This window comes from Convolutriloba macropyga, chromosome 3 (genome assembly GCF_964194025.1).
Source record: "Convolutriloba macropyga chromosome 3, txConMacr16.3, whole genome shotgun sequence".
In the NCBI taxonomy this organism is placed as follows: Eukaryota; Metazoa; Xenacoelomorpha; order Acoela; family Convolutidae; genus Convolutriloba; species Convolutriloba macropyga.
The window spans coordinates 60,538,073-60,603,885 of record NC_134470.1 but is presented as its reverse complement, the minus strand read 5'-3'; the positions used below and the strand labels follow the sequence as shown (position 1 = coordinate 60,603,885).

Here is a 65,813-nt window from a genome sequence, read left to right as displayed (position 1 = left end):
GGTTTCTTAAGTTGATTTTTTTTTGAGACTTTATGTTTTCATTAGAATCATTTTCCACTCTTAAAAGGGAACATCGATACGAGAAAAAACTTTCAAAAATTACATTCAGTTTCGGAGTTTACCTAGAAAAGCTTTTAAAGACTGCATTAAAATGAAACATGCCTTTTGACTTTTTTCTACTCTACCTCAAAAATTTTGACATACAAAAAATTTTTAAGAAATCTTTGAAAACAACCTTTTCTGTACTAAACGAAAGTTTTGAAAAAAACGCAGCTCAAATCGTACTTTTTTACAGCCAAAATGCTAAGTGATATTGTTGCAAAACCAAAAATACAAAGATTATATTTAAAAATTTTGTCCAGAAAAATTTTAGGAGCCTGGAAAATTCGAAACTACTCAGCTGGAAGTCACGTTTGTAGGTGCCAGAACATAATAACACGATATAACTACAAATAATAACTGTAGTAGTTTTAAGTAGTAAGCAATCTTTTAATATATCAAAACCGCAGCTCAGATTTGATAATCCCTGTAGCATTAAGTCACATTTATTTGGAAATTTACTACCAAAATTTTTGAGAATATTTGCGTAATTTAACGGTGTTTAAGAGCTAGGTGAGTTTAAAGCATTTGATAGTCGATATTCTAGCAGTGATAAAAGTTGAATAAGGAAAAATTGGAAACGTTTGTAGTAAGTGTTTTTGTCCATGGTAAAGTTTGAGAGAAGGGGTTCGAAAGGGGTCTATGTATTATGGCAGGGGATTAAGTACCTTCCTTAGACAGGGGTGGACACGCGGGGAGAGAGGAGGAGGGGTTGACACGGGTCCTCTGCACGATTGAGACAGAAATGGGGATAGCAGATAATTTTGTTGCGCATAATCATAACCATATTTTGAATGGACAAAGGGGGGTCGTATGAAGCCCTTGACCGATTTTCGCTCCTACGAAGTACTTTACTTTCAAAAATAATTATTTCAATTTAAAAATTCAAGATTCAGAGTGTTATTGTTTTCTCATATTTTGAATTGAAACAGGGTAGCACAATGGTCAACTGAAGAAGGAAATTTAATTTTGAAGAAAAAATCCTAAGATTCAAATTTAAAGTCTCATGAACCAAGAAATTTTCAATTATCAGAGCATGTAACTGTCCAAAAATTTGTTGGCTCCAAATTTAGTTTAAAAACGCTTTTGCATTCAACACAAAAAACAATGATCCGATTAAAATATATTGGGTGGCGCAATGGGTTCGGGCCAATATGACTTCGGAATAACGGCACCGAGCAGCCAAGGCAGGTAAAAGGCATACACTAAAGGGTAGTTCCACTAGGTGGGGATTAAAATCTGCAAGGGGATTAGCGGCTTTATTGGATCCGCATTAGGGGCTAGTTTCTGGCAACTGGGCTCACTCATGCTAAGGGCGCAAGACTAGATCTGTAGTGTCAATTCAATACCTACACGCTAGACTACAAGACTCGTACGAAATAGGGTTGAGCTCTTATGCGAGACTTTGAATTAGCAAACAACTTATTGTGACACTGCCAAATGCAAAAATTCAGCGTTAACCGACAAAGTTTGAGCTTGAGTAAAATAAAAAATAAAACTCCCTGAAATAAAATAGTTGAAATTCATTGTTGCAGGGAAAAATTGGCTCGGACAACATTCGGAAAATTAATTGACTTCTTAATCTCGTTCACCTTAATATTTTTCACATTGTGTGATCACAACAGAAAGGCTTCGAAAGCAGAAGCTCTGATTACTTTCTTCAAGCAAACGTCCAATTATTTAGGCAATGTAGAATCATATTTGTTGACAGTAAAAAAATAAATCAAAAATGTCAAAAATTTAGCAAAATGGACCGATTGATGTGAAAAATCTGTCCTTTAGTTTGTCGGCTAAAGAGGCGAGCACCCAAAATTCCAGGTAAGTTGAAGTTAATTGCATCAGCTGGAATTCCAATTTATGATAAGGGATTTATATTTTGTAAGGATAAGAGTAGTCGCTTAGTGGTATCGACTGATTAAGAATAGGTAAGCGGGGAAAGTTGTAATAACAGACATATTCACTATCACTCTAAGCTTTCTTCAAACATTGATAAAAATTAACTTATTACTCCGACAGATCCGAGATCTATTTCAACTTCTCCTTTGGCAAACATGATTATTCCTAAATAACATGCTAAGATACAAAATGCCGTTGACCAAGCTTGTTTGCTGGTTCAAAATCAGGTAGTGACAGTCGCTACAGACCAGAATTGTTCTTGAAGCTAATCTTCAAGAAGAGAGTCACCTAGGATTGAGACCGACCCGCCAGAGTATCAGACCATCGCAGTCTTGATAGAAACAGGTTCGATAGAAGTGCCTAGTTTTTAAATGGCACGTATGTTTTTAGCTCGTAGAGGACGACTTAAATTTAGCTCGTTTCCTACTTGTTCAAACTGGTTTCCTTTGCTCAATTAATTTTGTCGTCAATATATAATAAGTTAATTAATAGTTGTGGTTTCTGCGTAATAGCAGCGGGAGGAACAGTATTAGGATACAGCGGCCTGTTCTCAGCTGCACATTTTCTTTTTATTACCCAGATTTCATACTGTGTTTTTCATTAGCATTATTGCGTTTTGATTATAGTCATGTTTTGCGTCTGCACCTTTCACTTGGTACCAGCATTTCAGGCAAAATTGGCCACGCTATGGTCAACCTGAAGCTAGGGTAAAGTGAGAGGTGATCGTGACACAAAAGATTCAAAGATTCACGTAGGTAGGATTGAACAGTCAAAAATTGGCGTGTGAATCACACACCTTGCCCTACAACTATCAGGCCATAGCTCTGAAAAAATATTTATCGTAGTAAATTCTAACGCATTGCGCAAGAAAAACTTTATTGAGGGCAAACAATTTTTGTATTGATTTGAATAAAACTTTTCGAGGAGCTTTTGAGATTTTGTTTTTATGTGATAATCACGGATTACTTACGTCCAATAAATTAATTCTACTTTTATAGTTAATTTCAACTGCATAAAAAAAACAAAATTTAAACTATAATAAAGTTATGAGAGGCTGTTTCCAGTTTTATTCTTTTCAGCAGAACAATTTTTTAAAAGATATCGGTGACTTATGTGTAATCGACGTGGGACAGCATTACAACAAAAAAGGCAAAAAAAAGCAATGATTAACAAGTCCTTTTTAAGGGAAAGCTCAAAACTATAATTTTTGCTAACGCAGTGCTTTTTGGCGACCATGATCTCACCTGATGAGAATCTAATTGCATTTAAATCAAATTAACAATAAAACGAAAAAAAAAATATAAAAATATGAAATATAAGCTATAAATTGTTTTTTATCAAATTCAATAAAATTCTAAAAAAAAAACGAGACATACGCTTTTGAACAAATCGGCTCTGCTTCAAAATTTTTATAACTGCAAAACAGACATTTTGAAGACCTTGAAAATTGTCTCATTTTCAAGTAAATGAGAATTTTTCCATTTGTAAAGGACCATTAGTAGAACATTTAAGTACTTAAATTTGAAAACCTGTACTTATTTAGGAGCAGCTGGTGTCTAACAAAATTGGGATCTTTTTTTGTGCCCTCCCCTCAGTACGTTATGCTCTTTCAGTTACAGAGCACGCGCCAATCTTTATATAAAAACATGGAACGTTGTCGGAGAGGTGCAAATAGTGTGCATCCATTAGGCTGGGCGAGGAGCAACGGAAAAGATCCAAAATTTGTTACAGAAATTTAGCCGCCCTCTATTTTATCCTGCTGGATCAAGGTGTGCGAATGAGAGGGATGGGAACATGATGCATAAACGCAAAATGCCTACCTAGCCTTTCTGAAATTATTTCAACTGACGTTCGCTGATTTATTGAAAAGCTAGAACAATGTTGTATTGCAAATAAGTAAACAAAAAAGTTCGTCCTTTGCGTATAGCATTGGAAGATTCAAAACTAGTAAACTAGAAATTTTTGGAAACTAGAATGAACTAGGATGAGCCCCGGACTTGAGACACAGAGCATTTCAGCTACTATATCAATAGTAAAAACGAAATTGCCTTCTGAAACATTGAATCTCCAGAAAATTTTAAGTTTTTTATGTGCACTTTTTATTCCTTATAATTACATTGAGCTCATACAGTTCGCCCAGGATAAGTTTATCCTGCATAGTCTGAAAATTACTCATAACCAAATTTATGCCTGGGCATAAAAATGTTATACTTTTGTAGCCTCTAACTGGTAGTTACTATAAAAATATGCTCACCTATTTGTAAATAAGCTAGTTTGTAGGCAACTACCAAAAAGTCCATTTATCTAATTGGTTACGACTCGAAACGCAAATTAAATGTTACAAGTACACACTTGGAAGTTCGAATCGCACTTATAACAAACCTGGTTTAGGAGAGTTACGCTGGACATGTTATTTCTCATGCAGTAAATTTTTACTCAAAAATTAAGATTGACCAGTGTATATTGTAACATGAACAAAGTACTGGCCATCCTAAAAAACAGAATTTCTACAGAATGATTCAGTGCTTATTGGCATGGCCACCAACCTCCCGGAAGTTCAATCCAATTCAAAAAATTTTAAGAAAATAGAGATGTTGAGTTTTTTGGATGCAATATGAAAAAATTCTAACACTTTTCAGTTACGGAATTTGATATGATCCGGACAAATTTAGAGAGTTTTGCGGATGTTGATTTTTTGATTTGAACCTTCTCATGCAATTTTTCAACAGTACAAATAGCCTTAGAAAAAACCTCAACTTATGTTTAGTATAGTTGCGGGGTTGTTGAACTGCGTTCACCAAAAAATATGTAAAATAAATAAATAAAAATGCAAAAACAAAACAGAATTAGTTTATTCAAGAGGAATTTTTTGCTCCTCAATTGAATTTATCAAGTAGCATTTTCAAGGCAAGAACGAATTTGGAGACAATCAACAAACGACCAGCAATTTTTTTTCAATAGAATAACACTGGACAAAAATCTACACATTTGCCCACAAATACGTTAATGCCCACGAATAACAAACATTAACATGAGTACAATTATTTTATTGTATTTGTCCAAATTCAGTGTCATAAAAATACATCTAAATTAAAACTATTTATTCAGTATTTTTACAGAACAACACAATCAAAATTTAATGAAAGAAACTATAGTGAATTACTTCACCTTTCTGCAAACTGCATTTGTTTTGCATTATACAAAATTAAATATTGGCAATTTTGTTGTTCTAGAATTGGTCGACAGTAGTTTTTGAGATACTTCCCTCTGTTTGGGTGAGTAATGATAATCACGCGGAATGCAGCTTTATACTCACATCATTGCCTCTCTAGAAAAATCCTTGTAGCTGGGTTACGCATTGAACAAGCTGAGACAACTCAAACTAGTCCCTTGCAGGCTAATGACAGGTCAGCTGATTAGAAAATCCAAATGTCTGCAAAAAATACTTTGTCGGCAAATTGGAGCTGATAGGGACCCTTCATTGAGGTTAGTCCAGATATAGGTTCCACCATTCCAGATGACTACATGACAGAGTCGACGTAGGTGGCTTTTGTTGATCAATTGGTTGGCTGATTCCAACTCCAATCTTAGAGATTGAGGGACAAGGTTGTTCTCAAAAATATTCGATTGACTGTTGCAATTGGTCCCAGATTTTTGTGCTCAGTAAGGGTTCATTCCAACAGACGAAATCGGTTAAAATTTATTCCACTTCATATAGTTGCAGCGGAAGGAGTGTACGGATCATGCATTTAATGACCACCAGGTATTTAAATTACAAAACTGAAGGTTCCAAGGGCAGAACCAACAAAAAGCATGCTGTTTTTTTGTTTCCTTTTATTCCACTATCTATGTAATTTAAAGCCTCCGAGAGATCTTGATCCGATCCTGCAATTATGCCGTCCATGAGATACCAAAAACGATGGAGAATACTTGACAAACTGAGTTAATTTGGTTGATACTGTGCCTCAACGCTAAAGAAAAAGAAATTGACCTAAAAGATCTCCGGTGTTCACCGCCCGGCTAACTGCAAAGATAAGTGTTATCATCATAAACGCTATTATTCTGCAACTGACAGGAGGACGAGAAAAGAGTTATAACTGAGAAAAATGATTTTACTGTTTCAAAAATAATAGGAAACGGAAATCTTTTAATAGAATTGAAATCATTTTTAAAGTCACTCTGCAAGCTTTTCAGTTTTTTTTTTCAAAATTAAAGAACTTCTCAGAACTTATTTTTGAGGGGTGCATAGGTTTTCAGCTCCACATTTAATAGCAACACCAACATGTTTTCAGGAGATTAAAGCAATTGTTTCCTAGTTAGTTCCCTGTGAAAAACTTTGAATAAGCCGTCGGAACATTTCTCACATAGCTATAGAGCGCACCTTTTACATATTAAACCGTTTACAATCCACTTCTTAATTTTTACGATGCGGTTGATGAAACAGCAGAAGGATGGCGCAATCAAATTTAGAGTTTGGTCTCTGCTCGCTAAATTTGTCAGTTTATTAATGCTTGAAATAGCTTGTTTTGATTAGTCGGTGGCTTTGTATATAGCAGCGTGCAGTAGATGCTCAGGAAACATCTTAGATGGTCCTGTGGCAGTGGCCACGTTCCCAATGTCAGCTTGACAACATGAGCTGGAATTAGCAAAACTTTCGATTTCCATCTTTTTCAATTAGAATTTTGAGTGGGAGTCAATACACTGGGAACATTTGAAATTTATTCACTTTTTCATTCTTATTTGCCATTTTTGATACATTTGTTTTCCTTCTGTTTGATTCAAATTTTTGTTATTCTTGTCCTCTGCATGGTTAGCGGACCTGAATGTCTTCAACTAAGAAGCCCTTGTCCATACAAACTTCTCTTTACATTCAAAATAAAGAGAGTAGTTGGATTCAGGTTAATATTTTTGTCCGAATTCGGTTTATTATTCAATTGATTACCCGGACCTTGGTCGCTGTAAAATTCAATGTAGTTCCATTGACTTTCAATTGTAACCATTTTTGTACCAGACGAATATCAGTATAAATACTTTTGCCAGTCTGCCCAGACTCCATTAAGAAACATCCCAGTCTGTCCCTCTTCTTCACAGCCTCATTTACACTCTCTGTCAACACTTCACAGAATGTTTCACTTTCCTCTCATCATCAGACTGTACATACAAAAAATATAGCAAATTTAGAAAATGTCGAATGACTCGATCACATGCATGAGTATTTTAAAATGGCGATACCCTCAAAAGCTATTCTAGCTCCAACTATACCATAAATTGGTGCATTTACATCTTTGCGGTGCAGTGGCGGATGTTAGAGGTTTTGTGATCAAATTAAATCATCGACGCTCATTTTTTGAGTTTTTTATACTAAAGTTTTGTCAAAGTTCGTTATTTTTGATAAATCTCTTAGAATGTTTTTTAATGTTTTCCATTAACCTATTTATTTAACAATCGTTATTAAGAAAAACAATCAAATTATTTCATTTAAATTTTTTAAAATCAAAGTTAAAAAATAACGTATAGCTGTCTATGATCTGTATATGTTGGGTTCGTTTGGATTAAGACAAAAAAACATGTGAAGGTAGAGAAAATTGATTAGTGGTAGGGGGGTTATAATGGAACTAAAATAACAACATACGCTGCCTGTTTGTGAAAACAATTCGGGTTAATATTATTTTGTTTCAACTTAGTTAGCTTTAACTTAGTTAATGGTAGTTAAGAAGGCAATTTATCATGAAAGCCGATATTGGTTCTCATAGCTTGCCGGGCTTCCTTGTTTTTTCAGTGGCTGACGCGAACTTCGATTGACCTCTAAACAATCATATCCTTGTGTTCATTTTGCTCTGTTTCGCTAAGCATCTCAATTTCAGTATAAAAAGAGAAAGAATATAATGAAAAATTGCATGGCTCTCAAAATCAAAACGATAAAAATTAGCAAATTGGAAACCATACACAGTTTGTTTGTAATACAGTTAAAATTATTTTTAATCGGTTTTGAAAAATGTGAACAAGTGTTTATAACAGTAAACTACCAAGCTGTAAAAGCAAACAGGATAAAGGAAATAATCAATGAATATTTCAGTATATAAACAATAAGCATATTTAAATTTTTTGAAACTTTTATAAGATTCTGCATAAATTGACTTTATCAGCTCACTCACCACTGATTGATAATGTTGTGTATGGTTTCCAATTTCCACCATAAATAATTTATAAGCAACTGCAAGTTGATTGGGCTGCATTGTTATAGTGTCAACAAGAAATTAAAAATACAGATATTTAATTATTTCTCAAGACAAATGAGTATTACGTTAAGGATGTGAAATAATACATTCCAATATGACTTCATTCCATGTGTTCACTCCTTTCGAAAAATCAAATTTGATTGAAAACTGTTTTTTTCTGGGAAAATATAATATTTTTGACATCATCAAAATATTCTGATACGAAAAGTTTTTCTCTGATATTCGATTCACTCCTGCTAGAAGAGATTTTGAAGAAAAAAGAATAGAAACTTAAAAAATTCATTTTAATCAATTGTCTGAAACGCAAAAACTCAATCGAAGTGTCATTAAAAATTTCTCAACATTGCTCAGTCGATTTCAAACGGTTATTTTGAAGATATCTTCCAAAATGTTTCAAGATTTAGCAACACAGCGATTCAACTTGCCAGGAAGCAAAATATCTGAACAGTTTCGAGCTTAATCAACAACTTGACAATCAGTGTGTTTCTGACTATTTTTCAATTTTTTAAGCTGACAAATATGATTGCACTTCCGAATTTTTGAAGAAAAATGAAACGTACAAAAATGTTTGTTTCTAAACTAAGTCTAAATGAGAGAAAGAAATGAAAGGAAAAGAATTGTAAAAGACATAAGATTTAATTCAAACGATAGATTTTATTTAAAAAAATGTCTTTGAAAGGTGTAATTGTATCTATCCCAAAAACGCAAAGGAATAATTCAAAGATCCATGATTCTACGGTGATCTTAATTTCTGTCAGTATCGTTTACAAAACCAGTACCAAAATGTGACTAGTAGACTGAACAGATTTGCTATTAATTTTTTATTCAATTTGCTTCTTAAAACTAAAGAAATTACAGAAATAAAATTTAATTTTGGTCGTGATAAATTATTCGGTTGTGGTAGATTCATATCAAGTACCACAGCCCCCTAGGGCAAGGCCATGACCCGCGAAGCATGGCCAAAAGCGCTCAATGCCTAGCTCTTTAATAGTAAATTGGGGGTTTTTATTTCCGTTGCGATTTATTTCTGTGGGGGTTTATTTCCATGGGGGTTTATTTTCCATCAGAAACAAAGTGGGTTTTTTTTCTGTTGAATTTTTTCCGCAAACAGTCAAAGAGATCCAACTTGGCATGAATCTTGCAAGTAAACCTTTTGTCTGGTAAGATATTGCAGTATAGTCAATACCCTTGTAAGTATTTTTGCAAAGTCATTTTCAACCAAAATTTTCCGGAATTGACTATTCACAAATCCGGAATTGACTATTCACAAATCCGGAATTGACTATTCACAAAGAATATATCAACTTAATAAAAATTTAGCTTCCAATAATTCCAACCGCAACCTATTCAGCGCATTCAAAATTTTTAATTTCGTCAGCAATCACAAAATAATGAATAACTGAAATCACAGATAACACCCTAAAGAGCCGTAGACTGAGCGGATGCCGAAGTTGCATCATACAACCTCCTTGTAACGGGACAACTGAAATATCTAATGGAGGCTTGGTTCTCCGCCCCTCAACAGACAATTGTCAGAACGAAGCCGGGCTGGTTATGACTGCAGGGCTCAACCCTCTACTTGAGGAAGCGTTCACCTCGCCGATACCAGAAAACCACGACCTGAGTTCCCTAAGTACCACAATGCACTACCAAAGAAAAGTAATGGAACAAGTCAAAGTCGAACTACAAGCAAACCACCGTTTGGAACAGACACCCCAACGATCAAAAATTTCGTACGAGATTTGAATCGGAGCATTCATGGGCGGCCAAGGCAAAACACAGCTGGAGGAACTGCTAATAATGTGGTAGGCTTCTTAGGACTGTTTTTATGTGTTATCGCTTTTTTCACAATCCCATCAATTTTACTCTGGAAATGGAAAAAATTATGCTTCAAACGGAGGGCACGACCTCATATGAGCGAAATCTATAAAAAAAAACAGAGGACGACAACCACCCAACACAGCAAACAGAATTGCTTTGTTGAGTCAAAGCGCAGAACAAACTAGAGTCGTCCGCAATTTAATGAGAGTTGTGACTTCCTTGTAATCTCTTATACCCTTCTAGTTTTGTTTCCTCACATAATCCACTTACCTAATTGGCGCTAAAGACTTGTGATGAATTATAAGTATTAAGAAAAATAGTTGAGTCCGAGAGGTAAGTTTAGAAATTGAAACTTAAGAATTAAAAGAAAACGAAAGTTAGAGGAATTTGAACTTACTATTGTTTTTTCTCGATGAACCCTATAAACCAAAACCGAAATTAGACCAAAGAGAAACATAGTTATTTGTACAGATCACGATTAGAAATTTTATTTGATTCTCTCAAACTAAGTTGTTACTAAATTTAAACCAAAGATATTATGCGGGCCTGATAATCTTAGTAAACGAAACACCTTGGAAGTATACTAAAATTATTACACGAATATTTAGGCATGAACAAATGTCCGGGAAAGCGTTTTTCGGACCTTACATTTTATGTACGGATATACAAAACCCATAGAAATCAGGCCACATTCAGAGCCCTTCAAAGGTGTTTTCTCAAATTATAAGGCTTAATTAAGCCCGCAGGACTCAATTTTCTCAAGATACAAAAAGATAAGCTAGTATAAATACGGCTAATTTTTTAGCCTTTTTTAAACCCAATTCCCTGATTCTAAATTTACTTGCTTGTTATACAACCTTTGTTTTTCTCATCGGTAATAATCTTTCATTAGTTTGATTTTTCTAAGTTCTTAGGATTATTCGATAGAGTCGGTGTAGACTCAGAGATCGAATAGAAAAATAGAAAATAGTTAGGAGAATTGTTTTAGAATACATTTGGTTTGACTCTAGCTTTGATTCAGTTAGGAATAAGGTCTGTGGTAACTTTGCAATCTTTAATTTATAAGTCTAGTATTTTCTTAAGTTAGAGTTGGCTTTAATTCAAAACATATTATAGCTACTTAGGAACATAGGTGGTTTTAAAGAGATCAATGACTATTAGGTTAATTTAAGATCTCCCGGGACTTGGACATTAAGAGAGTGACAGCAGAAACCTTCAAGACGAGAGTTTTTAAGAGTATCAATCGCTGCGCTCCTTTGGAGAACGAAAAAGTGAAGCCACTCGGGGGGTAGGGTTGCCTGCTCGTGGATGACTTGGCGAGTAAGACTAACCCATGTGGTATGAATGGGTGAACCAAGCAGATACGTAACACTGTCTACAGTATTCCTGAATTACCTGATGGGCAATAGAACTTTTGTTCTTTTTTCAAGTAGTTGACACTACTGTGGTTGGGTTGTGGAGTGAACTACGACAAATTTCGCTTCATCTTTTTCAGTTTGAGTAGTCTTTGGGGTCACAGATTGATCTCGTAGTATAACTTAGTTTCATTGAGAATTTGGTATACTTCTCACTCACGGTACCAACTATTTGATAATTGTTTTTCTTTTTACATACACTTAGCTCTTAGTTGAGGCTAGAAAACTCTGAATCCAACTTTATCATTACTGTTTTAAAAATACTGCTGCCTCCAATCTGAATCTTAGGAGTAACCGAATCGCCTGGTATAACCCTCTCTGATACATAAGATAATAGGATTGCAAAGTTACCACTACTCAAGTTCTCTGTTTTTTTTAATTTTCAAGTATCGACAAAATGCTGGAATTTGATTAGGGAATCTCCCAACCACAGTTTTTCAAATTCCACATTGGCAACCACAGAAGTATTTATTGTTAGAAAAAGTCACAGGCATTACTGTAAAAGGTAGCGAAAAGGAGAATACTTAAATATAAAACAAAGAACGCGAGCAAGGCAAACGTACCGTCAGTTAAAATTCAAAAAAAATTTGAACAAAAAGGGAAGAGATTGCTTACGAAACAATAGAGAAGAAAGACCGATCATAATCAAAATAGCTTACATCAGAACCATAAAAAAGAGAACTGACTTCTAATTTAAAGACAATTCCTCTGAAAGTAAAACGAAATTTTAACGTTTGAAATACTGCGAATCCAAATTGTTAATTTATAGTTTCTAGCTTCTGTTTCTTTGTCTTTTTTGTAAAAGTAAAAAAAAATCACTGACCGGGGGGTTCTTGAAAGAGAAAAAACAAAGTCATTAAAGTAAACATCTTTTTTGAGAAAGAAATCAACTAACCTTCCTAACGTGAACACAATTTAAATGGAAAACCCAAACAACAACAACAACACCCAGCAGCAAATCGTAGTGGCTGCTCCACCTCTAACTCCCTTACGTTATCCGAGCAAAGGCTTCGAGTAATTCGAGTGATGTATACGCCATTTCGAAGCAGTGTCTTAGGCAAACAATTGGGGTGACACCAGGCAGCGAGCAGTCCTCCCCACTTGCTTGAACAACTACGCACTTGACGAGAACTACAACCTCCCGAATCAATACTTCAATCGAGTACAAGGAAAACCAGCACCAACCATCGAGCGTGTGCTCAATGCCCTCAACAACCAAATTTGAGACTTTCCTAATGCAAGGAGTGCCAGTACAGAGCCTAAGAACTTCCAGCAAAATGAAGGGGAGAGCATACAAGAGTTCTCACAAAGAGTCCGAAAAACGGGTCGAAGCAGCAAACGCCCGTTTGAGTGCAGCCGGAAGGCAAGAAGCAAATAGGGACGCATTTATTTATAGATTGTTGGACAATGAGATATGATATATCCTCCCAAAAAAATCAGGACACTTTCAATGCATCCCCTCAAAAAAACCATAGCCCTCTCAAAAAAACCATAGCTCAAAAAAACCACGAAGCAATTGCTAACGTTGAAAACGCCCGATAACAACCAAGAAGGACAGGACACGTACGTTGGACGCAAGGCGACTACAAAGAAAATGGAAAAAGCCTAAATCCGAGATTTATCGACGAATGTGGGCATGGGACTAGGTGACGACTTAATGGAAAATCAGATCAGGGGTTTCAACAAAATGTTGAAACAGCAAGAACGTCACAAGCAAATCATGGAGAGATTTTTAGATACACAGAGCCGGTTTTTAACAGAACTTGATCCTGCACCTAGAGCGTCGCGCAGCCCTAACAGAGTTGAACGGAAAAGCAACGTACAATGCTATCATTTTCAGAACTGGTGTCACTGCAAGTTGGTGCCCGATACGAACCATTACTCCAAGAAGACAAGACGATGGAAACGTCGAAACACAGCCAGTTGTTGAGATGATACTGCGGAGAGCAAAACGACATGAAACCTTTAACAGTGCAATTATCGAGAATGCTAGTTTCATTTTTAAATCTACTGTTCAAGTTGGTGCAAAACCAAACGTAAAGATGCACAGGGCACTGCCCGACACAGGCAGTAAAATGAATATTATATCTGAGCAAATATACAAACTTTATTCACCACCAATGTAACTGTCTGACTTCCACAATACAGTCTTATCTGCAACAAACGACCCGTTCCGCATTCTAGGAATGTTCGTCGGAATTCTTGCATTCGGTCTGCGAATGGTCGTTCAGACGGAATTTCTTGTCACACCGGACACAGACCTACCGCTGATCTTATGAACACCTATTTTGCAGTAAAATCAAATGTCGATCGACTTTCAGTCAAGGCAACTAATGATAGGCAAAGAAAGCAGTACAGTCAATTTGACATTTCTCTGGAAAACAGAAAACGCGGCCAAGTCTAGGTCTGCGAGGCGGAGAGAGAGTTTCAATCCCACGGACCTGGAGAAACAGGAACAAACAATTGTCCCATGCCAACATCAGAGGACGAGGCGGAATAAATTTGCAACCTGTTAAAATCGGACCCGACAGACCACAAATCTGGACTCAAGATAATGAGAACAGTTGCCACTTTTCGAGATCTATTCGCTCTAAACGATGCAGAGTTGGTTCAGACACATTTGTTGGAGCACGAGATTGATACTGGAGACGCTGACCCAATTTAATTTTCTCCCTATCGATTAGCACCCGGGAAGATAGCGGTTGTGAAACAAGAAGTAGATGATATGCTCTCCACGAATATCATCCGGCCATCTAAAAGCCCGTACAGAGCGCCAATTGTACTTAAACAAAGAAAGACGGCAGCAGTAGAATATGTGTAGACTTTAGAAAACTCAACGAGGTAACTAGAAAAGATGCTTTCCCATTACCCAGAATCGATCAAATCCTTGATCATCTTCACGGAGCTGAAGTTTTCTCGAGCCTGGATCTAGCCTCCGGATACTGGCAGGTCCCACTAGCAGATTCAGCGATACAAAACCCGCATTCGTTACCCCTGACGGTGGTCATTACGAGTTCTCCGACTACAAATTGGATTGTGAAATGCCCCAGGTGCAATTCAACGATTGATGACAGCAATCTTTAACGAGTACCTTTTCAGTTTTGTTCTCATATTTCTGGACGTTGTTCTATTCTTCAGCAAGTCAGAGAAAGAACACGAAGAATATCTCCGACTTGCTGTTGAAGCCCTACGGAAAGCAAACCTGAACTTCAGCCACAAAAGTGCAAATTATACCAAAACTCAGTTACGTACTTGAGGTAAAAACTCAGTGCTGAAGGATTTTCACCCGATGTCGGAAAAATCAGAGCCCTGAAAGAGTGGAAAAGACCAGAAAATATTACAGAACTGAGATCATTCATTGGATTCTGCAGCTACTATCGTCGATTCGTAAAGGACTTTGCCGGGATAGCAAAAGCACTACATGAGATCACAAAAAAGAGCCGGATATTCACTGGGCTGTCAAGCTGCTTTCGAGAACCTGAAAACAGCAATTATCGAGAGCACGGTTTTGTCGCATCCAGACTACAGCTCACCATTTGTGCTAGATACAGACGCGACTGACAACAGTTTGAGCGCAGTACTCTCGAATGTCATAGATGGTATTGCGTATCGGGTGGCGTTTGCAAGCAGAGTGCTAACTAGCTGTAATCCAAGCAATGAAGTCATACAAACCATACCTAGGGGACAAAGTTTGTGTTGAGAACAGACCACGCTTCACTTCAATGCCTGTTCAGGCAAAATAACGATGGAATGATCTTTCGAATGTTACAAAAACTAATGATGGGCAAAGAAAGCAGTGCATTCAATTTGACATTTCTCTGGAAAACAGAAAAAGCGGCCAACTCTAGGTGTGCGAGGCGGAGAGTGAGTTTCAATCCCACGGAGCTGGAGAAACAGGAACAAACAATTGTCCCATGCCAGCATCAGAGAACGAGGCGGAATAAATTTGCAACCTGGTAAAATCGGACCCGACAGACCACGAAATTGGACTCAAGATAATGAGTACAGTTGCCACTTTTCGAGATCTGTTAGCTCTAAGCGATGCCGAGTTGGGTCAGACACATTTGTTGGAGCACGAGATTGATACTGGAGACGCTGACCCAATTTATTTTTCTCCCTATCGATTAGCACCCGGGAAGATAGCAGTAGTGAAACAAGAAGTAGATGATATGCTCTCCACGAATATCATCCGGCCATCTAAAAGCCCGTACAGAGCGACAATTGTACTTAAACAAAGAAAGACGGCAGCCGTAGAATATGTGTAGACTTTAGAAAACTCAACGAGGTAACTAGAAAAGATGCTTTCCCATTACCCAGAATCGATCTAATCCTTGATCATCTTCACGGAGCTGAAGTTTTCTCGAGCCTGGATCTAGCCTCCGGATACTGGCAGGTCCCACTAGCAGATTCAGCGATACAAAACCTGCATTCGTTACCCCTGACGGTGGTCATTACGAGTTCCTCCGACTACAAATTGGACTGTGAAATGCCCCAGGTGCAATTCAACGATTGATGACAGCAATCTTTAACGAGTACCTTTTCAGTTTTGTTCTCATATTTCTGGACGATGTTCTATTCTTCAGCAAGTCAGAGGAAGAATACGAAGAATATCTCCGACTTGCTGTTGAAGCCCTACGGAAAGCAAACCTGAATCTTCAGCCACAGAAGTGCAAATTATACCAAAACTCAGTTACGTACTTGAGGTAAAAACTCAGTGCCGAAAGATTTTCACCCGATGTCGGAAAAATCAGAGCCCTCAAAAGAGTGGAAAAGACCAGAAAATATTACAGAACGGAGATCATTCATTGGATTCTGCAGTTACTATCGTCGATTCGTAAAGGACTTTGCCGGGATAGCAAAAGCACTACATGAGATCACAAAAAAGAGCCGGATATTCACTGGGCTGTCAAGCTGCTTTCGAGAACCTGAAAACAGCAATTATCGAGAGCACGGTTTTGCCGCATCCAGACTACAGCTCACCATTTGTGCTAGATACAGACGCGACTGACAACAGTTTGAGCGCAGTACTCTCGAATGTCATAGATGGTATTGCGTATCGGGTGGCGTTTGCAAGCAGAGTGCTAACTAGCTGTAATCCAAGCAATGAAGTCATACAAACCATACCTAGGGGACAAAGTTTGTGTTGAGAACAGACCACGCTTCACTTCAATGCCTGTTCAGGCAAAATAACGATGGAATGATCTTTCGAATGTTACAAAAACTAATGATGGGCAAAGAGAGCAGTGCATTCAATTTGACATTTCTCTGGAAAACAGAAAAAGCAGCCAACTCTAGGTGGGCGAGGCGGCGAGTGAGTTTCAATCCCACGGAGCTGGAGAAACAGGAACAAACAATTGTCCCATGCCAGCATCAGAGAACGAGGCGGAATAAATTTGCAACCTGGTAAATTCGGACCCGACAGACCACGAAATTGGACTCAAGATAATGAGTACAGTTGCCACTTTTCGAGATCTGTTAGCTCTAAGCGATGCCGAGTTGGGTCAGACACATTTGTTGGAGCACGAGATTGATACTGGAGACGCTGACCCAATTTATTTTTCTCCCTATCGATTAGCACCCGGGAAGATAGAAGTTGTGAAACAAGAAGTAGATGATATGCTCTTCACGAATATCATCCGGCCATCTAAAAGCCCGTACAGAGCGCCAATTGTACTAAAACAAAGAAAGACGGCAGCAGTAGAATATGTGTAGACTTTAGAAAACTCAACGACGTAACTAGAAAAGATGCTTTCCCATTACCCAGAATAGATCTAATCCTTGATCATCTTCACGGAGCTAAAGTTTTCTCGAGCCTGGATCTAGCCTCCGGATACTGGCAGGTCCCACTAGCAGATTCAGCGATACAAAACCTGCATTCGTTACCCCTGACGGTGGTCATTACGAGTTCCTCCGACTACAAATTGGACTGTGAAATGCCCCAGGTGCAATTCAACGATTGATGACAGCAATCTTTAACGAGTACCTTTTCAGTTTTGTTCTCATATTTCTGGACGTTGTTCTATTCTTCAGCAAGTCAGAGGAAGAACACGAAGAATATCTCCGACTTGCTGTTGAAGCCCTACGGAAAGCAAACCTGAATCTTCAGCCACAGAAGTGTAAATTATACCAAAACTCAGTTACGTACTTGAGGTAAAAACTCAGTGCCGAAGGATTTTCACCCGATGTCGGAAAAATCAGAGCCCTCAAAAGAGTGGAAAAGACCAGAAAATATTACAGAACTGAGATCATTCATTGGATTCTGCAGTTACTATCGTCGATTCGTAAAGGACTTTGCCGGGATAGCAAAAGCACTACATGAGATCACCTAAAAAAGCCGGAGATTCACTGGACTGTCAAGCTGCTTTCGAGAACCTGAAAACAGCAATTATCAAGAGCACGGTTTTGTCGCATCCAGACTACAGCTCACCATTTGTGCTAGATACAGACGCGACTGACAACAGTTTGAGCGCAGTACTCTCGAATGTCATAGATGGTATTGCGTATCGGGTAGCGTTTGCAAGCAGAGTGCTATCACCAGCCGAATGTAAAATTTCAACAACAAAGCGGGAGGCACTAGCTGTAATCCAGGCAATGAAGTCATACAAACCATACCTAGGGGACAAAGTTTGTGTTGAGAACAGACCACGCTTCACTTCAATGCCTGTTCAGGCAAAATAACGATGGAATGATCTTTCGAATGTTACAAAAGCTTCAAGAGTTTGACTTCCAGGTGGTTCATTGTCCTGGTGGGAAAAATGGAAACGCAGATGAACTTTCACGAGAGTGTAGCCAGGCTCCCGAATTGACTGAAGAGGAAAAGAAAGAGATGTTTGGCGACAACCAACCAGCTGACAATTTAAGTGACGCACTCGGGCATATCCAAATGGTGACTTCACCAGAACCCCACCCAGGTTCATCAACAGATGTAAAAATTACTCACGCACGGAACCGTATTGGAATAGCAATCCAAAGCCTTAACCACTCGGCCACCTTGTTCCTAACCCACGCACTGACCCCCGAAACTCAAATGGCAAAAAACTCTAACGTTCACCAGACATGAGTTCGAAGATGAGACTACAGAATGGGTTGAAACGGATAAGGATTCAGATTTTGGACCTCAGAAGACAGAGTGATACTCCGAATTACCCCAGCAATATAAAACTCAGCAGCAGGACAGCGACAATGACGACGAATATGAAATTCTCTACATTCTGAGCTTCCGGAAGCTCTATGATGCTGTGAAGGAGGAACGGGCATCCAGATGAAAACTGGATCGGACTGGTAGACCGACGAGGAGAATGATTACTCCGGCCAAACCGAGTTTGGTGGGACCCAGATGACCACAGAAACTGTCCATTTCAACGAAACCGAGATAGGAGTTCCTGAAACTGACGATGGAAGCAACTACTGCAGCCATAGCAATTTTGGAAGAGTTCCAATGACCACAAATCCGGACCAATCGTGCAAACATGAAACAAACCTTCTCAACATCGACGAGACATCAATGGAAATTATTCTAGAGGAGGGCAGAGAAGCGGCTAAAGAACATCAGGCGCAAGACCTAGCAATTACACTCGTTTTTCAATGGGCCAATGCTGACAAAAACGGCACGCAAACGTCCCTTGGCAAACTTAACGTGAAAGAAAAGGCAGCTATTGCAGCCGGAGAGGATGCGCTGGCTATCTGGTGTGTATGGGAACAACTAGAAATTGCAGAGGGAGTTCTCTAACAAAAGTGGTTTATTGAGGGTACAAACTCTAATGTCAGACAGTTCGTGGCTCCCACAAGTCTACGGGAAAAAGTTCTAGAAAAACTACACGACTCTAAGATAAGTGGGGGACAATTCGCTTTTCAGAAGACATTCGACAGAGCTAGGCAACGTTTCTGGTGGCCAAATATAAGAAAAGACATCGAGAGGAAATGTGAAAACTGTTTGACGTGTCAGTCGCAATCTACAGTTGGGAATAAACGGAAAGCACCCTTGTAAACAATCAACGTAGGAGTCCGTTTCAACAAAACGGCTGCATACATCCTGGGGCCAGTATTTAAAAAAAATTAGTGTACAGTTATATTTTCGTACTCACGAACTACTTCGCCAAATTTGTAGTCAGCACAACATTGCAAAACACAACTGCCGAGGCCGTGGCAAGAGCAATCGTGGAAATTTGGGTTCTTCTGTTTGGTGCCCTAGGTTCTATTCACCCTGACCAAACTCAAACTTTTGCAGTGAACTTATCTTGGAACTCTTGCAAGCTGTTCGGAATGGATGAAACAAAGACCTCGCCTTACCACCCTCAAGGCAATGACATGGTTGAGCGACACAACCGAGTCATTGCTGATGTAATTTAGAAATACTGTGCGGGAAATCCAAACACTTGGGACGAGATGCTTCCATTTCTGAGCTTCGTTTACAACACAACAGTGCACAGAACAACACGGCACATCTCTTCTCTTTAGTTTACGGACAAAAGTGCAAATTTCCAATCGATTTACTCCTACCTAAGTCACCAAGAAGAGTTCATGAGGAACAAGCAAAAACTTCTGCGATCAGACGAGAGGCAAACTGCCAGATGCAGGACGTCGAGGAAGTACAGGCAACTGAACTGACGCGACAGAGAGAGAGAGAGAGAGAGAGAGAGAGAGAGAGCGAGAGAGCATGACAAGCCAACCTGGCACCCTCTCCCCCTAGTGCCCAGCAAACAGACCCACCGGATCAACAAAGCGCTACTCCAAATAAGACTTTCAATACAGAGTTCAAGGGCATCCATAGACCTCATAAAGCGAAAGGGTTGAAACGGACACCAATGACACTCAATTTTGAAACACCGAGCCCAAGCCTACTCTCTAACACGGAGGGACGACCCAAGTGGGCTAAGCCATTCCCCAAAAGATACGGAATCAATGACGAATGAGAACAAAAATCATAGAGCACTTGAAGAACCTACTGAACAAACTCGACACAAAACTTTGAAACGTTACCAAATTAATTTTTTATCAATGTATTGTGATAGAGAGAATTACTATGGACTAATAAAATTTTCTTCTTCCAAGGCCAATCGCTAAACACACAAAAAAAGCGATCAAAACTTTGGAAAAGTCTTGATTATGACTTTAAATAGCTCTTAAGAATAGCAACACTCGTCGAAACAGAACCCAGACTATGTGTGACACTCACTTGAATTTTTTCAGATCGATTAGGGTTTCCAGACAAAAAAAAGAAATTTAGAGCAAAGCAAAAAAGCAATGCACAAAAAAAATGTTCGGGCGTTGGAACCAATTTGAATACACAACCTAGTTCTAAATAATAATTGCACGGGTTTTTTTTTCTTAAAAAAACTGAAACCTTAGTTATGAAAGTATGAAAAAATTGTCACCAAAAGTGCAATTTACTCTAACTTTGGCAAAATTTTTATGAAGTGCTATCTTTTTCTTGTTATCCGGATTACTCTAGCAGAAGTAACAATTCGAGCAAACATTGCGTTTGTCCAACAGACTCCAATCGCTCTAGTTGATTCGATTGAACTGATAGAAATTGCGGTGCCTTTTCCTAAACTCTTGGACATTGACTGCGGCGCATTTTAACATTTTTCGAAAATCCTCAAAGAGATGGAAGTTCGCGTGTGAAGAGAGACGCAGTGGGAAAAATGCAAGAACCAAAAGTAAACAGCATCCTGGAAAACAGTCAGAACACACTCATTACATCGCTACAAAAAGATACTTCCGAGATCGAAGCAAAAGGACTCAGCTGCTTCGAGATGAGAAGATTTTTGCAAATTCTACCAAGCTTTTGAACAGTAAAAGAAGCTCAATAACGTTGCTTCCAGCTGGAGCTGCTGCCGCTTTTGTTTTGGAGCCCAAATTGGAAAAAGCAGCTTGCAAAATGCTCTCCATTTTCATCTTTGTCAGGGCTCAGACGAAAAAAATGCGACGTATTGCAACTCACTTGAACCACATGAACTACAAGCTAAATCATTTATCGAGCCACACCGATGACACAATACACATCCTGGGCAACGAAAACCTAAAACAACAGGAACAAATGAAAACTATCTTGAACTATACAGCTGGGAACTTCGGAACCGTAATGGAAGCCATTAACAACCTGGAATACGATATGGAACAAGTACAGCAGGCCCAAGTCTGCAATCACAAGAGGAGCGAAGTAATCACCTTTTTCCTCAAAGCGCAAAGCGTGATCAATAACGTCTCCTTCGCGTTAGTGTCTCACCTTTTGGAAGTGCAATCTTTTAAGTATGAACTCAAGAAATTCAATAACAAATTTCGGGAGGCTTTCCAGGAGATGTCAAACGGGAGAATGCCATCAAAACTCATTGAACCAGACAAATTGCAACGAATTCTACAACCTCTCCGATTCCATCACAAACGATGCCAATACCACTCCAGTATGTTAGTCTCTACTATGAACTTGAGCTACTTGGAAAAGTTTTTATTGGGGACAAGGGGCTCCTCTTAAAAATCTAAATCCCGATGTTAAGTCAAATTCTATCCACAAAGTCTTTAAAGGAGTGTTCCTTCCGCAACCTAATGCAAATTCAACTACGGCGTTAGTGCTTGTACCTAAAGCTACGAAGCTACGATTAACTTTGCTGAAGTTGATGAAGCACAGATTCTCTCTTGTCAGGGTTCAAAACGACTAAAACTCTTTGAACAACCCTTCTCAATGACTAAAAACCAACAAGCTGGTTGTCTGGTCAGTCTATTTTTTGGTCACAAAGCAGCTGTCTTACAGACCTTAAAGTTTGATATCATACACCTGCGAAGTTTGCCAACTTCAACCTATTCAGCGCTTTCAAAATATTTTATTTTGTCAGCAACCACAAAATATTGAATCACTGAAATCTCAGATAACACCCTAAAGAGCCGTAGACTGAGAGGAAGCCGAAGGTGCATCATACAACCTCCTTGTAACGCGACAACTGAAATACCTAATGTAGAATTGGTTCTCCGCCCTTCAACAGACAATAATCAGAACGAAGCCGGGCTGGTTATGACTGCAGGGCTCAACCCTCTAATTGAGGAGGCGTTCACGTCGTCGATACCAGAAAACCACGACCTGAGTTCCTTAAGTACCACAATGGTCTACCAAAGAAAAGTAATGGAACAAGTCAAAGTCGAACTACAATCAAACCACCATTTGGAACAGACACCGCAAAGATCAAAAATTTGGTAGAAGATTTTGATCGGAGCAGCCAAGAGCGACCAAGACAAAACACAGTTGGAGGAACTGCTAATAATGTGGTAGGCTTCTTAGGAATGTTTTTATGGGCTATCACTTTTATCTCAACAATTTACTCTGGAAATGGAAAAATTTTGCTTCAAAGCGAAGGCACGACCTCACATGAGCAAAATATATGACAAAACAGAGGACGACCAACCAACACAGCACTCAGAGTTACTTTGTAGAGTCAGAGAGCAAAACAAATTAGAGTCTTCAGCATTTTAATGAGAATTGTACCTTCCTTGTAATCTCTTTTACCCTTGTATCCTTGTATTCTTCACATAACCCATTTGCTTAATTAGCGCTGAAGACTTGTGAAGAACTAAAGCTGTTAAGGAGAATAGTTGAGTCCAAGGGGGAAGTGTAGAAATTGAAAATTAGGAACTAAAGGACAAGGAAAGTTAAAAGAATTTGAACTAAACTTTAAATTATCCCAATGAACTGTATAAACCGAAACCGAAAATAGACCAAAGAGATATATAGAGTTGTTTGTACATATCAAGATTTGAGTTATGGTTTGATTCTCTCAAACTAAGTTAGTACCAAATTCAAAACAAAGATATTAGGACCTGATAATCTTAGTAAACGAAACACCTTGAAAGTGTACTAAAATTATTATTCGAAGACTTAGGCATCAACAAATGACCGGGAACGCATTTTTCAGACCTTACATAATACGTACAGATATAAAAAAAACCCCTAGAAATCAGGCCACATTTTTGGCCCTTAAAAGGTATTTTCTCAAATGTTTAGGCTAAATTAAGCCCGTAGGACTCAATTATCTCACGATGTGAAAAGATAAGCCAGAATACGGCTAAGTTTTGAGTCTTTTTCTTAAACCAATTTCTTGATTCTAAATTTACTTGCTTTTTATACAACCTTTGTTATTCTCAGCGGTAATAGTCTTTCTTTAGTTCGAATTATCTAACTTCTCAGGTTTATTCGATAGACTCGGTGTAGCTAGTTAGGAACATAGGTGTTTTTACAGAGATCAATGACTATTAGGTTAAGTTAGGATCTCCCGGGACTTGGACATCAAGAGAGGGACTGCAAACACCTTCAAGACGACAGTTTTCAAGAGTATCAATCGGCGGGCTCCTTTGGAGACTGAATAATTGAAGCCACTCTGAGGACAGGGTTGCCTGCTCGTGAAAGATTTGGCGAGTAAGACTAACCCATGTGGTATGGATAGGTGAACCAAGTAAACACGTAACACTGTCTTTAAAAACCCTGAAGCACCTGACGGGCAATAGATCTTTTGTTCCTTTTTCAAGTGGTTGATACTCGTCTGGTTGGGTTGTGGAGTGAACTACGACGAACATAGCTTCAGCTTCAGTTTTAGTAGTCGTTTGGGCCACCGATTGATCTCGCAATATAATTTTATTGCATTGAGAACTTGGTATACTTCTTGATCATAGTACCACCTATTTTATAATTATTTCCTTTTTTCCATACACTTAGCTCATAGTTGAGGCTAGAGAACTCTGAATCCAACTTTACCATTACTGTTTTAAAAAAAACTGCTGCCTCCAATCTGGATCTTAGGAGTAACAGAATGGCCTGGTATAACCCTCTCTGTTATATAGGATAATAGGCTTGCCAAGTTACCACTCCTCTAGTTCTCTCTTTTTTTAATATTCAAGTATCTACAAATTGTTGGGATTTGATTAGGGAATCTCCCCACCCATGTTTTTCAAGTTCTTCAAGAGTCAATTTCATTACACATTCATGAAAAATTGTTTGAAGGTTATAGCCAATTGAGTACTAGAAGTGTAATGCAACAAAAGGCAAGACTATTGATGTAGGTTTTATACATCTGTTTCCCCAGCAAAAACATGCCAAATTTTTAATCAAATTATGGCAATTCACAGATTTGGTTCGGAAGAAGGCCTGCCCTATTTCAACTATGGAAATCTTCTTTAGACAAGTGAACTTAAGCACAGCAGCCAATTCGGAGAGCCAAAAAATGAATTCAACTCTTAGAATAAAATGCTAAATTTTTTTCTTCAGCTTAATTTCAAACTTATTTTAGTAAGACCAACTTATTAAACCTGATGAATTGAAAGCAAGTTTTTTTTTATTACGTTACGTTGAATGCTATTAAAGAAAACAATTATGTCGATTTGATAAAAGCAAGATAAAAAAAAACATAAAAGAACCTATTGCCATTTATTTTTTCCTACTATATAACATGGCGCGATTTTAGGAAAAATATACCTTGTTTTAGTATGTTTCTTATGAAGTATAACAATCAATGGGACTAAAAACAAAAAATCAGATGCTCGGAGTTGAAAAATAATCAACTATTTAATACTTCCCGGGTCGAGGTTTTCGGGTAATTTTTGTAAGAAATGCGGTGAATTTTTGTAAGAAATGCGGTGAAAGCGGTGAATGCGGTGAAAAAAATAATTCACCACATTTCACCGCATTTCTTACAAAAATTCACCGCGAAATTCACCGCATTTCTTACAAAAATTCACCGCATATGATTTCCAAAGGTTACTCTGATTTAAACTCACGAGAAATTTCGGAGACGTGAGTGAAAGTTGGCGCACTGGACTAAGCATTGGAAGGAATGCAGGAGGTCAGAGGTTCGAACCCGTGTGGGGACGATTCTTTTTTGTAAGAATACTGAGAACGCGGTGAAAATAAATAATTCACCGCGATTCACCGCATTCACCGCAAAAAGATGTAAGAAATACGCAGTGAAAATTATTTTTCTTCACCGCATTTCACCGCATTTCTTACGAAAATTCACCGCCAAACCTCGACCCGGGTTTAACATTTCCAAGCCCTATCAAAATCTCAAAGATGCGATTATATCCATTGCTGTTTTCGGCTTTACTTTTATGATGGATTTTGATTAGGCGAAAAAGTGATACATCAAACATTGTTTGATAAAATTTTTCATTAACGGTGAAATTGCGAACAACACTGAAAACTGGGAAGACTTCGCATTTGCTAGAGTCCTACGAAACAAATTAAGCGTTCGACTGAGCCTACTATCAAGTATTTTTGTTTCGACTGATGTTTGGTTGTTTTTATTTGTTCTTGTTGGCACTGTTTTCAGCATTGTTGTTGTTATTATTATTCTGGTTATTGTTGACAGGAGGAGTATCATTGGACCTGCTGTTGTTGTTGCTGCTGGGTTCTCTGGCTGATGAGGATTGTTGACCCTGGACAGGACTGGTTGTAGTAGCTGGGGGGAATGCCCTTACCGTGTTCAACACCTTCTTCCACTTTTTGAAGGCCTGAGTTTTCTCAAGATTGTCTTTGACCAGAGTGAGGTGCACCTTGGCTGCCTTACCCTGAATCCATTCGTGTTTCATTGCCTCCTGTTCAAAAAAATTGAACATGATTAGTAGATCAAAATCATTACGTGGCCAATGTCCAAAAAATCGAGTAAATACATACTCATTGATTTTGTCGGGATTTTTCAAGAGCCATATTTTAGGATTAGAATTGTAAGCGTGTGTGGAAACGAGTTTGACTAGACTATTTTATTTCAAATTTGCGAAAAACTACTCTTTTCCCACGGATACAGAATAATTTTACAGAAATTAAAGAAAGCCTAACTAAACATTAATTATTACCCATATCACTGTACACAAGAGCAATTAAGCTTTTGAATTTGGTTTCAAGTATCTACTAGTAAAATTTGGGCAATGAAGTTTTAATCTAATTTTATGCTCAAATTGATTTTGTTTCTACAGAACTCAAAATTTATTGAAATTTGTCTTTTCGGACATTGGCCTGATAATGAGCACGTAAAAATCTTCCGTCTCAAGTTGGCTAAAGTATGCAATAACTCTTCCAGTTAAGTCGTTTCAAATTTGCAAAAGCCTGTCATGTTTTGAATGACCATGATCAGCAAGCTGTGTATCCTATCACAAAAACAAACAGCAATTTCACCAGCTCTCTCCCGTACATAACTCCAAGTAGTAATGTGTATACGGGCTTATCCGTGCTGGTGAGCGGACCCAACCATATACAAAATACTCATTTTCCCATTTATCATATTTACCATATTTTGACTGATATTTACTCTAATTTATTTTTTTCTTGTTATTTTTACTTGATTCAGAAAAAATAATTTAATAATCTGCGAAGCAACCTCATTGATAAAACCCAAAATTCACTATTACTGTCTCTAATACCTTTATCATCAAATGGATCTATAGCTATCTTATACTGTTCCTTAGTTTCTAAATGATGCCTATTACTATCAATACTATAATTAGTTACATACTTAGTTTTACCTTCATATATAACATTTTTAAAATCTTCGACATTAATTTGGTTTTTAATAGTAGCCTTAGTTATTGCTTTTAACTTCTTTTCTGCTTCTCCTTTAACTGTAGTAAAACAACATGCTTTAGCTTTAAGGAAACAAGCTTCTATAATAGTATCGTTCGGTATTTCATCTTTCATTTTACCTAACTCTGATTTATGTATTATGCCGCTTATATTATTCATTTCAGTTTCTATATCAATACCTAAAGGAACATTAATATTTATACATATCCTATCAGTATCTGTATAATAATAACTACAATCTAACTCTCTCTCAAAAAATTCATATATAGCTTTATACATAAACGGTTTAGCTTTCTCTAATAAAAAAAAACCAATTATTTAAACTTATCTAACTTAACATTACCTCTTCTTTTACGTACAGCCACCAGATCATCATCAAGCTATACAGCACATTTAAAACTAAAATTTTTCACTAATTTAATATATCTATCTACATCAAAAACTAACTCTACATCTTATCTATTATATTTATTCTCTAATGTTTTTCCATAAAAGGCATTATTCATTAAATTAAAGAATACATCTACAAATTTATCTCCCTTAGCTTTAGCTTCTTTTCTTTTCTGAATATTAAACTCCATATGAAATTTTAAAAATTCATCTTTACATTACTCTAAATTTTGCTTTATTGTAATATCTTCCAATCTTAAACCATTATCCAAATACCAATCTAACATCTCTCCATCAATCACAAAGTCTTCCTTATCTGTTTACTTTATCAACAACTTCTCATTTGGTTTATATCTTTTCTTTATATTTTCATTTTGATAATTTGTAAAATGATCAATAACACTCTTAGTCTTGTCAGGAAAGAATGAATATTTCTTTGTTTTCTATTTCAACTCATCATTACACTTTATATCAATGGTATATTTATATAACCTGTGTTAGAGCTAGATCTAGTGTATACTGGATTATCACAAACACTAATCTCACCAGTAGGTAAAGCTTGTGTCATAGAAGAAGCATAAAATGAGTTGAAGTCTAAAAATTTTAAATAATTCTTTTTCCCTGTATACTCAGGATATATTTCTTTTTTTTTTAAATTTTAAATGACATTGGCCTAATACTGAAGCTATACCACCTCTAATACCACGTTGTATTGTAGCATAGCTTTTAACAGTATTTGCTTTCTGATATTTAAGTCTAACATTAGTATATTTCAACCCAAAAAATCAAGTTAATCCAGGAGTAGAATATGTGTAACAAGGATCTACTTCATAATATTCTAAACACTTATCTCTAAACTTTTCAAATAGATCAACTGATAAAAAAACATATCAGTTTTAAGATATAACAGCATATAATTTATAATTGTCTTACATCTAGTCTTATTCCAACAATCTATTGCCTGCTGATATTCTTTATCTGTAATACCACTCTTTTTCAACTTTGAATAGAATGCTTCTTTAGGAGGCAGTTCTGTAGTACTAGGTTTACCTATATTATCTAACCACTCATACTGAAATATACTTTTTCGTCTCTCTAACTCAAATTCGTTTAATGTTACCCATTTTTATCACTCAATGTTTTACTTATAGCATCTAATCTAACTAGGTGGAAGAACCTAGACATATCTAATGCTTTAGCATATCCCATATCAATACAAACATCGCCAGTTTTAGTCAATACTCTAAGTCTAACCTTCTTTACTAGTTTAGTTATAAATAGGTGGTTATCATAATTAGTACAATTAAATGCATATTTTGGTACAAAATTATTCTTAACTTGAAGGTTACATTTATTGTGAGCATATCCTCTCAATTTACCATTTAGATGATCATGATCTCTAACAATATCCTCTCCCATTTCCTCATTACAATAATAACAACTACTATTTAACGAGGCAATACTATCTTCTTTCAATGGAATATTTCTACTAAATATCTCTTTAAATAGTTTATTATAATAACTCATCCGACTTATAAACCAATCAACTATGTCTTTACCACAGTAATTTTCATAATTATCTTCTAAAATATCAGGATAGTCACTTTTAATATATATCCCAGAAGCAATAGGAAGATGTTTTCTGTTTTTTTATACATTCAAAATCATAATACATAGCAAGTGGTACTCTGTTCTTATAATCAAACTTTAGATAACCATCATTATGAACTGTTCTTCTTCCAATACTATCCCACAATTCTAAATGTTTATTTAATGCCTTTTCAGTTCGAAATGACACACAACATTTTATACATGGGTAATAATTATGATTAGACGACCTTAATAAAAATAATACATCTTTACATAGGAAATAATGATTATCCCACTATAATGTATTACATCGTTTAGGATCATTATGATTTATTAATACGGGATTAATAGTTTTTTAATAGTTTTTTATTTAGATTAATTTCATCAAATAATACTTGATCTTTGTTTAACTCTTGTATTTACTGTAAATAATTATATCTGTAGGGATGTGGTATCCTCGGCAATTTTATCTCACTATGATATTCAGGTTTATTATAATTACTAACTCTATTGGTATGGTCTTTAGCAGGATGTATATAAGCAATGAAACACCATTGTAAACATTTATTGTCAGTCTTATGTATATTAAGTATATATCTAGATGTGAATGGTAACTTTGTAGTACAACCTCCAGCAGGATAAAACCGGTGTATATACAAATTTTTTTTGATAAACGTTTGAATACTCCAAACAGATTGATTCATTTCTTGCTCCTGCATTCTAGTCTCAAGTTCACTATTCAACATGTCTAAGACATAAGACCCATTATTTTCTCTAATAATTAACCAAAATGTGAACTCACTTTTCGTCTATTTGTTCATCTGTAGGTTTTGTATACCTTACTACATCAAAGGTGTTAATTTTAATGTGGGGATGTATGCTGTACATCGCCTCAATGACTCCAAGAATCTGGGATCTTCATAATCACTACTTGTTGTCATTATTTGATTTTACTTCATATTATGATCTAATCCTAACTCATTAACTTTATCTCTTCACTTTCCACCAGCAAGTTTTTTTCTGATTATCATTTTCGTTATGCCCATCTGATTCATTGTGTTTATTTTTATTGTTATATCTAGTTTTACATATATTACAATAACCTGGAGTATCTTTAGTTATATCTTCTTTAGTTATACCCGCCACATTTATCCAGATGCAACTATGTTTTTAAATGTTGATCCACACTATGTTGACTCAGGGGAGTTTTACATGTTACACAATCAAACTTTCAATTTTAAGTCCATTCTTTAATATTTCCCCATTAATTAGTCTGACATTATTTCTATGTTTTAAATTTTCTATAGTTTATTATAAGCAGTATTATTATCAAGATACATGTTACAACATTCAAAATACTTTACTCTCTCTAGTTCACAATACCGTTTATCTGTCTTTTGTTCTATATCTTCATTAGTAACTTTCTCCCCGCTCTCAATAATTTTATTTCTGTTATGTACTCGCTCATTCTTTTTATGTTTAAGTGATTGAATATATCTAGAATAAGTCTTTTGAGTTAACTCATCATTACATTCTTCACATCTAATCTTACTAGAATTAGTTTTAGAATAAACATCTTCATCAGATGAATCTAAATCTTTAGATGAATCTGAATCTTGATCTTGATCTAAGTATTTAGCTTCTGTTTTAGCAACGACTCACAATTTTTTTCCCGTTGTTTTGTTTTTGCGACATTTTCATCATATGACTTCTTTATCTCTTCATTTATTTGATTAAACCTTCTGATTGATTCTAAAGATTTTTCTACATCTTTATCTATTGGTTTGTTTATCCCTTCTATCATATTTTTATTTGACAACAATTTGAGTGCTTTATCAGAAGCATTTGAAGATTGGAATTGCCCTCTTCCAATTAGAACTTGTTGAAAGTTTTCGTTTTTATTGCGCTCACTCATTTTTATACATCAAATTTTGAAATAATAATATTAATGTATCTTTTCAAAATTATAATGATAAGTACTAAATGTGACAAATATAAAAATAATGCTTGGTGTTGGAGTTGTGATGAGTGTCAAAATGAACCTTTCCTTTGCTTTGTATGCAGTGATATTATAACCTTTAGAGAGAGGCATGATCATATGCATATACATTTTAATGATCCTAATCAATTTTTAGTATGTAAAAAGTGTAAAGTAAATAAACATATAACCCACTTCAGATTTAAACACTTTATTTGTAGGTTATGCGTTTATCTCAGTAGATATAGGTTTACTCGTACTGAAGAAAGATTCGCAGAATATGACAAAAATATAATGTTAAAGTTTAATAATTTCCCTATTTACATGCTGTTGATACTCCCGCTACTTAATATGTAGCTATGTATTATTTGAACTGCTTATCGGAATCATGATCAATATTCAGATATAAGGAAAAAATTTAGTAAGGAAAAAATTTAGAAAAAATTTAGCCCGAACCATTTGAAATGAAAAAACAAAACTTTAATATTTTTATGGTCCATCAAACTCTGGCAAAACAACATTCATAAAAGATTATTGCAGCTTATATGAATTGTTTAATGTATTTTGTGTTGATACCAGAGAGTGGAAAAGATATAATATATTTAGCGTAAATCAATTAGATTTATTGAAAAATGCAGAAGGCTTTGCTAATAGTCTTGTTTTATTTGATGATATGGGGATAACATTAGAATGCCAGTGATAGATAATTTCTATTCTTCCGGTAGACATCACAATATTAATATAAAATCTGTAGGTCATACTGTAACGATTGAAATGTTAAGGCAAGAGAGAACACCCCCTCTATATTCATTACTTTAAATAGTTCACATCTATTCTCTGAAAGAGCACAAGAGAAGTTTAAAATTGATTCTAATCTACATGGATTTAAACATCATAAATATGGTATATCAAATTATAATAGTGTTGATGACTATTATATTGTATTAGATAAAGATAAAAACGTTGATTATGATTCTCGAAATGGTGATATTGACATTGAGAAGTATATTGAATATTCATCATTTAATGATAGGAAATATGGTAAATTAAGTAAATATTTAATCGATAGAATGATAGAACCAACACATATTAAACCAAAAAAGAAAATTTTTTAATTTGAAGAATTTTCAAAGTTTAAAGGAATAGAAGTTTCATTTGATTTTTATAAGTGTTATAAGACAGTAATAGGTATAATTAAGGATTTACATGGTGGTTATTATACAATATTTGGATTCATCACCTTATTAGGAATTGCATATAGTTTCATTCAAAGATATACCAACGTCTATAATAACAATAAAAACATTAATAATTTAAGTTTATTGGACATAAAAAAGGGCAAGTTTGAATTAAATAATGGAAAGACAGTAACTGTAGGCTATGGTTTTTTGTGGAAGAAATGAAGCAATAGATGTATTATCTACATTGGGCATTTTTCTTGTAAGTATTTATAATGTCCATGTTGAAAACAATCGCCCTTTTAAAAATGACTTTGATATGTAGAGAATGCAATACTGAAATACATAATGATGATGATAATCCCCAACATGAACTAACAAATCATTATGATAAGTTCCATATTAAATTATTTGATAGATGTGACAAATGTTTACAAAGACTTTATGGTGGTTATCATTTTAAGGAGAATTGTTTAAATAGACTTACATATTTAACACTACCAGTACCTAGTTATATTGGTTATACAGATATTAATAAAAGTGTTAATAATAATAAATATGGTGATGTTGATTTAAATAAGGCTTAAGAATATATTAGAACTAATTTAAAAGTAGATATCATTAATGATTTAAAACTAGAGAATAAAAACGAAATAAAAAAACTTAAAAAGAAATAAAAAGAGGAGATACTAATAATTTAAAGACCGATGATTATAATAAGTTTCCATCTAAAGAAATTAAATCAACTAGGACTTGTTGTTTATGCGAATTTGAAAAGAATAAAAATTGTTTTTATAAGACTTGAGGTTTATGTAAAGAGTGTTCCTCTGAAAAAGTCCAATGTCCATTTTGCAACATTGCGTTAAATAAATCTTCCCTTAGAAAACATATGAAGAGGCCCTAAAAAAACCAAAATAATAATTCTTAATAAAAATTGGTTCAGTTTATATATATTTGATGAGATAATTTTCTCATTACAGACATAAAGCACACATTGCGCATAGTTATTATATTAATTACAAACTACATAGAACCAACATTGGTTTATATAGAATAACATGGAATAACACAGGATAACAAGAATAACATTGTTGTTAAACTATTACTAATTTTTATTAAGAATTATTATTCTGTTTTTTTTTGGGGCCTCTTCTTATGTTTTCTATGGGAAGATCTACTTAACGCAATCTTGCAAAGTAGACATTGGACCTTTTCAGAGGAAAACTCTTTACATAAACCTCCAGTCTTATAAAAACAATCTTTATTCTTCTCAATTTTGCATGAACAACAAGTCCTAGTTGATTTAATTTCATTAGATGGAAACTTATTATAATCATCGGTCTTTAAATTATTAGTATCTCCTCTTTTTATTTCTTTTTAAGTTTTCTTTTTTTCATTTTTAGTCTCTAGTTTTAATTCATTAATGATCTCTACTTTTAAATTAGTTCTAATATTTTCTTTTAAACCTTCTTTAATATTATCTTTCAGTTGAATGAAAGTCTTATTTAAATCAATATCACCATGTTTATCATTATAAACACTTTTAATAATATCTGTATAATCAAGATAACTAAGTCCTGGTAATGTTAAATAAGTACGTCTTTTTAAACTTTTATCCTTAAAATGATAACCACTATATAGTCTTTGTAAACATTTGTCACATCTATCAAATAAGTTAATATGAAACTCATCATCATTATGTATTTCAAAATTGCATTCTCTACCTTAAAATGTCAAATTTAATGGGGAGATTATTTTCAACATCGACAGCATAAATATTACGAGAAAAATGGTCAATATAGATGATACATCTAATGCTTCATTTCTTCCACAAAATCAGCCATAGCCTACTGTTACTTGTTTTCCATTATTTAATTCAAACTTGCCCTTTTTTTGTCCAATTAACTTAAATTATTAATGTTTTTATTGTTATTATAGACGTTGGTATATCTTTGGATGATACTATATGCAATTCCTAATAAGGTGATAATTCCAAATATTGTATAATATCGAACATGTAACTCCTTAAGTATACCTACTACTGTCCTTTATGACTTATAAATATCAAATGGAACATCTATTCCTTTAAACTTTAGATATTCTTCAAAATAAATCATTATCTTTTTTGGCTTAATATGTGCTGGTTCTCTCATTCTATCAATTAATTATTTACTTAACATACCATTTTCCCTATCATTCCATGATGAATAATCATTATACTTCTCAATGTCATTATCAACAACTCTAAAATCATAAACAACGTTTTTATCTTTATCTAATACAATATAATAGTCATCAACATTATTATTGTTTACTATACCATATTTATGATGTTTAAATCAATGTAGCTAAGAATCAATTTTAAACTTCTCTTGTACTCTTTCAAAGAATAGATGTGAACTGTTTAAAGTAATGAATACAGAGGGGGTGTTCTCGTCTGCCTTAACATTTAAATCTGCTACAGTATGACCTACAGATATTATATTAATTTTGTGATGTCTAACTGATGATTAGAACTTATATACCACTGGAATTCTAATGTTATCCCCATATCATCAAATAAATCAACACTATTAGCAAAGTCTATTGTATATTTCAAAAAATCTAAATCATTTAAGTTAAATGTATTATATCTTTTCCACTCTCGGGTATCAACACAAAATACATTAACCGTTTCATATAAGCTGCAATAATCTTTTATGAATGTTGTTTTGCCAGAGTTTGATGGACCATAAATAATATTAAAGTTTTGTTTTTTCATTTCAAATCGTTCGGGAACGACATTCTTATACCCACTAAATCTTCTTATATCTGAATATTGATCATGATTCCAATAAGCAATTAAAATAATAAATAGCTACATATTAAGTAGCGGGAGTATCAACAGCATGTAAATAAGGAAATTATTAAGCTTCATATTATATTTTTTTGCAAATTCTACGAATCTTTCTTTAGTACGAGTAAACCTATATCTACTGAGATAAACGCATGATCTACAAGTAAAAAGTTTAAATCTCATGTGGGTTATATATTTATTTAGTTTACACATTCTACATACTAAATATTGATTAGGATCATTAAAATGTATATGCGTATGATCATGCCTCTCTGTAAATGTTATAATATCACTGCATATAAAGCAAAGGAAATGTTTATTTTGACACTCATCACAACTCCAACACCAAGCCTCATTTTTACATTTGTCACATTTAGTACTAATCATTTTTATAATATTGAAAAGATATATTAATAGTGTTCTTTCAAATTTTGATGTATAAAAAGGAGTAAGCGCGATAATAACGAAAATTTTCAGCAAGTTTTATTTGGAATAGGGCAAGTCAGATCTTCAAGTGCTTCTGATAAAGCTGTCCAATTGTTGTTAATTAAAAAAAAGAAAGATAGAAGGGATAAACAAACGAATAGATAAAGATGTAGAAAAATCTTTAGAATCAATCAGTAGGTTTAATCAAATAAATGAAGAGATAAAGAAATCTTATGATGAACATGTTGCAAAAACAAAACAACGGTTAAAGAATTGCGTGAGTCGTTGCTAAAAGCAGAAGCTAAATACTTAGATCGAGATCAAGATTCAGATTCATCTAATGATTCAGATTCATCTGATGAAGTTGTCTATTCTAAAACTAATTCTAGGTAAGATTAGATGTGAAGAATGTATTGAAGAGCTAACTCAAAAGAATTATGCTAGACATATTCAATCACTTAAACATAAAAAAGAATGAGCGAGAATATAACAGAAATAAAATTAATGAGGTTGGGGGGAAAACTTACTAATGAAGATATAGAACAAAAAATAGATAAACAGTATCCTGAACTAGAGGGAATAAAATTTTGTGAAAGTCGTAATGTGTATCTTGATAATTGTTCTGCTTATAATAAACATATAGAAACATTAAAACATAGAAATAAAATAAGACTTATTAACGAGGAAATAATATAGAGTGGACTTAAGTTTGATTGTGTAACATGTAAGACTCCCCTGAGTCAATATAGTGGGGACCATCATTTAAAAATAAAGTTGCATCTGGATAAATGTTGCGGGTATAACTAAAGAAGATATAACTAAAGATACTCCAGGTTAATGTAATATATGTAAAACTAGATATATCAATAAAAACAAACACAATGAATCAGATGGACATAAAGAAAACGATAATCAGAAAAAAAAACTTGCTGATGGCAAGTGGAGAGATAAAGTTAATGAGTTAGGATTAGATCATTATATGAAGTATAATCAAATAATGATAACAAGTAGTGATAATGAAGATCCCAGATTCTTGGAAGCATTGGAGGCGATGTACCACATACATCCCCTCATTAAGTTTAACACCTTTGATGTAGAAAGATAGACAAAACCTACAGATGAACAACTAGAAGAAAATTAATTCACATTTAGGTTAAAAACTAGATAAAACAATAGATCTTATGACTCAGATATATTGAATAATGAACTTGAAAATAGAATGCAGGAACAAGAAATGAATCAATCTGGTTGGAGCATTCACACATTTATCAAAAAACTATGTATATATACACAAATTTTATCCTGCTGGAGGTTGTACTACTAAGTTACCGTTCAGATCTAGATTTATTTTTAATATACATAATATTGATAATCAATGTTTACTATTCTGTTTAATTGCTTATCTACATCCTGCTAAAGACCAAACCAATAGTGTAAGTCTCAAAATAAACTTGTGTATATTGATGAGATAAAATTGCCAACGATACCAACTCCCTACGGATATAAAGATATACAGAAAACACAGGAGTTAAATAAAGATAAAGTATTATTTAATGTGTTTATTCTAAATAAAAATAAAACTAATAATCCTGTATTAATCAATCATAATGGTCCTAAATGATGTAATATATTATATTGGGATAATCATTATTTCCTATGTAAAGATGTATCATTCGTATTAAGGTGGTCTAATCATAAATGTTACCGATGTCTAAAATGTTGTGTGTCAGTTAGAACTGAAAATGCATTAAATAGACATTTAGAATTGTGTGATAGTATTGGAAGAAGAACAGTTCATAATGATGGTTATCTAAAGTTTGATTATAAGAACAGAGTACCATTTGCTATGTATAATGATTTTGAATGAATAATAAAAAACAGAAAACATCTTCATATAGCTTGTGGGATATATAAAAAAAGTGACTATCTTGATATATTAGAAGATAAGTATAAATATTCCATTGAAAGAAGATAGTATTACCTCGTCATATAGTAGTTGTTATTATTGCAATGAGGAAATGGGAGAGGACATTGTTAGAGATCAAATCATCTAAATGGTAAATTTAGAAGATATGCCCACAAAAAATATAACCTTCAAGCTAAGAATAATTTTGTACCAATATATGCATTTAATTCTACTAATTATGATAACCACATATTTCTGGCTAAACTAGCAGAGAAGGTTAGACCTAAAGTATTAACCAAGACTGTTGAGAATAATGTTTGTATTGATATGGGATATGCTAAAGCATTAGATATGTTTATGTTCTTCCACCTAGTTAGATTAGATGCTATAACTAAAACATTGAGTGATAAAAATGGGTAATATTAAACGAATTTGAGTTATAGAGACGAAAAAGTATATTTCAGTATGAGATGCTATGAGTAAAACACTGAGTGATAAAAAGTGTGTTACATTAAACAAATTTGAGTTAGAGAGACGAAAAATTACATTCCAGTATGAGTGGTTAGATAGTATAGATAAATTTAATAATACGGAACTGCCTCCTAAAAAGCAGTTTATTCTAATTTGAAAAAGAGTGGTAATACAGATAAAGAATGTCAGCAGGCAATAGATTGTTGGAATAAGACTGGATGTAAGACAATTATTGATTATATTGTTTTATCTAAAAACTGATGTATTATTATCAGTTGATGTATTTGAAAAGCTAGAGATAAGTTTTTAGAGTTTTATGAAAAAGATTCTTCTTACACATATTCTACTCCTGGATTAACTTGGTTTTGTGGATTGAAATATACTAATGTTAGACATAAATATTTTAAAGAAAATACAGTTAATACCTATGATACAATAAAGCGTAGTAATAGAGGTAGTATAGCTTCAGTATTAAGCCAATGTCATGTAAAATGTAAAAATAAAGAAATAGATCCTGAGTATACAGGGAAAGAGAATTATTTAAAGTTTTTAGACTTCAACTCATTGTATGCTTCTGCTATGGTACAAGTTTTACTTACTGGTGAGATTAGTGTTTGTGATAATCCAGTATACACTAGATCTAGCTCTAACACAGGTTATATCTATACCATTGATATAAAGTATAATGATGAGTTGAAACAGAAAACAAAGAAATATCCATTCTTTCCTGAAAAGACAAAGGGTGACATTGATCAGTTTAAAGATTATCAAAATGAAAACAAAAAGAAAGGATATAAACCAAATGATAATTGATGATAAAGTTGAAAGATAAGGAAGACTATGGAGTTGATGCAGAGATGATAGATTGGTTTTGTGATAATGGTATAAGATTGGAAGATTTTACAAATAAGCAAAAAATAGAGTAAAGTAAAATTAAATGGTTAAAACCTTATATTAAGTTCAATATTCGGAAAACAAAGCACACTAAAGCTAAGGTAGATGAACTTTTTTGATGTATTCTTATGAGAGAATGAATATAATAGACAAGATAGAATTAGTTAATGAGGTAGATAGATATGATAAATTAGTAAAAAATTTTAATTGCATTGAGTACAAGTTGATAAAACTCTTTAAACTCAACAAATTAGACATTGAAAGAGTATCAAAATTTCAGAATAAGAATAATTGCCAAATATTAAATACTAACTAATCCTAAAGAAATTTTAAAATTATAAATGTTAAGAGAAAGAAGTAGAAAGACGTTTTATTAAATTTGAGAAAAAGAGAAAAAGATTATATAAAACTGAATAACTGAAAAACGGTTTGTTCAGTCGTCATAAATACTTAAAGCCATTTATTCATTAAACTGCAAAATCTGAAAAAAATAAAATATTGTAAATATCAGTCAAAACATGGTAAATATGATAAATGGAACAACTGAGTAATAAGCATATGGTTGGGTCCGCTCATCAGCTCGGATAAGCCCATGATCAGCAAGCAGTGCATCCTATAACAAAAACAAACAGCAATTTCACCAGCTGTCTCTCGTACCTAAATCCAAGTACATTTCAGTACTCGGTCAATATAAATCCAATTTCTCATCAGTACTGAACCATAGACTGATTCATGACACTTTTATGACTTGCGTTCAGTCTGATTTTAGCCAAGTGCAAAAATAAAGTTCCGTACGCGGATCGGTCCTACGATCTCCAGCTCCCCAGACGTTCGTTCTCCTTGATGCGCCACCATTACTGTGAGGAGGTTGTCTTATGCGCCGTTAATATACGATTGAAAGAAGCAATATTCCAGCAATAAAGCGAACAAAATATATAACACGGGAGACTTGCATTTACAACTACCCAGTAGTGATTTAGACATTGAGTTCGGCACGGGCTAAAATTTCATGACCACAACTTTTTGTGGACCCTAGAAGTAATTTTTTTCAAGCATGTGAAAAAATTCGATATTATTCTGAAAAAAAATACGATTTATAACTCAGCAACTGTTTTTTGTTTCAACAGTTTTGATGCTGCAGTCAAACTTGAATATTGAATTCTATATTCTGCCTGAATTTTTCAAAAATCGAGTTTGAATGTTCAAAAAACTCTTTTAGGCTGATTAGTTTGCTGTTTCTCTATTCAGACATTTTAAGCTCTCTTCCATGATTTCGTCGAAATTTACTAGGGTTCAGAATATTTAACAAAATATGACAAATTGCATTGAGTACAAAATGATAAAACTCTCTAAACTCGGCAAATTATACATTGAAAGAGTATCAAAATTTCAGAATAAGAATGATTGCCAAAGATTAAATATTAAATAATCTTAAAGAAATTTTAAAATCATAAATTTTATGAGAAAAAAGTAGAAAGACATTTTATTAAATTTGAGAAGAAGTGAAAAAGATGATATAAAAATAGAGAACTGAAAAAAGATTTGTTCAGTCGTCATGTATAATTAAAGCCATTTATTAATTAAACTGCAATAACTGATTAGGAAAGGTTAGGTAGGAAACAATGAATTAGCACAAAAATAACTTTTTCTAGAATATCTCAGGTAAAATGAAGAGAGACAGTTTTTCAAGAAAAAGAATAAATGTATAAAATTCCTGCAATAAACACACATAACAGAGTTGCTTGGCAAAATCTCACGGGGAAGGATCTTACAAATATTATTTCGCCTGTCGTATAATTAAAAATGATGCTTTTTTTGATATCTTAAAAAATTAAAACTTACAGATTAAAATTGACGACTTTAAAATTTTGAAAAAATTTGCACTAAAAACAGATTCTTCTATAAGGACATATATTTATAATTTCTTGGTTTTTGGGTCCTCATATTTGAAAGCAAAAGCAGGCTTTGTGTGGTGAGTTCGAAAAATATGTTTCGACGCCTCACAATCACAATATGTTGAAATCCGAAATTCTCTTATTGAATGACTGAATAATAAAAAACGAAAGGTTTTCCAAACCAAATTAAAAAATATCCTTAAATTTTTGACTTCACTATACGGTCTCGGAAAGTTTTTTTGACTATAATGATTAGGGCCAATTGTTAAAGGCAGAGCAAAAGGCAAGTAGCACTTGTATAACATAGATGAAAAACGTATTTACTTTATGATAAACAAATTTAATTGATAGAGATGATCTTAGTTTGTTTGATATTCTTCCAAGTCGGACAATATAATTTCTCAAAAATTGTAATAAAGATTGTCCCTCTCATTTAATCCAAGCTGTAATGTTTGTTGATATATAGAGTCATTTTATCAGATTTGACAGAAAGGAACTAAAAAGAAAATGACATAAGGGTAGTAATAAATAAATTGGCGAAGTCCTCACATAAACTTCATTTCATTTTTTTATGGAGGATATATCTCAACATTCTCTAATTTTAAGTTGCAGCAGAATGTAAGAGTTTAACAATTATAGACCGAAAAAATATATATTGAAACAACTCTAATGATTTTGTTAAAATAAACGTTCTTAGTTATTAGCACAAATAGTACAAACCGGACTAGGAGCTCAAACAAAATTTTTTAAAAGTTACTACAAAAATCATTGTCGCAATTTCTGATTTCTACAAATGCTTAATTGGGGTCCTAAGATGAAGTATTCAGAGTATTCAAAATTGGACCCGGTTTTGAAACTTAACAATTTAATTGTTCCGACCCACTTTAGTGGGGGATGAACTATATTTTCTATATACTTATTCTCAAATGGGGTTTTTTCAGTCAATTTTGACCGATCGACATATTCATCGTAGTCGTCTGTAAGTTATATCATTGGCAATCCCATCCAAGGTAGAATATATTACTAAAAAGATTTTTTGAATCTCGTTTTTTCGACGGAGTTATGGAGGTCTAAACTTTTGTGAACATTTGACTGATTTTCATTATTTTTGTTGTTCGCATTTTCCGAATTTTTACGCCCCTTTTTGCAAAACAAAATATTGAAATTGGTAACAATAGTGTCGTTGGCTTTACTTCCAAAAATGAAATAGTGATGTTGAACTTTTAAATTCAAAACTCAGCCTATTTTCAGCAAGAATGGTATGAAATAAGCATATTTAGTCCACTCTGTTCACAATTTGCCAGATTAGCACATCTTAAAACTGCTTTCACAATATTGGGTAACTCCAATGAAGGCTATTTTTACTTGTGCATCCCTTGAGAGTGTTCTTGAATTAACATTTTGCCGGTTTTTTGCTAATTTAACACAAGAGTTATGCAAAATGCATAATGTTTTGACCGTTTCCTTTCCAAATCTGATGAAAATTTTGGGTTTTTTGGTCTGAATTTGTAATTTGTTTTTGTATACCTACGTTATATATTACATTTTACGATATATATATTTATATATATATATATATATATATATATATATATTATATATATATATATATATATATATATCTATATACATATATATATATATATATATATATATATATATATATATATATATATATACGAAATACATTGTTTAGTTTGAATTATATTTGACGCTCTTTTGACTTGTTTTTTTATAAATTTTTTCGGAAAATTAGATGTTCAGTTTTGGATGCAAATGATTGTTGTTGTAAGTAGATTTTTTGTTTGCATTCTCTTGCAGTCTTTTTGGTCTCATCGGCCCTCTAAAATGGCACAATTTACTCTACTAAATTATTTGAATTGGAAGCAATTTCATTATCCGTACCCCAATTATTTTTGTACAATATTTCAGTTTTTGAAATTTTTCTATCTCTTCGTCATTTGGTGAACTGTTAAGCCAACAACATTGTTGATAAATGGGGTCGGAACACTATGTGCAAACGCACAATTTCAAGCGCCATTGCTAGCATTCAGTCCTCGCATAAAGGGTTCACTGCCAAAAACATAATGTTTGAAAAGCTTCTTCTCAGAAGCGTGAAACGAAAGAAACAAATTCGCCCATGAATCTTTTGTTTTAGAATTAGTATTCAAAAAATCGAATCCAGAGGCAAGATTTAGTGCTTGTCTCTAACCGAATTTTCAAGATAATTTTGAGTTATTTTGTGTACTTTTTGTTTCCATTTTGCCAGCTCAAGTTCAACCACCTTCTTGACTCAGTTTTCTACCAGACCGAAAGCGTTTAATAACTCGAATCTTGTTCAAAAGTAATTGTTGCACGAAAAAAATGTTTCCGACTCAAATCGCATAGTAAATTAAGTAGGGACACATTAGAATCTTAGAGGGCCGATAAGATCTGGTGGTTTTCAAAAACTACGAGAGAAGACAAAAAACAAAATCAAATAACCACAACAAACATTTTTTACATCCAAAACTAAGTGTCTAATTTTGGAAAAAAAAACTTAAAAACAAAGTCCAAATAGCGTCAAAGAAAACTTTATTTTTCTTTTCACTAAGAAAAACATTGGAGTGGTTTTTATTGTGACTCGGTAACAAGTAGACAAAAAAACCAAAACGGCAAAATACGTTTACATTTTTTGGAAATTGTTTCAAATAAGGAAAACCATTAGATGTCAACTGCCATCTTCAAATAAATTTAAAAACAAATTTTATTCTCAACGCACTACTAAAAACATTTGATTTGCTCAAGTGTGCCATTTGTAATACACAAAAATAATGTGACACGCAATCTGCAATCAATGGTTTTTTTGAGACTAGGTAACAATTAAACTAAAAAGAACAGGAAAGTGCCAAGTTAAAAAACACGTCCATATATTTTTTAAATATTTCAATTCAAGGTCATGAAAAAATTTGATTGTGAATTAGAATTTTAAAAAAGGTTCCTTTGTTTTTCACTAGTAAGCCGTTAAGACCTGCAATTATCCAGAAATTTTTATACGGCTACAAAAAGAACGACAATTAATGACGAAAAAAAAAGAAATTAAATTCACGAAGCCGTTAAATTTACAACCAATTGCTTGAAATAATTAATAACTTCGATTGCATATTCTTGTCAACCGTTTTGAATTCTTCAATAATGTGATATCTGATATGTCAATAATGTGACAAGACACGAAAAAGAACATCAAACGCGAGAAAGTCTCCAAAAATCGGAAAAATATTGTTTGAACTCTCAGTATCAAAACCGATGACCATTTTTTAAAACGTAAAACTGCAATACTTTTTGAATTTGAATCCATTAAAAAGAAGAAGTGACATGTCGTTGGTAATCTTAAGCTAAAAGTTGACCAAAAAACGAAAAAATTTGCAAAACTCAATTATCCAGTTTTTTATATTGAAAACAAGTCTGTTTAAAACCAGAACGACCATACGCTTTCGATTAAAAATTCATTAAGTTTTCCCTGAAAATCCCTAGAAAGTGAAGTGGGCTCGCCATTAGTAAGCAATGATTTCAGTAGATCTGTTCTGTAGTTGACATTTTAAAAAAACGAAAAAATTTTATATTGATGTATCAGAGAATGGACAATTAACTGAAAGACCGATCAGTTACTGCAATTATTGATTTCAATGTCTTTTGGTCTTGATGAAGTGTTGATATTGCAACTCGTTCAATATCTCGCAGCTGTAGCTCCAGTAGATAAATGTTCATTTAAACAAAATTTTGGTTCATTTTTAATTGACTGTTAATTTTCTTAAAGTATACATAAAGTCTCTTGCATGTCCTCTTATCATCCTCCAAATTGTTTAACTTGTTTTCAACAAAACAAAAATTTGACGCAATAAATGCTTAAGGTTTTTTCAGCACTGTGATTCCGGGGCAGCAAGAAAAACCAAATAGAAAATAGACAGATAAAACTGAGAAAAAAGTGCGTTTATGGTTGCAATTTTGTCAGAATACTTCTTTGACATATATGAATTTTGGAAACTTACCTCAAAATTTAGGGTCAATTCATAGAAATTTAAAGATCAGGATCAATTTATAAACCAAGAAGTCAAAAAATTTTGCGATTGATTTAACGGAAAGCTGGTGCAATCAGTATACTTTCCAAAATGCTTACCAGTTGAATGGATATGGCCAGTTGTTGAGGAATGAAAGGGAAAAAAGAGGTGTTGTAGTATTTTTTATTAGGAAAGACATCAAAGATCAAGCTAAATCAATATCACACTCTGAACACGTACAATTTCTGAGAGTGACGTTGTTAGGATATCAAAATGAAAATGTGTTAATTGTTGGTGATAAAAATCGGAATTATGGTATAGTTGAGTACATAAACGTTTGTCGAAAACACATTGATAAATTCACTATCAAACCGGAAAGTTTGCAAATTTTTTGTGGGGATTTCAATTTAAATGTTACTGAACAAACGAACAAAATTGGTAAGGTTTTATATTCTTTCTCTTGTACAGGACTGCAAATAAAGAATCGATCAGAATCGACAAGAGTTTCTTCTGGTACGGCAATATGCATTGATTTTTTTAAAATGAATTTTGAAGCCTCAGTAAATGTGAAGAATACAATGATCTCTAACCACAAAGGAGTAGAACTAAGCAGCAAGGGAGAAAGTGTTTATCCGCAAAAATCAAACAAAAGTCTCATTTTAGGCCCATGAAAAGACTTCAAAACAAAGAACTCAGGTTGTATCTAATTTAAGGTTTTGCAAAAAACTAGAAACGAGAAATAAGCTATAGTTTTCTTCAGATTTGGAATTCAGTGTCACGGAATTAACAAGAGTGATGAACGAGGAGTTAGATCGTCATGTACCCTTACAAGAGTTCGTAAAGCGCACTAACGAAAAATCCAAACAGGTTCAAAAGCTTTGGTTTGATAACCAGAATAAGAATCTCAGCCTTAAAAAGCTTGAAGCCTACCAAAGATTAAAGAACAAACAGTCTGCCGAAAATAGAGAAAAATTTAATATGTTGCGTAACCATTTAAGAAACCTAACAAAAAATCAAAAATAGAATTTTATGAACAAAAAATTGAAGAAAAAAGAAACAATCGTAAACGTTTATTTTCAATAACAGACAATATTAAGGGAACAAAAAAGAAAAAGAAAATTGATAACCTGAATGCTGATGAAATCAATAAGTATTTTGTTCAATTAAGAAAGACACTATCGGAAAGTTGTAATCTGCCGTCAGATCCCAAGCGGGTCAGAAGGTTAGAAAATTCCATGTCCTTAACCAACGTCACAGCCAAAGAAGTTTTCGACATTATCAAGCAAATGCCCAAAAACACTACATCTGATCTTTATTACATTTCAAATCAACTAATTAAGTTCATTAATCTAAGCGTGTATGAAACATTGGCAAAATTAATCAATCGTTGCTTTGATGAGGGCCATTTCCCTAGATTTATGAAAATTGCCAATGTCATACCACTGTACAAAAATGGCAACAAAAATGAGTTCGGTAATTATAGACCAATATCACTGTTCCCATTTATTTCAAAATTTGTAGAGAAATGTCTACAGAACAGGCTGATTTCTTTTTTGTCCAAGTACTCAGTAATAAACAAGGCACAGTTTGGATATCAGGCAAACAAAAACACAGTTGATGCTGCGTCGGAGTTTATTGAAACAATAAGAATTTCTTTTTGCTCGAAATAAAATTACTATGGGGTTTTACTGATTTATCAAAAACTTTTGATACTGTGAGTTATGAAATTTGGCTTCAAAAATGTTTTGCGTATGGTTTGAGGTGAAAAACTTATGACATTGTTAGATCATATTTGATCAACAGACAGATCTAAGTAAACTATCCGCCTGATTTTTGTACAAATTGTACTGTAATTATGATTGTTGATGACACAAATATTTACAAAAACGTTGATGATAAAATTAAGGACACAATAAAAAAAATGTCAGTTTGGATGGAATCAAAAAAATTAGCAATAAAAAAATGAATGCAAAACTATAAGTTTCGGGGGTTTTAATGAGACACCTGAAAAAAAATCTTGATTAAATCATCAAACTTTTCGACAACATTAAGCATTTGGGTGTATACATAGAAAGTAAACTGAATATAAATCACATATTGGGAAAGCAGTTAGTCGGATGAATCGTTGATAGCGGCCATCTATCAGTATAAAAACTTTTTCAAGAGACACAAACAATCTAGTCCGATTATACAAAATTTACTTTCAACCATTATTACAGTACGGGGTTTTGCTGTATGGAGCGGCCAATAAAAGCGATCTTCAAGAATTAGATTGGTGGCAAAGCATAATTTTTCGTTTGTTTTTTTCAGCTAGCAGATTTCAAAGCATTAACCAACAGCGATGTAAAAATAAATTGTTTTCTATTAAAGAGTTACTACACATGTATGAACTGATAAAATTACTATCAAGAGTTCTCCGTCATGAAACGAAGCAAAGAAACAATCCATTCATAAATAAATTAAGACGTATAGATAGTGTTTTAACTGAAATGGATGAAAATATTATTCAAAAACCTGGCTCATTTTTTGCACAGGATTTAACAAACTTTTTACAATGTTTTAGTGACTAATTTATTATAGATAACAGGTTTTTTTGTTAAACTTTTTTGGTAAGGGATAAGGTTCTAGGGCTAATGCTTATACTTGAATCTTTATCGAGTTGCATTTTTTTTGTAAAGGTGGTCTTCGTATTAGATTTTTTCTAAAGGTTTATTAGAAAAGGGTTTTATCTGGGTAAATTGTGATTTTTGAGGGTTTGAATTACCAAATAAGTAGACTTTGAGAAGTAAAAGGCATCAATTGACAGGTCTAGTGACCTTTTGATTTCCTTTCGAGTTTCGTTTTTTTATTTGTAAATTCACAAATGCAAGCAATGGAAGTAACTCGATAACTAATTTGTTATTATTATTATTATATAATTTTATACTGCCGCCATTTGAGCTCAGCCGTTTGAAATTATGATTAATAGAGCGTATCAGATGATACAAATCTGGATTCATCAAGGACTTAAGTATCACTCAAAAACATTTGGTGCTACTAGAATTTTTTCATTTAAACCTTGTAGAAAATGAAAACAAAACTCATAATCAGCCATTTTTTTGTTTAATGGAGAGAAAAAGTAATAGAATGAGGTGAATGCACGCTGAATAATATATATCAACGAAGTTGATCAAAAGTTGATTGACAAAAAATCAGTAGAGGGTGTTCCTGGAGTACATGTGTTTGTCAGGGCAATTTTCAATAGATAATCTGATAGATGATCAAAGTTATTATAAACTAAATAAACTTAATTAACATTTTGGAATTAAAGTAACCTATAGAAGTTGTTGTAACTTTTTTCAACTCATGAAAAAAAAGATAACTTATTCAAGTCACAGAAAAAATTTAACGATTTGGTACGGAAGAATCGACGCTTATCTTGCAAGATTCCTGCATATCCGAAGGGTATCTTGCAAGACTCTTGCAAGATAGCCGTCGGTAATAGAATAGGGGTATATCTTTGAAACCAAGAATTGCCAACATCGTTAGTCAAAAACTTGCCGATAGTTGGTTTAAATCACATAACCTTGGCAATTTGTTCAATTATTATCTTATTGTAATTACTACCAATTACTTATATTAAAGACACAAACCACAGCTGATAGCCGTTCTGCGTCTCTAATGTTGAGGAGTTTGCGGACGAACTCTTTGCCACTAGTGGAGATTGAGTCCCACTCTGGTGGAGAGAAAGTGTAAGCACCCTTCATGATCTGTTTGAACAGGAGGGCATCGTCCTCGTGGAAGGGGAAAGGGGGGTACCCACACAGCAAGATGTAACACACCACACCCACAGACCAACAATCTACCTGGTAAAGAAATCAATATCTGTACATAATAATTGCGATTTCTTAGAGGATTTTTTGTAAAATTTTAGAGGCAAAAATGGTGATCTCTTACAAACTGAAAAGATCCAAACATTGATAGCGTTGTCAACAGGGACATCGGATCACGCGGAAAAATGAATGAATTACGTCCGAAAATTACAAAATCTTTGGATTTATCTTTCTCAAACAGCTTCTGAATAATGTAAATATAGCAGTCTATTGTTTATATAAATTGATATGCAAACAAAAATCATTAAAGTTTTCTAAATTTTGCCCATTTTATCCTCGCTGTCTCTTGAACATAGAGCATTGCATGAAAGCAAGGAGTGAGAAGTCAAAGGGCCCAACTTGCATCGAGTTCAGTTAGTTGTCTCAAAAGCACATTTGAAAAATCACTTTTAATCTTTACTAATTATTTGATCTTTTCGATAACAAAGATCAGTTCTGGATCAAAATTAAATCTCTCTGATCTGGTTTTGCCATCAATTAGTGTTAGCACTATTTGATTGTGGGGATTCGATTTGCGAGAGGTAAGATGTGTGGTTCACACAGCAATGATCGATAGTTCGATTCCCTACCTCCACCAAGCTGACTATCAGAGGATGAGCGCTCACTAACCATAGTTTCAGGTTGACCGTAGCCTGCACACTCTTGGCTGCAATTATGGTACCACGTTTAAATTTCAGAGGCAAAAAAGTGGCCATAGTTACCAAAAAAGAGCATTCATGAGCTGAGAACAGGCTACTCTTAATGCACTGCAGACTATGAGCTTAATGCTGCTCCGGTGCAATTACACAGAAACAAAGTTATTTGTATGACCACACATACCTTCTCAGTGTATGCGCCTCTATTTTTGAGTATCTCAGGTGCACAGTAGCCAGGAGTTCCACACGCAGTGGTCATGACCTCTTTGCTAGCGTATTCTGTCGCATAAGAGAGTCCGAAGTCACTCAACATCACTTCCGAGTCTTCGTTCTTCGTTTTGAACAGAATGTTCTCTGGTTTGATGTCACGATGCACCACTTCTGAAAATGTATTTGATGGGTTGCTAACTCCGGAAGGAGTTTCAGGTATTTGTCAGCACTCTTCCGACATGGTCCACATGCACATATGATCACGCCTTATTTCAAGTCTGAAGTCTTATATCTTATTTCTTGTTCGTTTCAATTATCGTTAATGTTGTATGAGTGAATAAATAGCTGGCTATTCATTTTTTCGACCTAAAGGATGCATTATTTTAATTGCAATACTTTCTGCACTCTTAGTACCTAAATAAATTTTGTTATTTTGTTAGTTTTTGAAATATAATTGTTCCAGTATTTTATGGAATGATACATAGGCAAAACGTGGGAGAATAGAAAATGTAATTACAAATAATACCTCTTACAAGCCAAACTGATCTGGGAAAAAATTACTTGCGAAGTTAAGTATATTGTGTGCTACCATCAGTGAACCAAGATCAAAGCAAACATTATTATTTCCAGCTTCTGCATTAATTACTGCATCTAGGCAACCGGAACTTCAAAAGAAGACAAATTAATATAGAGAATATAAGTTAACAAAGCTACCAATATTTAATTTTGATTTGAATAAATGCAATATATATATATATATATATATATATATATATATATATATACACTATGCAAAATTAAGCTTAGCTTTTAATTTAGCCTAGCAAAATATTAAAGTACCTGCAAAGTTTAAAAAAAGATTTGTACCATATTCATAGTCATTTTTGATAAGCATTTTTGTTGTCCGCCACTGAATTTCTTTTTCATCTTCTGTCATTCAATTCAACATCGTTCGTAATGCAATCTGCATCCCTTTTTTTTAAAAAAAATCGGAATCTTCGTACAAAAAACCAATTGGGTCTTCTCCTTAACATGATTGAGGACATTTTTGAACACTACTGTCCCATTATTATAAGAAAGCGTTGTTGGCATAGCATACATCAGGAAGAGCGTTGAATAATTAAAAAAATTGCGATCATCTCATGTTTCGTGCTTAAATGGTCTATTAAACATTTGAAGAAAAAAATGACAAGTACAGCCTAGTAAGAGAACAAATCCAGCTATATTGTTTAATGGTAAAAAAATTTAAGATGTTTTAAGCAAATCAAGTAATCCTATTGTTTGTGCGTGACTAAGACAAACAGTTTTTATTAACTTCCGAAATTTGCACAAAATATGTTCACTTGCCACAACTGCGAAGACTTTTAGTTCAAGTCACAAGAAAAATTTTAAATATATTTTTATTACATAAACAATATAAAAAGTATTTTCACATAAACAATATAAAAAGTATTTTCAGCAGGGTTGTTTTTTTTCAACACGACTTTTTCCTGAACCTTAACCTTTAATTATCACTTTACACAAACTATTCACAAGAACCATCTTTTGCCAGCTGGGAGAGCCAATGTGAGAGAAGCATGTGACATTCATAGTGCATGTGACATTCATTCATATGCGAGAAGCATATGTAACTTCCTCTCACTAGAGAGTGGGTTTTTCTTTGTTTATAAACCAATTGCAGAAAAAATTAATCCCCTTTTTATTTTGAAAAAAAAACAGATTACTAAACAAATATCTATTAAAGTTTTTTTACTGGCCCATTTCAATGTGTAGTGAACTCTTACAAGAGCACGAAACGGTTATAGAGCGTCTACAAATAGAAACATAACAGTAGAAACAGAACCATAGCTTAGGGATGCTAGCTTGGGGGGAGGGATTGAGCCGCGTGGGTGAGGGGTTAAGCGATGGGGGGGGTAGGGTTGTGAGAGAACTGGACGAGAGGGGGTCCAAATCACCAGGTTGGGGAGTGTGGACGGGGGTGTCGGGGGTGGGGTGACTGAGGGTGATCAACTTTTTTAGACTAACAACAGCCTCCACACCCTGATATTGTCTCTTCAAACAATTTTGGTGAATCGGTTCCTTAGAGAGTAGTAAGTAATTAAGACTTTAAGAGAACTGTTTGCCTAACTAATGACTTCAAAGCGCTACCTGTTTATCCTCTTTTTGAGGACAAAACGTCAAATGGGTCGTACAAATAATCAGTAAAGCGAAAAATCACATTTAAAAAAGGCCACAGGACTAATATAATTGCTAAAACTTCGTTTGAGAGCAATTAAGCATAAGATGTATGCCATAGACTCAAGAATTGCGAATAGGAAGCTCGTGTGTTCAGTCAATGTAGTATTGGAACCAGTGTATTCATTACTTAAGTTTATGGTCAGTTACCTGAAATTCTTAACCGCGGTGAATCAGTTTTCTATGACACATGGTACTCCATGTTAAAAACCGATCAGTAAGATCAACAGAAAACCATAATAAAGTCAAAGGTTTTGATCAACTTTCTATCCTCACCTTCAAATGGAAATGAAGCCAAGCATGTCCCCAATGTGGACATTTATAGGACATCAACCTCAAGATCACAATTTGTACAATACTAAAGACGAGCAAATTTGTTCAAACAAAGTCACAATGTTGATTTCTTCGTCACAATATTGAAGTAAAGTAGGAAATGGTCTTATTTTTAATTAAGTTACTCAAATCGACTTAAGTAACTCAAATCTCACGTAAATTCTGAATTGCTGCCGAGGAGCAACAGTGCGCAAATGATAGCCGCACCCAAATCGTGCGAAAGTAACTATTATACCAGGTTTTTTAAGCACCAACAACACTGTCATCAGTGAAGCAAGCTGATCAGCCTGATTCTCTGACGTCCACATGCAGCACACACATAGTCAAAATAAACTGAAGGTGAAAATCGGCACAATCTATCTAGAAATTTATTTTAAAATATGTATGCAATAAAACCTTTAACATTTAACTTACTTTTTTCAACGTGCAAGTATCGACATGCTTCGAGAACTTGGTGTATAATATTAGCGGCATCCTCTTCAGTGTAACTTCCTTTGGCTATAATTCTGTCAAACAACTCTCCCCCCTCTGCCAGGTCCATGATGATGAATATCTCCTTGGGTCCCTCTAGGTAGTCTACTATACACACTATGTTCTTGTGCTTCAACTGTCGCATAACTTGGATCTCTTTCTTCACGTTCTCGTTTATGTCTTTGTTCCTCCCTGAATACATTCACATCACTTTACGTTTTGCCAGATTAGAAAGTTCTGCCGAAGAAAACACGAAGAAAAGAATGAAAGTTTGGGAAACAAAGTCAGCCGAGCCCTAGTCGAACTCCGATGGTTATCTTGTAAGATCTTGGAAGAATCTTCCAAAGCACGGTTATCCAGCATGATCTTGCAAAAGCTCTTGCAAGATTAAACGTTTTTTCACAAGATTCTTCACAAGATCTTGCAAGATTCTTGCAAGATAATCGTCAGTAAAAGACTAGGTAGTGAAACCAAACTTTACATATCTTGATCAAATCTTGATACGGTTCACTGCAAAAGACTGTCAATATATATAAATACCATTGTTTTCATATGTTGAAGAACTTAACTTTCTCATCACGATGTTATCAAGACATGTCAAAACTTATCAAGAAGATTGAGCTCAACAAAATCCGGTTAGTGTTATCAAGAGAGTGAAGGTCTTACATGTCGTTGTCGGAATCACGTTTCATTTCATTTGGTTAACATCACTGTATGTGTTACTGAGGCCGAGTGCTCTACCGTTCCAAGTCGATGAAAATAGGGGGAAAGAAATACAGACGAGTTATCCCAAATTATAAAGCAAAGAATGTGTGGGACCACATGCTTGTATTTGTCAAAGGGAGTAAGCTCAACTGTACCTGATATTCTGGCCTTTTCGATAACTTTAACAGCATAACTTTTGCTCTTGTCTTCCTTGCTTTGTGTTCTGAATACTTCTGAGAATGCACCCTTTCCCAGTCTCTTTCCCAGCTTGTACTTGGCATCGTAACTGGGTGGCAGGGTAGGGGCCATCCTGGAAAAATATCAAATTAGACACAAATTTTCAAACACTACTCTTATAACTTTTTGTATGTAACCGCAGAAGACTTGTATGAACATTATAATCGGTATTTTCAATCTTATGATGTTTTTGCATCCTTATCAAAGGTAGTATTAACCATTAAAATTTTCATAAACTATGATCAGGTATTTAGCAAAACAATTATAGTTGGTCATATTCTAACGCTTGGAGATTGAGAGTTTCGGGAAAGTCAAACCACAACTGGGCAGGTCTAGATATAAATTCGGGTCTAGGAAATAAAAGCCCACGGAAAACACCCACAATTTTTGATAGGTAATAAACTCCCATTTTAAATTTTTAATTGGGCGTAATAGTTTTTTTGGTTGTGATAGTTTCATATCAATTCCCAAGGGCCGCTAAAGCAGGGCGATGGTCCGCGAGGCATGGCCAAACGCGCTAAATGCGCGCGCAGCTCGTTAAAAGTCAAGTGGGGGTTTTATTTCCGTGGGCGTGTATTTCTTATCAGAAATTAAGTCCGGATTTTTTTTCCCGTGGCGTTTTTTCATGTTTTTTTCCGAGACCGATAAATACGTAAATACATATTTTTCTGATTAGCAAGTCTAAGCTCTTTCTCATTTGACCCCACACACAACACATATACATAGACACAGACGCAGAAACACACACACACACACACACACACACGCGCATACACAACTTATAGACATAGACACAGAAACACAGACATACAAAGACTCACAAGCACACATTATGGTATATTGAAGACGTCCCAGGTCTAAATTGAGGGTGCACATGTGCTGCTTTTGGACCATTTATGTTAATTATTTGGTTCATGGAGACAGCACAAAGTTTCAAGAGAAAAGTTTGGAAAAAAAGAGAAAGCAGCGGCACAACTTTCAAAGGAAAATGTTGTATGTGTGATTCATTGCTTAGATAAAATGATCATTATTAGTTCCCGATAACCATACAAAGATCTTAAATGTTAATAGTATTTCATCAATACCTTACAACGAGTTTTGATGAAACCAAGAACGATCTTAGCAGTCTACAAAGATTGTTCAATGCATGTAGTTGGAATGTAATGTACAAAAGGTCATAAATATACTGTCTTGTTGGGAGAGGTATTTTGTCTGTCTCTAAATTAGGGTTATGTAGGAAAAACCCAATTTTTTAAGATCTGATCACAAAAAATTGTCTAATATCATCAGTAGAGGAATTGATGTGATGAGAGGCATGTTTCAATTGAGACTCTTTGCTAGCCAATTGCTCTATTAGAGAATTCAACAAACAGTTTCAATTTCGGTTGTAATCGCAGAAACAAGACAAATTGAATGGCAAAACTTGCCGAGATACCAATGATGTCAATTGTTTAAAAAATCCATTTTTATTATACACCCTGAATTTATTACCCTTTTATGATAAATTTACTGTAATGGTAAGTCAGGCCACTAATTGGAAAGAAATGTCAAGAGTGAACTTTTGCGTTAAACCTACAATCGGTCAAGGGGGCAATAAAGAAAAGGATACTATGTTTTTGCTAAAATCTTCTGCGCCGAAAAGCAAAGAATTCACACTTTAAGTTTGCGAGACTTTCTTCCTTTCGTTGATTGTTACATTTTTCGCGTCTTTCCCAGTATAGCCCCATATGAAATAATATAGCCCCCATTATGGTATAATTATCATGATTATGGGGCTTTAGGTTATCTGACCACTAATCTGGGGGTGGGGCTAAAATGGGAAAGACCCCATTTTTTTCTTTTTTCTCTCTCCCCGGATGGCTGAATTTTTTGTTTTTGTTAATATCCATAGTTTATTTTTAATTTCAGACTTTCATGTTTATTTCAGCAGTCAGATGTATTCCCTTTTATTGAAAACACCGAAAAGATTATTGCTTTAATTTTTGGACTAAAACATCCTTTTGTTGAGGCGAATTTTCCCCCCACTATCGCTTCTGATGAATACTGATTTTTTGCCGGAGCAGACATGTTCACAGAATACAAATAACTAGATACCACAGAACAATGCAAAAAGAGAAGTAGTTGTGTTTGTCAAAGAGAGGAGCGATAACTCACATTAAAAATCCGAAAATTTTTTAATTTTTCTCACCACTAGGGTTGAGATGTAATAGTGCTACAAAAGAATACTCATATTTTTATTGTTATCTGATGCAATGCTGCTGTGCTATCCCTTAGTATATGTCAACATAGTGAATCCACCAATCAGATTATGCCAACTGGCAAGAATCGTAAACAATCACTATGTAAAGCAGGATTTTTGCAGTAGAATCATTTTTAACATGTCTACGAGAATACAATCCACTGGCTGACAATTCAAGCCCAGCAGCAGAGCATTAGCCGCAAATTACAACTAGCTCAGCTTAGTACAGCGGCTGAATACATAGCGATTTTGCTGGATCATTGAGAGCTCAATATTTTTCTTGTATGTTACCTGCAGTAGCACATACACACATGGTAATTATACCACAATGGGGGGCTATAATTTCATGGGGGAGCTATAGTGGGAAAGACCCCACTTATGCGTTATTCTAGATGGTGATTGCTGTTAAAAACTACATGATTTCGATAGATTATTCAAGCATAATTTTTGCTAAAAAATAGTTCCAGATTAAGCGCTTTTCAGCAAATTTCAGTGTGAAATTATACTGTTAATCTCAAAGTTCAGAAAATTCAACTCTTTCCAAAGTATTTCTAATCTAGTTTTCGAGAAAATGTGGGCCCGGGAGTAAGATATGCTGTTATGCCGGCCCGATACTGATGCAGGGAAGACACTAGGCACGGGGTATGTTCTGATTTGCCCCAATTTAGTAGGCCTAAACTAACCTTTACTTTTACTGTTTGATCACTCCGTCTTTTCTGCAAACAGTCGTAAATTATGACCACAAATCCAGAAAGATACCACAAATCCTGACGCTGTAACTAACGATCGATAAAAATAACTTGAGCTATTTGAGCTCTTCAAGCACAGAGACGGAACATATTCATATTTTAATTTCCACTCTGATAAAGCTCGCTTCCTGTTGGTTAAATATAATCTAATTACTAACTCCGCGATCTTCTGATTTTGAGGTAACTAAGCACTTGGTACGGTTAAGGAAAAATTATAAGAGACCGAGTGCGTAGTATGGGGACCTAAATAAAGAGGTCTTTCCCAATATACCCCCCCCCACCCCTCCTCTAATGGGTTATATAACGCACCCCAATAACCTTAAATATACCATAATGGGGGGCTATAATTCCGTGGGGGAGGCTATAATGGGAGAGACCCAAATAGAAAAGGGGTGCAGAGGGTTTTTTACCAATTAAATTCTATTCCATCGTTGATGTTGTGTTGGGATAAAATGGAAATTGGAGCAGGGAAGAGGAAGTCAAAAAGACCCCCAGTTAAAGAAGCTCGTGCCAAATTAACATAACGTCTGCTGATCAAAATAATGGCCAAGTTGCAGTGTACTTTTATGATAATGTACTTTTTAAATGTACTTCAATTGCTACACCTCTTGTCATAAATTCAGTTTAAAGCCTCTTGTTGAGGATCTGTAATGACATAGTTAGGGATTTTGTGCCTACCAAATGAGGGAAAGGTTGTCACTCCTATTCAAACCACCCCCACCCCCACCCCCATCCCCCCACACACACACACAACACACACACACACCTGAACTAACAAATAAAAAATAAAAAACCAGAAATAACTTCTTAATTTTTTATCAGTAGCAATAAGAACAGAAAAATCCGTTTTCGTAACATTAAGCAATCAAAATAATTCGTATTTGATCATTGGTATATGAGGTCTTTCCCTCCATAGACCCCCCATATGGGGGGCTATAATGGGAAAGACCCGATATTTCCTCTTCAGCATATCTTACTGTACTTCTGAACTTTCTGAACTTTGGGCTCCTCTTTTCCCATTTTAAAGATTTGCAATTTCATTGGGATCTTGTATCTGCAAAACAATAATTCCTCAAAAGTTCCTCTCTGGATATGATTGCGGAAAATCATATCGCGAAAGGCTACTAAATAATTTGCGTAGAAACCTGTGAACAAATCGATCAATTGATGTAGTTGAGTCTTTCAAGTGTCCTGTAGAGAAGATTATCCTGTTAATCTCTTCTTGCATCAAGGCAAAATGGATCAATTCTCCTTCGGCCCCGGCACAGATCCAGAAAAAAACATTAGATGGCCTACCATTTGAACATTTTTTTTTTTCACGAGAGTGTGGATAAAATAAAACGTGGTTTTGCGCCCATAACTGATTTGTATAACGTGTTAGCAGGTTTGCAGAGCAAGCAAGCGTTTTTATGAGCACACATAGTTCGCTTTTTACAATTCAAAGACTTTGAATGATATTGGGTGTAACACGTGTATGTTAGAAACAAAAACAACAAAAATGGAAAATATATAATCAAAAAGAGAAAAATTTTACCAGAAAAAAAGAATTTTTTTCTCAAAAATGAAATGAAGAAAAATAACAATCAAATTGTTTTGACATTATAAAATTTCTTGATTTTTGTTTTTGTTCGTTGCCATCGGATTAACTTATTACAAAAACAAATCATCTCTGGCGAATCTATAATAATAACTAGACCAGCTAATTGCTTCTTACTCAAAACAAAATTAACGCGTTCGAAAAAAATTAATCTTAAATACATTTTTGGGAAAGATTTCGGTGACTCAATATCAAGAATGCTTCAAATTTAATTGAATTCATTGAAAAGGAACAGTGGAAAAAAGGCAATCATAATGATTTTGATGCATCACAACTTATGTTCAAGAACATTGCTGATAAAAAGTTTCAATCTATAATACAGAAAAGCAGCTATCCTGCATGAATCACTATTCTATATTCAGTGGAAAAAATTGGAGCAACAGAATTCCTTCTAAAGCCGAGGCAACGTAGCGTACTGATCACATTGCATCCTCTAACCGAATAAATCAAACAAAAACAAAAACATCAAACAATGAAATATTTTGAAGTCCTATAAGTGATTGAAATGATTAAAAATCTAGTTGACAAACACAAACTTAAGCTAATACAATTTCTCATGCCATTTTTATCCAGCAAACACCTAATTTTGAAACACAAAAACTGATTCCAAATTCTAATTTTATCCGATTCCAACCAACTTAAAACACTCATGTCCTTCAATTAACATTACCGTAAAGTATCTTCAAAAGATACTTGCCGTAAACCTCTAATTAAATTCACTTAGATTTTTGTTCCGACCCCACTTAAAGTGGTGGAGGAACTATATACTCAAATGGGTTTTTTTGTTTAGACAATTTTGACCGATCGATATAATCATCGTAGAGAGTTGTGAGTGGTATCATTAGAAAGCCCGTCCAGCGTAGAATAAGGAATTATGACGATTTTTTTGATTTTTGGTATTTATAGGTAGTTAACGAGGTTCAAAGTTTTGTGAATAGTAGACGATATTCTGTTGTTTTTCTATTCACGTTTTCCGTATTTTTGCCCAAGTTTTCGTTGATTTTGCTAAAATAAGCTAAATTTGTTAACGGTAGTCTTATTGATCTTACCTTTGACAAAAAACGGGGGTCGTTGTTTGGTTCGATCAGAGCTTTCTGGCCAAAACTTAAGCTAAATTTTTCAAAATTCAGAATTTTTCGATTAAAAAATGGGACCAAATACGCTTTTTTTAGCCAACTTTCTCTGAATTTACTGGAAGTAGACACTCTAAAATTGCAGTCGCATTCACTGTAAGCTCAAAAAGAGAGCTAAGTAAACTCCCACTGTTTTAAGAGTCTTGTGAATTCATAATTTTGCCAGATATTCGCAAATTTATTTTCAATTTTTAAACGAAAAGCATTGTTTTTAGTACACTGAAAAATTTTCAAATAGTCAAAATTGACCTATATCGCAACCACATGAACAATTGAGAGCCTTTTTTGCCATTCAGCAATATCATGGTTGATCTTGATCTCATCATTGACCTTACGGTAAAAAAAAACTTAGATTTTAATAGGGCGCGGACTTTTTTGAAGAATACTTCCGCGATTATAGTTTTTATGCAAATTACTGACAAGAATTTCAAATCAGTGCTCAAATATTGACAAATAGTATTTACAACGAAGCTCAAAGACCGCATAATACAAACTCAGAGAAAAGCTCGTGGTTTTCATGGCTCTGATCAATTGCTTTTTTAAAATTTTGTGGATTTCTTGTGTATTGAGTTCATTTTTCAAAATTTTTGTCAGCCAATGCCTTAGTCACCTCAATCAATGATCCAATTGGTTCTTTAGGAAATATAAGTTAACTAGACAAAGTTATTTAAAGTCATTTGTAATCTAATGTCTCCTATGACTTTGAAGTTATTTGTTCTACGAAAATGTCGTAAAAGTATTTTTTTTTACTGTTTTAAAGAATTTTTGAACTTTGCCGCTATTTTCACTTATTTCCCTCAACTTTGGGCTTAGTTTCAGTAAACAACAACCACAGACTGTTTCCTGGGAGCTGGAAAAATAATGTCTGTAACACATTCTATATTTAACTAATGTATTCTTGTTTTGATACTAAGAGTATCAATTTTTTTGAGCATAATTGCACATTTTGTGAGTTCATTTTGTTTCGTTTTCCAATTATCACATAATTGACAAGACCGCTTGAAGAAAAAAATAGTTGTGAAATTAACAAGTTTGAAAAAATTTGTTTTTGAATGGGTTCATTGTTTTTGTTGATTAGTTTGTGTTTCTGGCCGGAGACAGTTCTCTCACAAAATTTATTGATTTTATTGAAACTTATGCGTATGTTTGTATTTCATTCGGTTATTATAAGACAAATAACTGATAATGATAGACTTACGTAGAACAACCTACTTAAATCATTCAGTTTATAGCCATTTCTTTCAATGGCTTTCATAATAAATCTTTTTTCAAAAAAAAGTTTTCTTCAACTGTTTCCTTTTTGTTTTGATTTTTGTCACCATGTAACTCAACCTCAATAATAAAAAGTCTCAATTTTGTTTATTGGAATATTATTTTCTTGGTGGTTTATATGTTTTGACTGTTGGCTTGCACCATTTAGTTTCATAAAAAAAATTTGAAATATGTTTACAGTTCAATTTTTGGGTTTCTTTTTGTTGGCAATTCTACGTAGTGCTTTTTATAAGGAAGACCCGTTGATGTTCAGATGAAGAACAAATTTCACAGTTCTTGCAGATAACATCTTATAATAATGGCGCCTTCAATACTGTTGTTTCGTAAAACTGTTTGCGAAGTTTCGGCCTCTGCCTTTATTTGTTATTTAGTAGTCTCGTGACTTAATCTCATTAATGACAGACCCAATTGGCTTTCTGAGGTGTTGCAATTTAATTGATCTCTTTTTGTTGAACTCTTATGATATTATGACTCTTCAAAAAATTTGTTTTCTCAAGCATACTTGGATTTTTCAGCTTCGCCGTTTTCTTAAATTGTTATTTTGGTCGATTGTTACTACTGTTTCTACGAAATTTCTTAAATTGTTTGAGCGTTTTATATATTTTTACATTTTAAAGGACATTTGTTTTCTTTTTAAAATATAACGTTACATATAGGTCCCATTGACTTTGAAGTATTTCGCAGTTGAACGTTTTTATTGCTCTTAGTGCTAAGTTTATGGTTTTAACTTCACTGCCATTTTTGCCCAAAGTTAATTTTGCGGTATTTGTCTTTCGTTTTGTAGTTGGTTGACAAACTCTGGATAATGACAGGTCTCCATTTCTTCCAATGGAGATTTAAATGATGATCTTAGTGATATCAGTTAATATCTAATAATACAAAACTTTGAAATCAATTGTTTTCAGAAACGTTTCTCTGAATTTCTCACCTCTTTGCTCTTTTTGTCGACTTGTTACCGAGTAGCATTTAGGACAGCACCCATATCTTTTCCATTGAAATATAGGTAATTTTGATTTGATTGGGTTTTACCTGATGCGAGTTTGATTTGGTTATGATTTTCCATATCTTTTCCTTTGAAATATAAGTAATTTTGTTTTGATTAAGTTTTACCTGATGGGAGTTCGGTTTGGTTATGATTTTTTCAAATTATAGACATCGAGTATTGGTCCTAATTAATATTTGTTTTTTATTGTCTTTTCCAGTAGTTCTTTTAACAACAATTTTTATCGGTCCTCTAGCGTGGCCTTTTTGTATTCCATTAGTGGTTTACTGAATAATATGAAAATTTTCCAACTGTGTATCTTTTGGTAGCCAATTAAGTCAAGAATTTTGATGTGCGAGATCGGAACATTTTGTGCGTACGCACATGAACGAGCCTCCTTGTTCATTCTCAGTTCAAATTAAATAAATAAATGAAGAAGTCATTTAAATTAGAGGCGTTATTCAGGCAGGCTAACAAAAAATCATCTTTACCATTGAGCTAAAAACCTATATAAAGTGAGATGACAAATGGCCTCCAGCTCAAGAAAAGGTAGAAGATACAGACTAAGCTGATCTTTAATTCTTGGCACTTGATCAGATGGACTTAATAAGAATCGAAAAGGACGGCAAAGTAGAAAAGCGAAATAAAAGTTACAGGTTAGGTCACGAAATAAAATTAAAAAAATGACTCCTGAGAATCAGGCCATGATTGTCAACAATGCATCCTTGCGAAAGTCATTTAGAATAGGAGCAAAAACCAACAGGAACAAATCAACGATAATCATTGGCTTTTGTCAAAACTTATATTTTTCAAAGAAAATTGTTTTCGATATTAATAGAAGAGGTAACCCAATTCTTAAATCCTTATCTTAAATATACTTCAACTCATTGCAACCTCAAAATGAGTTTTCAAAAAATTAATTATGATTAAATAATGGAACTTATCACCATTTGTAACATTAAAAAACCAACCAAAAAGCCAGCAATAATAGAAGTCAAATTTTTTCTCGTGAAAATAACTCTTCGCTTGACATTGACAAAAGTTTTTGAAAAAGGATTGCCTAAAATTACTCATTTTGTGGCTCCCCACAGTTTTCGGTCCCAAAATAGCGGATTTACTTTTACAAAATGCTTTGAAGAAGTTCAAGTAGCCTTCGCTAAAGTTAATGAAGATCATCTGAGCAAGTTTTAGGCAGTGTTCCTCAGAAGTGTTGATCTAAAATTTGATTATACAGTTTTATCTAAAAAGCAACTCATTTTGGTGCTAGTTATTTTTTCAAAAAACGGGGCCAGAATATCAAAAAAACAGCCAAGATTTTCAAAAAAATATTCAGAAAGATTCAGCAACTCTGTGTCATCTTAGAATTAAAATGCACATTTTTACAGATCGTTTGATTCAGAGCAAATTCTGCTGTTCCATGGGGTGTCGTGGACAACTACTACGAATTAGTGAAATCTATTTGCAATCTTTCGTGTGTAGATTTCACGTGAAATCAACTTCCCATTTAGGTGGAAAGTTAGAAACGTCATATTCTAAGCGTTTTAATTATTTTTTGTGTAAATGAAATTTAAAATGTAAGCTTTGCTAGAAAATTGTAACAAAACAAATCAAGTAGGCAAAATTCAAAGTAATAAAGAAGTTTAATCTCTTCAATTGAACTCAAGTTAGAGTTGGATTGGGCTAATTTCACAAATTTCCCCAAATAAAAACTCTAAACATCAAAGGCATGGATTACAGTTACACGTAGCATGAATTTAATTACTTTAAGGGTGGATTTTGACAGCGTTAAATATAAAAACACTTTTCTAAGTACTTTTAAAATTTTCTTTGTTGTGAACTCCGCTTAAGATTTCTTGCTTATATTTTTCAAAAACCAGCAATTAAATTCAATGTAAGCGTTGTTCACAAGGGTTTATTATGATTATATGTGTTAAGGTTGGCTGCAAAATTATTTTACTTTTTAATGCAAATTTGCGCCATATATTTAGGGTCAAACTACTCGTAATGAAACGTTTTTGAGCGCTTTTTATTTATTTCAACCAAAGTTTGAACGAATAGGGTTTAAAAAGTGAACAGAACAAGCGGAAATTGATGGATGTTGACAAAAATTTTGAAAACCGATTGGTCCTTGGAAAACTGAAAAACGCTCTAAATAAAAAGTTCTACGCTTGACGTACTTTATAATGGTATCCCTCACAACGCTCCATGATAAATGCATTGATTGGCCAACTAAGTGGGGTCAAAACTATTATGAAATCCTAACAACTTATCTTTTCACGGTGACTCAGCACTAGAGTCGCCTATAAATGTCATGTAATTAAAAAAGCCGTTTTCATCTTCACCGAAGTTATCTAATCTCACATGATCACAAAATGTGAAGCACTGTACAAACAGAGGCTACAGAAGGAGAAAAAGTTCTAAATTTGCTGCAACTCACTTCTAATCACCGAAATTGAGTACATTTCAAATATCTGGTGTTCCTTTTCAGAGGTTCTTGAGACTAATTAAACTCAAATGCGAAACTACCTCACCACTAAAAAACAAGACTGCAATTAGAAGTAGGCGTCGTTGAATTTGAATAGTCTCTTTGAAAAGATACCCTCCGGAATTAAACAATTTAGCCTATGATTATTACACCTTTACAACCCTGAACGACATTTAACTATTCGGTAGGAAAAATATAATAAATGAGGTTGTAACACAAAACGGGATGGAATTGGGCTCAATTTTCCAGAAATTATAAATGCCATATATGATTTAATATATGGTTTCCTGTTAATCATATACGAGGTGTAAATAAAAGGAATTGCTCAAAAGCGCGACAAACCGCTAGAAATTTCAAACAGCAATGTTTTGACAACGTGTATTCTCTGAGAGTTTTGTAAAATTATCGTAATCAAACAAAGCTGTATATCATATCCTGTATCTACGGTAAATGGAAAAGTTTAAACCAAGTTAACGTTCACAGAAATAACCTACAAAAATCCTGGTTGTTACTCATGGTTCATAGGTGTCATACAAGATAAATGACATCCGTAAGTAGTATATCGTGAGCAAGACAGGGGGGTCTAAAAGGATGTACCTATGTATTAACATTAGGTATAGCCCGTTTTCCCTCAAATCCCAAAGGTGTACCTCACAGCTTGATACCCACGCTGTTCACATGAGGGGGATTAGCAAGTTAATCCATTAATATTAAATTAGGTCACTCACCCGGACTTGAGTCGCAGAGCTTTTCAGCGCTGAACCAGCACCTTTCAAGAGTAAAAACTTAATTCAGTACTGAAATATTGTATTTTCAGAATAAATTAGGTTTCTTTATGTGCAGTATTTCTTCGTTATGTTTATATTGAGGTCATAGAGTTCGCCCAGGCTAAACGTATCCTGTATAGTCTGAAAATTACTCATACCCCAAAATTAAGTCTGAGCAGAATAAAGTCATTTATTTGTAGCTTATAACTGGTAATTACTATAGTAGTGTACACACTATTTATACTTAAGCTAGTTTGTAGGCAAATAGCACAAAGCCCATTTAGCGCAGTGGTTACGACTCGGTATGCAAATTAGATGTCACAAGAAGGCACGCGGAAGTTCGAATCGCATATAAAGCAAACGCTCTTGGCGGGAGTTCAGCTGAACATATTATTTTTCATGACGTAAATTTTACTCAAAATTCAGACTAGCCAGTGTAAATTGTGACATGAACAGAGTACTGGTCATCCTAAAAAACAGAATGTCTTTAGACTGATTCAGCGCTGATTTGCTCTGCCACCAACCTCCGGGCACTCATTCCCATATTGCATTTTAATAATGTAAATTTCCAAAGACGTACCTGACAGCATGACACCCAAGCTGTTCTCTCAAAAGTGATTAGCTAGGTAATGTTTTAATATTAAATTAGATAGGATGACTCATTTACACTTCCGTACGGTTTACGTGGTTTTCAAAAATGTACCTCACACCATGACACCCAAGGTGTTCAAGCGAGGGGGATTAGCAAGTTAATCTCTTAATATTAAATTAGTAAGGTCGCTTACTCATTCCCATATTGCACTTTAATAATGTAAATTTCCAAAGATGTGCCTCACAGGATGACACCCAAGCTTTTCTCACGAAAAGGATTAGCAAGATATTACGTCAATAAAAAATCAGTAAGGTCATTTACCTTTTCTCATACTACGTTTTACTAATGTCAAATTCCAAAGACGTACCTCACAGCATGATACCCAAGCTGTTCACACGAAGGGGTTTAGCAAGATAATCCCTTAATATCAAAATGGGTCATTGACGCCCTTCCATATTACACTTTAATAATGCAAATTTCCAAAGACGTACCTCACAGCATGACACCCAAGCTATTCACACGAAGGATATTAGTAAGGCAATGTTTTATTATTAAATTAGACAGGATGACTCATTCACAGTTACGTACGACTTTTCAAAAATGTACCTCACAGCATGATACCCAAGCTTTTCAAACGAAGGGGATTAAAATGACAGTGACTTAACATCGAAT

The 65,813-nt window shown here is 34.3% G+C and overlaps 2 protein-coding genes across 7 annotated transcripts in view; both read right to left on the bottom strand.

Moving 5' to 3' along the window:
• Positions 1 to 733, bottom strand: part of LOC142336333 (uncharacterized) — a 41,501-nt gene extending 40,768 nt beyond the window's left edge. Inside the window, exon 1 of one of the 2 annotated variants that reach the window (XM_075385087.1) lies at positions 412 to 733. In XM_075385087.1, the coding sequence (XP_075241202.1) occupies positions 412 to 535 (124 nt within the window). In that variant the 5' untranslated portion in view covers positions 536 to 733. The remainder of the gene's footprint in view (positions 1 to 411) is intronic. The other variant, XM_075385089.1, reaches the window with a different exon arrangement.
• Positions 734 to 7,648: 6,915 nt separating this feature from the next.
• Positions 7,649 to 56,870, bottom strand: LOC142337181 (calcium/calmodulin-dependent protein kinase type 1-like). 5 transcript variants are annotated; one of them, XM_075386295.1, is made up of 9 exons: positions 56,724 to 56,870; positions 56,248 to 56,556; positions 53,244 to 53,398; positions 52,327 to 52,575; positions 49,319 to 49,515; positions 48,260 to 48,472; positions 25,771 to 26,044; positions 8,151 to 8,225; positions 7,649 to 7,800 (listed from the first exon to the last, which is right to left on the bottom strand). In XM_075386295.1, the coding sequence occupies exons 3-8, from the start codon at positions 53,395 to 53,397 to the stop codon at positions 8,200 to 8,202; spliced, it is 1,113 nt and encodes a 370-aa protein (XP_075242410.1). In that variant the 5' UTR covers position 53,398; positions 56,248 to 56,556; positions 56,724 to 56,870; the 3' UTR covers positions 7,649 to 7,800; positions 8,151 to 8,199. The 5 variants fall into 5 exon arrangements, with proteins under 5 accessions (XP_075242410.1, XP_075242409.1, XP_075242413.1 ...); XM_075386294.1 differs by having other exon boundaries at positions 56,691 to 56,837; XM_075386298.1 differs by lacking the exon at positions 56,248 to 56,556 and having other exon boundaries at positions 56,724 to 56,864.
• Positions 56,871 to 65,813: the final 8,943 nt, after the last annotated feature.

What these genes read in the sequence shown, in the direction of transcription:
- LOC142337181 (XM_075386295.1), bottom strand. Translation starts at nt 53,397, where the DNA reads ATGGCCCCTACCCTGCCACCCAGTTACGATGCCAAGTACAAGCTGGGA. An exon ending in CGAAAAGGCCAGAATATCAG is followed by an intron (nt 52,576 to 53,243) that starts GTACAGTTGAGC and finishes GAATGTATTCAG; the next exon opens with GGAGGAACAAAGACATAAAC. An exon ending in CAACAACAATGCTGAAAACA is followed by an intron (nt 8,226 to 25,770) that starts GTGCCAACAAGA and finishes ATAACAATGCAG; the next exon opens with CCCAATCAACTTGCAGTTGC.